Source organism: Erigeron canadensis, chromosome 3 (assembly GCF_010389155.1).
Source record: "Erigeron canadensis isolate Cc75 chromosome 3, C_canadensis_v1, whole genome shotgun sequence".
Classification (NCBI taxonomy): domain Eukaryota; kingdom Viridiplantae; phylum Streptophyta; class Magnoliopsida; order Asterales; family Asteraceae; genus Erigeron; species Erigeron canadensis.
The window spans coordinates 3,498,030-3,570,118 of record NC_057763.1 but is presented as its reverse complement, the minus strand read 5'-3'; the positions used below and the strand labels follow the sequence as shown (position 1 = coordinate 3,570,118).

At 32.1% G+C, this 72,089-nt stretch overlaps 5 protein-coding genes and 1 non-coding gene across 8 annotated transcripts; 3 read left to right on the top strand and 3 right to left on the bottom strand.

The window, feature by feature from the left end:
• Positions 1-27,043: 27,043 nt before the first annotated feature.
• Positions 27,044-31,031, bottom strand: LOC122592334 (telomere repeat-binding protein 5). Of its 3 annotated transcripts, none has more exons than XM_043764537.1 (10): positions 30,815-31,028; positions 29,588-29,731; positions 28,977-29,499; positions 28,724-28,897; positions 28,565-28,644; positions 28,246-28,487; positions 27,871-28,164; positions 27,731-27,794; positions 27,434-27,641; positions 27,044-27,353 (listed from the first exon to the last, which is right to left on the bottom strand). In XM_043764537.1, exons 2-9 carry the CDS (start codon positions 29,666-29,668, stop codon positions 27,465-27,467), a joined length of 1,635 nt encoding a protein of 544 aa, XP_043620472.1. In that variant the 5' UTR covers positions 29,669-29,731; positions 30,815-31,028; the 3' UTR covers positions 27,044-27,353; positions 27,434-27,464. The 3 variants fall into 3 exon arrangements, with proteins under 3 accessions (XP_043620472.1, XP_043620471.1, XP_043620470.1); XM_043764536.1 differs by having other exon boundaries at positions 27,044-27,350; positions 30,815-31,027; XM_043764535.1 differs by having other exon boundaries at positions 27,044-27,641; positions 30,815-31,031.
• A 5,845-nt stretch (positions 31,032-36,876) lies between these two features.
• LOC122591376 lies at positions 36,877-38,124 on the top strand. The gene is made up of 2 exons (XM_043763647.1): positions 36,877-37,551; positions 37,645-38,124. Exons 1-2 carry the CDS (start codon positions 36,877-36,879, stop codon positions 38,122-38,124), a joined length of 1,155 nt encoding a protein of 384 aa, XP_043619582.1.
• A 3,852-nt stretch (positions 38,125-41,976) lies between these two features.
• Positions 41,977-46,656, bottom strand: LOC122592616. Its single transcript, XM_043764891.1, has 7 exons — positions 46,276-46,656; positions 43,602-43,664; positions 43,436-43,522; positions 43,103-43,340; positions 42,832-42,905; positions 42,626-42,724; positions 41,977-42,253 (listed from the first exon to the last, which is right to left on the bottom strand). The coding sequence occupies exons 1-7, from the start codon at positions 46,543-46,545 to the stop codon at positions 42,161-42,163; spliced, it is 924 nt and encodes a 307-aa protein (XP_043620826.1). The 5' UTR covers positions 46,546-46,656; the 3' UTR covers positions 41,977-42,160.
• A 3,239-nt stretch (positions 46,657-49,895) lies between these two features.
• Positions 49,896-49,967, bottom strand: TRNAG-UCC. Its single transcript has one exon. It is a non-coding gene; the product is annotated as a tRNA-Gly (tRNA).
• Positions 49,968-51,465: 1,498 nt separating this feature from the next.
• LOC122590907 (RHOMBOID-like protein 1) lies at positions 51,466-53,505 on the top strand. The gene is made up of 6 exons (XM_043763083.1): positions 51,466-51,771; positions 52,014-52,177; positions 52,256-52,419; positions 52,523-52,782; positions 52,902-53,019; positions 53,380-53,505. The coding sequence occupies exons 1-6, from the start codon at positions 51,566-51,568 to the stop codon at positions 53,503-53,505; spliced, it is 1,038 nt and encodes a 345-aa protein (XP_043619018.1). The 5' UTR covers positions 51,466-51,565.
• A 1,790-nt stretch (positions 53,506-55,295) lies between these two features.
• LOC122593275 lies at positions 55,296-59,521 on the top strand. Its single transcript, XM_043765664.1, has 4 exons — positions 55,296-55,407; positions 56,117-57,163; positions 58,335-58,451; positions 58,576-59,521. The coding sequence occupies exons 2-4, from the start codon at positions 56,129-56,131 to the stop codon at positions 59,272-59,274; spliced, it is 1,851 nt and encodes a 616-aa protein (XP_043621599.1). The 5' UTR covers positions 55,296-55,407; positions 56,117-56,128; the 3' UTR covers positions 59,275-59,521.
• Positions 59,522-72,089: the final 12,568 nt, after the last annotated feature.

The following is a 72,089-nucleotide window of genomic DNA, read 5'->3' as shown; positions in this document are numbered from 1 at the left end:
ATAAGTAAGAGATAAAGTCACTTTATCCAACCTGTTTTATGCACTTTTGTACTTTAATCATTGACAAATGGTTTTATACGGATAATAGTACGTAAAGCAAAAAGGTCATCTTCGTAATCAGTTTAAAGCTTTGTAAGTACTTTACACTAATCTACTCCAGTCTTGATCTGGGTAATGTCAACTGGGCTTTGCTGGCATTGTCATTCTCTATTTTTCACTTGTTGTCTTCGACTTCAACTGGAATGATTGCAGTATCTAGTCGGATCTCAACTGGAGGAAGTCTTCAGTTGCATTAGTTGTACACTTGCAACTGGACTTCAAATATTTCTGGATAATTCTTCTGATCTCCAGATGCAACTGGACGCTCTAGTTTTCAGCAAAACTGGACCTAACAAATTCTTAGCACATGTGACCTTATAATCATGAGCATCATTTATCCATATAAAATACAATATCTTACTAACCGATGCACATGGATTAAGATTTATAAACTAAGACAAACATTTTTTTTATATATTCAGTTATGTAATCACCTTTGGACACTCCTTTAAAATTTCATTGATATTCAAATCTGTAAAATATCATATTTGAATCCATTCTCAAGAAATTTTCACACGTGTTTCAATTAATTTTAAATCACGAGACATGCTTCATGTATTTTATATCTTTCATGGAATCTCTACAACGAATGAGTTCTTTTCATATTCTTTAGACGCGAATCAAGACTTTCTCATTTTGCCAGACTTTTAATTTAGTGACTTCCACCATATAACTTCTTCAATTTCAAGTGCTTGGACTTCATGTCCCAAACCTAGCGTCTTTTCATCTTTGGCCAATCATCCATTTCATACCATATCAATTTTCTATGCATGCATGCTTTCAAGATCCTCACAATTTTACATACTTTTAGCACTATAATCAATCTAGACGTCGTTTTTATTTATTTTCGATTCCAAAAGTCTCTGGACATGTCCACAAATCATTGTGATCTCATTATTTCTAAGTACCCGGGGTTTCTCAAAAACCTTCATGTCTAGTTTCTCATCATCAATCTCTTTTGGGGTCTTTGTACATCGTCTTTGACCATCTAAATTTTGTGCTCCTTTTCATTCGAGGCTTTTTATTTGGAATTAAATTTTTTCTACCACTTTCAAATGTGCGTAGACTCATTATAAAATGGAGCATAAGCAGCTTTTTGGTCAGTTAACATTGCTGACAATTACTAAACATTCTGAATGAATTATCCCACAAACTTTAAGCTTATATTCATTGATGTGAGGATCTTTGATGATTCATTCATAATAATTTCAGTTGCTTTCCATCTTTCCATAATGTTGGGAACTTCTCCCCCTAATGTTGGGAATCATATCAATGAGAAATTTAAGGCATAAACAAATCTTCCAATGATGACCTTATTGAATATGTACACCCCTTTCATGTTTTGACACATGCCCAAAACAGTCATACTAATGTCTAGTTTAATCAGGCAGTTTCGAACTGAATCAAAGTATGAGCCTACACACTTCCAAGGCACGTCTATTTTCCCAACATTATTTTCAACATTCTTTATGGTCTCATTTTTGTGCATTCTGGTGGACCAACATATCATATATCGCACATTCAAAACTCTTATTAGACATATGTGGTTTTTGACCATAAACCAATTTCAATGGGGAGGAAACACAATACATTTTTGGCATGGTGTGAATTCAAATTATTGCATGTTAAATAACATGTCCCCAAAACTACAAGTCATTCGATTTGCTCTCAAGTGATCTTTGTAAAATCAATCATTATTGCCAATATAAAATACGGAACATGCTCTCAATCTTATAACTGGAGCAAATAATCACGCAAGCTTCATGCTGCGATTTTGATGACCCATTTAGACTATGCATCGATTTTAAAACACTAAATGGTCAATATGGACGATGTATAGGCCTACTACATCTCCTTTGCATAGGTTCCATTAAACTAAAAAAATATTAACTCCTTATCTTTCTTGGCATATACTTTCTTATGAAGCAAATGACCTCAATTTAAATAATCACTTTGAAAAATCCCTTAACTATTCAATACATTTCGCATCAATCATTGACCCGTAATGGTCCATCCGGTCATGCCAATCAATTATATAATCTTAATTCATAAACCACTAGTTTATGACCACACGTACCTTAATTGCACTTGACATCATACTGAAAAATTAGGCATATAATACGAGAGATATTAGTACAGTTTTAAATTTCTATTTGTTTAAGTAAATATATTTGAGCATTTTCAAAATTTTCGCATCATTTTATATAATCTCGTATTAAAATATAAAATTCCCAAAACAATATAATTTGTCGTATTAGTAGAGCACAACGAATTAATATATCTCATGATAAATAAGAATCGATGTCTTAAAAATATATGCAAATGCCTCAAAATTCAAGAATAATTCTACCAAAAACCTTATTAGTAATTAGTGATAGTAATAGTATTTACTTAGAAGATAGATTGTAGAAAATGATAATAATTCTACCCCAATTAATAATTTTACCAAAAACCTTATTAATTTAGTTGGGGGTTTCTTCCTCTATTAGGTTTTACTTTTGGAAGTCAAAGTGAATCAACTAATAATGAACCAAATTATACAGGTTATGAAAATGAACCAAAATTGACATCAAAACAATATTACCAATTTCTATTAACTGATAATGGTATATAACATTCAAAGTCAAAATAAAATTACCATTACATCTATTTTTACTCTTGAAAGTCAATAAAATTACCATTACATTACATTGCAACCTACATATACACATAAGATGAATATATGGCAACAACTAAAGAAAAAAAAAACACAAAACAATCTTCAAGCATTTGGATTCTTGCTTTTTAGCTGCTAGTGTTGTTTCCAATTTTTTTTCTTCCCCTTAACAAGCCGGGTATGATTTGTCGAGCCCTTTTCACACAAAGGTGGATCAACTCATCCAAAAAGCCCACAACTTGATGCCTGCATATATGGCATAATTAAAGATTTTATAATTATAAAGTTAGGGCTTTATATTTTACTTGTGAAGAAGAAGAACAACAACAATAAAAATGTATTCTAGGGTTATTTTCAATCCAAGAATAACGAATAGTAGCTGGATTTCCACAATAACAACAAACCACCATGTTTGGAGAAGAGGGATACATCTATGGTGGAGGGAAGAATATAAAGAGAAAAGTATGTGTGAAATTTGTGAAAAGGAAAATTGGGGGAGAAAACAAGCATTTAAGTAAACTAAAAGAAGGAAAAGGAACGTTAGAAGTGGAACGGACAAAAATACCCCCACGTGTTTCTCACGTGGGAGATCTTAACGGCATCCAACTGACGGAGTTTGGTCGCAGGACGAAAACTGGAAAAAAAGAAAGAAAAAAAAAGGCAAGTTTAAGGGTTTTTTTTGTTAATTTTTCACTTAAAGGACGAAAAGTGTAAAACTTAAAAAGTTAAAAAGACGAAAAATGTAATTTACTCTAGTAGATATTTGTTGAAGTTCGAGTTATAGAGTATCGTATCTTTCCACGATGATACAACAGCAGAATAAAGTTTGTGTAACCTATATTATTGGAGTTTCGAGACGCACGTTCTAGAAGGCAGAGAAGTAAATACAATTCGCTAGATTTCTTTGTAGGCAATCGTGATCACATAATATTTTAACAAAAAACCTTATGTAAGTGTTCACGTAGTAATTTGACTTTACATATGCCATGCCCACATACCATCAAAAGATAGATAAGCGAAAAAGAAATTGCCCCTTTGAAAATAATGCTTCTAGAAAGAAAAGTGAAACAGTTTTAGAGTGAGTGTATTTGATAATGGGAATGGAAGAAAATCGACATTAATTCGCTTTCTTGTGATATCTTTTTATCTTAAACTAGATTATTGATTCGCGTAATTACGTGAGTAGACATATATAATTAATAACATGTTATCTATGACAACATATTACTTGATATAAATAAATAAATTTAATAAATACTAAATTTTATAATTTAATAAATATTAAATTTTATATATAAATATTTGATTTTTACATAAAATGAGCTATCTGGTTTTAAATAAGAAAAATCATAAAAATATTTGTTTTTAACATATTCTTATTCCTCTATTTCATATAAATAGAAAACATTTAATTACTTTCAATAACATCTATTTTAAGTCAAATATTATCATTATGTTTAAATCTTAAATCAATATAAAATTAATAGATTTGATTAAAAGATTAGTTTATTTTAGTTCATTACCTTTTATTTTTTTTTAAAACGATAAACTGTCCTATTTATAATATTTTACGAATACTTGGAATAATATATATAGTTTTCAATAGTTCGTTACTTTTTACATTTTTTTTTTATCAATATTCTAACATATTGATATTTGTCTTATTTATTAATCTGATAATTATGATAATTGTTACCATATAGAATATAATACAAGTCAAGCCCATTATATGTTGTAAAATCAATATATCCTTAAAAATATTGATCTTCATGTAATCAAATTGAACGGTTAAATTTGAAATTTAAAATTAACATACAAAGTCAACATTTATAATTGCATGGTACATATTTTTAACATTTATCAAAAAATATTAGAGTTGTTTGATTTGGTGTAATTTAAAATTAACTTGCTTAAAATTAACTCAACCATAAATTGTATGTTATAAATATGTATATTATAGTTTTAATTGATATACACATAACATAAATGTCAATATTTAAAAATTTGATTTTATTTATAAACTTTACTCTTTTCAAACCTTAGGTATATATTTTATTATCATACATTAAAATTATCTAAATACATAAAGATATATTTTGTTTAAATTATAAAATAGAAACACTAATGTAGTGTTTAACTAATTTTGAAGTTAATGATGAATCATCGATCATTTTGATCAAACATTGTAACTAATGTAGTGTAACCATGTAAGACTCTCTTATATAATTTTTCACCTAAGTTTAGTTAACTCACCTAAGTTTAGTTAACTCGATTTAAAACCTTTCATATTAAAATTTATGTGAACTATTTTATTCAAACTCTCCTGAACTATCATTCAAAACTTATATGAAAAGTTAATATGATTTATTAAAAAATCAACTTTAAGTTTTCATTGTGATTCCCAGCCATAAATGCTTATTCTTTTTTATTTCTTACTAAGCTATAGGTTAGTTTGTTTTTTACAACTTTTTTTTGTATATTTGGTCTTTTTGTACTTATATTATTTTTTATATAAATTACAGCACATAGTTTATGTTAATTTATACACAAATAATTCTTTTTTAATGGTTACTGTTTTGAAGAACTTTACCATTTGAACAAATTGAAAAGTAATTATGCATAGTAATGATACTAATAGATTAAAAAATAAGCGTATGAATATACATTAAAATAACAATTATTATTATCTTATCCTTATCCTTTAAGTTTCAATTTATATTTTGTCTAAACTTTAAAGTTGAAAAACTAATAATGTGTTTAACCAATTATAAAGTTAATGATCATATCATCATTTTGATCTAAGCGTTACCTATATTTCTATACTACTATAAAAAGATTATACCTCTTGCTAAAAAAGAGATATGTGAAATGACTATTATACCCTAACTATTAGTCTTTTATTTTTTAAAAATATCCCCACTACCTTAACGTCAATTATATTTATATCAACTTATCTCACTCAACACCGCCACAATCACCAATAGTTGCACCATCACCACCTATCGCCGACACCACCAGAATGCCGTCACAATCACTACTACCGCATTGAACATATATTGTGCTTAAAAAATTGAAATTCATCTGATGGTCATTGTTTTTCTATTGTATAATTAAATTTATTAAAGACTCTCTTATATATAGATGATGACATCTTTCATTTAAGTTTGAGTTAAGTCGATTTTAAGCCCTTTATATTATAAATCCTATGAATTATTTTATTCAAACCCTTTTTTATTGAGTACAATTCAAAATTTATGATTTCTTATGTTTTTTTTAATATTGTTTTAATATAATTGCAGTACATGATTAATGTAAATTTATATAAAAATAAGTTATTTATCGGTTATTTTGAAAAACTTTACAAATATATATAAAAAGATAAATTAAAATAAATTAAATATAAATGATAGTAATAGATTTTTAAAAAAATAATGCATGAAAATGATAATTAGATTGTAGAACTCTATCATATAGATGGTAGATATTGTTGTTCAAATTAAAATAAAAGAAAACTCTCACTATAAATAATCTACCTAAATCATATAAAAACTATCCAACTTTTTTTTTTGGTATATTTGGTCTTTTTTATTTATATTTTGTATAAATTGCAGCACATAATTTATGTGAATTATACACAAATAAATTCTTTTTTAATAGTTATTGTTATAAAAAACTTTATCATTTGAACAATAAATGAATAAAGATAAATTAATATACAGATAATAGTAATAGACTGAAAAATAATTATGCATGATAATGATACTAATAGATTAAAAAATTAGCGTATGAATATACATTAAAAATAGCAATTATTATTATTACTAGCTTATTAATCCGGGTTCAACCCGGGCATATTGATAAAAGTTTTATAAAAATATATCTTCGTCATTGAAGTTGCAGCAGTCCAACGGTACTCATAACCTCGAAATAATATACCTTATAACTAACTTATTAACCCGCATAATATGCGAATAATTTAAAATTCTATTATGGCAAAATTATTGAAATGATTACCATGTATATATTATTAGAGTTTTTAAAAGAAAATAAAAAAAAAATTTAAAGAAAAACAACCTTAAATAACAAAAATAAAAATGTAATAAATTTTAGAAAGAAAGTTTTTATGACATCATAAATAAATAAAGTTAAAAAGAATAAAATTTTAAGAATAAATTTAGAGATTATTATCCTTAAAAGGTTGGCCGGTGAAAATAAACCTTTACAACCGCCGTAGCAGCAATTCCAGTGCGTTCCAACTATTCTTTTGGCAAACTCCATCTGTTACATCAATTGCAACAGTTATGCTTTGCTTAATACTGCACAAACAAAATATATTTTACATTAATTGTTCTTATAACAACTTAAGGTGAGCTGGTCGAGATACAAATACAGAAGAACTAAACAAATTAAAAAACAATAATAAATAAATAAAATTAGCATAACAATTGAATGGAAGGAAATGATATTGCTACAACATAATTTAAACATCTACAACAATTTCTGCATAGTTCAATTATACTATATGTATTAAAATTTATACTTTTGTTGTAAACGACTAAATTATGTTGTATGAATATCACTACCCTTTGAAATTAATGGAACGAAACAAAAATGACAGATGAGATGTTACAAAATAGTTATGACAATATATAGAAATATATATGACAAATGAGGTGTTACAAAATAATAATGAAAGTCCACACTAAAAAGTGTGAACTTTTAGTTCTACATTTTTTAGTGTGGAGAAATTTCTATATACTTTTATATATATATATATATATATATATTTTTATACATAAAAAACATAACAAAATTATTAATTTGTTTACGCTCACTATAAGTGTGAACAAATACGATACCATTTGTGGTGTGCTGACAACAACTTACCTATGCAAAATACCCTTTAAAAAGCATCCATCAAGTCCGAAAAGCTAAAATATTTGAATTTTTTTTCGATGCTTTCTAAATAATTTTGTATATTCTTCGTCCTTTCACTAATACTTTTAGTTTAAGAGGAGTGATATTCATACAACAAGTTTTATTCATTTACAACAATCATACAAAACTTATTATGCAGTGTACAACTCTACCATGCAGTATTTATTATAGATGGTTAAAAGTTGTTGTAGAAATATCATTAATACGCTGGTGGTTTTTTTTCTTTCTATAAACGTGCTAATGTCTATAGAAACTCAAAGTTTGTCAGGGTAAACAGGTTCCACTCGTCCATTAGATAACATACTAGGAAACCACATCATCACCGCCATTGTTTTTATTTCTTCACTGCAAGTTATGCATTATTTTTGTTTTAAACAGAATAACTTTTCTTATTCTTTATTTTATTTTTAAAGAATGATGATTTGGAACTGCCATTGTAGTAAGTTTTGAAAGAGAGGAAAATACGAGCAGCTCACTATTGCCATGCAGAACTAAATGTATCAATGGGTTGTATTATCTCACAACTCACATATGGAATAAGCTCTCCAATTTTATTTATAAAAGGAAAATAACTCAAAACCTTACAATGTATTTTCCATGTTAAGAAAAGGCTTTGTTGATCATATATATAGACTATCCTATTCTAGTTTTATTAGGATACCAAGTCTAAGGAATTATAATACAACTTTATTATAATTACATATCACAATACAAAAATACGGTTACAATCAATAGATTTCTACACATCTCATAGATTTCTGTTTGCAACTTACAACCTCAGAAAAGAATTTGTATTAATAAAACCACCAGCGAGATGAGATGTAAGTTGCAAAAGAAACGGTTACAATCAAGAAATCAAACTGAAATCTACACATCTTAAATTCCACTCGGTGCTTTAACCGTAGTTTTCCCAAACGTGACAAAGATGTAGAGTATAGGAACTATTTTCGGTATGGTACCTCTTCTGCTTTTTTTTCCCCTTTTACAAAAAATCTAAATACATACTCTCGTTTCAGTTCTTTCATTTGTTGGTACGTCTCTCTAAACTTTTTTTTAGATGAATTTCGCTGGAAACTTCGTGTTGTGATTCGACAGCGGGAGGTCTAGTATACGTTGTCTTAACCCGGTCCTCGCTAAAGAGCATCCTCATAGTAGAAAATGCCGATTTCAAATACCCGATTGGAGAAAACCCCCTACTAATCCCCGCCCGAAGGCACGACGATTAATAGGGGTAAATCTTACCTCTTCAAACTTAAACCTAGTAATTAGGCCTTAATACACGATTAATCGGCACAATAATCGGCACTATAGCATCACATTTGACAAGTTTTTGGCTAAAATTGGCTTTTTTTTACTTGGACACGTGACGGCTTGTGATTGGTTGATTTCTTGCCAAAACTTACCAATTAGCCACAAGTGTGGCCCTACACCTCTGCTCCTAAGGTCCCTCATGGTCTCATCACCACTATAATTTCAGCGCAATGATAAATCTAACTAAATTTTTTTGTTATTTACAACAATTGTATATGTTATATTATACAGAGTATAACTGTATAAAATATACATTATTGTAGATAGTTAAATCTTATTGGAGATCTATCATTTCCTATAATTTTAAGGAAATTTTGAAAGGAACCTAACTTTTTTCTATGCATAAAGTATTATTACTATTTATGATCTAAACTACCCTTTGATTACAATCCATTCAATTACTATATAAAAATGTGAAATAATAAGAAATGGGTTTTTCTAACATAGACACATATTCAAAAATATTATATAAACAATATATTTATTATCGTTTTAAGATAAAGATTTTCATCTTATAGGATTTATCGGCTTCATTTAATGTTACATGTTAGAATACCATTTCTGTATTAAATTGTAAGTATCTATCCAATAATTAAAAGAAAAGATTGAGAGTATACTTGACACATTTTAAAACAATTGAAATTATAGTTTATATTATCTCTCCTACTCTTTTCTTATATATATTTTTTTTATAGTTTTCATATTTATCTTTTTAAATATAAACGTTATTATTAACATATTATCTAAAATCCAACCTATTACATTTTATGATCATTAAAACTACATTTTTTATCGCTTAGTTCTTTTTTTTTATATTCCTGTAAAATCACTATCAATATTATTTTTGAATAATCTACTAAAACAAATTAATTCTTTTAGTATATGAAGTTTTTTTAAATTTTAGTAAGTATAAAAAAAGAAGGAACTGTTCAATGCCGCTTTCTGCGAGTTTTGAGCCCCAATACCTCGGTGGTGTACGGGGGGTTAAGATGCAAACAAACCTTACCTCTACCTAAGTAGAGAGACTACTTCCATTTTTTACCTAAATGGTAGAAAAGATCCTCCTATCTTTGCATGAGATCATGATCGAACCCATGATTTATGTCTTCAGAGGTCATGGTGTTTACCACTGATTCAACCATGCTGCTTTATCTAATATCTAGATATTCAATCTTTTTTTATTTACAAAAAACTATAAACTATTAAAGGAAAATTTGGCTAAAAACGATTGTGGTTTTAATTCGGGTAAAGTTTGTTGTTATATATATTTTGACTGTGTTTTAAGTTTTTGATATACATTTTGTTATCTTTGTTTAAAAGTAAAACTCTTTCATGTATAATCGTATAGGGTTTTTTTACAAGATGATTATTAATCGATCTGATTTTATGTAGCATAAACAAATCTGATATTTTAGTTATTTATGAGATTTAATTGTAGTTAACATTTTCCTTTAGCTAAAAGTTCAAATTATGCTTTATACTTGTTGTTTTTTTAGATACACAGTATGATTAAATGTAAATTTTTACAAACGTATAATTTATGTATTTTTTTTACCAAAGTTTTTCTTTATATTATTCATTGATTATATTTTATTTGATTTATTTTTTTATGTTTTTTTTAATAACATGTAATATTTTTTCAATCTTTGTATGGTGATAGTGAATATTTTTAAAGATGCTAATTTATCTATACTTCTTTATAAAGATTATCCCCACCCTTGAAAATAGAAAGTGTTACACAATAGTTACATACAAAAGTACGAAATTGCCCTTAATAAACACCCCCTATGGAAAGGGTTATTAGATATTTCCAAAATTGCCCTTAATGAATTAAATTACACTCTAAACCCTTATTTTTAATAATTAACACTTTAGGCTCTTATTTCTTTAAATACTCCAGTATCACCTTTACATCAACCTACACCACTTGACACCGCTATCAACACCAATAATACCGTCACCTACACCACTAGATCGTCGTCTCCGCCACTGCTGCCACATTACATAGGTACTAGGCTTGTAATTGTTTATTTGTTATCAATTTATTTAGTTATGCAAAATTCTATAGTTTATCATTAAATCCCAGAACATATTGAAATGAAACATACAAGCAGGGACGGAGCCATAATTTATTTTGTAAGGGGACAAATTTAAAAGTCTCTTGGTAAATTTATTAGAGTCATTTTTGAAGGAAAAATTTAAAAAAAAAAAATTGAACCTCTCATGAGAATTAGAAAATATGGACTCTTAAAATAATTTCGTGTGAGTGCAAGTTATGGGAACTTAAACATTGGTCTTTGCGATTTTGGCAAATATGTAGAAGGAGGGGTTGCATTATATTAAACAACATAAAATAAGTTCATCGAAATCATATGCAATTTAGCCTCTACATAAATTTTTACCTGGCTATTGTGATTACTATTATATAATTATTTGAAAAGAAAATATCATTTTTCACATACAGCTATATCAATGTATGATACATTAACTCAAACAAATAAAACACTTTTTTCAACTTATCTTTTTAAACTCTATTAAAAATCAAAATAACTCAAGATTTTTACTTTATCAATAGAGTATTTTATGTCAAAACTAATGCTTCCAACATAAGTAACATACTTCTAAACAAAGAAGAGGCGTATGACAACGATGGTGACATTTGTATGTATTTTCTATTTATTTATATTTTTTAAGAACAAAATTATAAATATACCTTTAAAAAATTATATTGTACCAAAATTGAAATAGGGGCAGTTGCCCACACTGCCCCATTATGGAGCCGTCCCTGCATACAAGACATATGTCCATCGGACGGATAGATTACACATCACAGTACCACATGACTTGCATAATAAGTAGGTTTCAAATATCTCAGCTGCTAAAAAGTAAGGCTTTTTCAAAACAAAAAAATTTAACAAAGTTGTAAACCTCCATTCTCAAGGCAAACAATTACACATCAAAGTACCACATAACTTGCATAATAAGTAGGTTTTAAATATCTCAGCTGTTAAAAAGTAAGGCTTTTTCAAAACAAAAAATTAACTAAAGACTAGTATATGAATATAGAAAAAGTTTTTAAGGTTTGCTAGTGGCTAGGTAACCTTAAATTGAAGATGATTTTTATTTTCTCAAATAAACATCAAAATATTTTATGGTCGGCAATAAGACTAATATATCAATATAGAAAAAGTTTTTAAGGTTAGCTAGTGGCTAGGTAAGCTTAAATTGAAGATGATTTTTATTTTCTCAAATAAACATCAAAATATTTTATGGTCGGCAATGCTGGAGTACAAAGTGGATTTAGTTAAAAGTTAGATGGAAGTTTGGTTAAGTTTGTTAGCATATAAACCTTTCTATATAATAATTGATATAAATATAGATGAACTACCATACTAGCTACTAGCTAGTGTTTGATAACGGAATATACTGGTTAGCCAGATAAATTTGAATAAAAAGAATAAAAAACATATATATATTCCTTTCGAAATTCGTTTTAAAAAATCCTCGAATATGACTTTCTTTTTTCTCTCTTTTTTTTTTTAAAATTAATTTGGTGAATTAGTTTATTCCATATGTTATTTACTAAGATTCTTGGAAGGAAGTTAATTCAAAAGAATATGTTATTATTCTAAAATGGGATTTGCTAAATACAACCCTTAACACTATGTTTAAGGTGCATAAATTGTTTGTACATTTACCATGAAAATCAGGGGGCGGACTTTTAATATGAAAGGTACAAGTTTTTTTATGCACGTTAAATACAGTCCTAGCGCGCATTTCCTTTCTAAAATATATCAATCATCCTCAAATTTGTTATATTGATTGAAGATCAAGAGTCTTGGTATAAATAAAGCAGGATATGAGGTAGACAAACAAAAAGAGAAAAACCAATTAAAAATAAATCTGGATCATTTTGGTAAATTGCATTTTCAATTCGGCTTAAACCAGATTGTGACGGATCCCATCATCGGTATTCCAGTCTCAATCTTGTTTGTTTTTTAATCGTTTAAGTATTGCCATAAAGTATTTGTTTAGGTAGATATTGTCTGTCTAAATTAAGTAGTGTTAGTTTTGTATGTGATGAATAAAACAAAACATATATAAAAAGTAACAATCTAACTAATAAAGCAATATCTTGTGAATTTTTCAGTTACGTCATTATTTAGAGATAAGTTACTACTAAACACACCATGATGATTTACTGTATTAAAACATTTACTTGCCACGTCAATTAAATTAATCTAATCTTTTATATAGAAAATGTCATTAAACAAAAACGGACTGACTCTCCCGTACGAAGGGAACGCAAAGTTGTCAATGCTTCTAAAGTTCTAAACTTCTATTGCGAATCTTGCTTTATAGAGGCTCAGAGCCTAGTGTACTCTCTGTTAAAAGAACATCATCTCATATCCTAAACTCTAAAAAAAAATGAAAATAACAGAAAAATAAATAAAACGTTTTCAGCAGAATAATAAGCGTGGGTTATTGTTTTAGTTTGGGCCTACCCAAAAGGTATCGTTAATTTTGGGCTTGGTGAAAGTTATTTCTTTTGCGGACAAAATGAATCTTTTCCACAAAATTTGGTGAAAGTTATTTGTTACACCTATTAAATGTTTACGTCCAAACTTTTATTAAAGAAATCAACATAACTTGAACAATACCAAGTGGTTGACCAGGTAAAATTAAACAGTTGTTCTTAAACTTCATAAAACACATTTTTACTCTTTATCTTGAAATATTAACCAAACAATAATATATTGAGATAGATTTAAGTAAAATACATTCAACATCTTTATCGATCTATGTTTATAGTATAATATAAAGTAGGATTGTGAATAATTGATCTAACTTGAAATGCAACCAATAATCGACTTGACAAAAAAACCGAGCTTTAGGGTATACTTGACCTGTCAATCCAGCAACATGATTTTTTCCAGGTCCTATTTTGATTGGCTTTTTAGGTGGTCAATTCGACCCCCGCTAACCTCGAGAACCTAATTAATACTGACTCACTAAACCTAAAACCAACACTTTTGACCCACCAACTCAACAACCCACTTGACCCAAAAAACAACTCATTTGACCCAATTGAAAGCATTAATATTAAACCTAACCAACTTATTTGACTTGACAACCCGCCACCCATATATTAACCATGTCGACCAGGGTCGGGCTCGGGTTGAAAATTTTGACATGAAACTATTTGTAGATTGAATCAGGGTCAGAGATTTCAACCAACCAACCCGGAATGGATCAACCGGATTGACAACCCTGCTATAAAGCATATAGGTTAATTGGTCTTACATAAAATTTTAAGCCTAGCAATTCTACCATATTACCCTTATGCCTTACCAACGATATGACTTTAGGTAATCTCAGACTCAAACCCAACTAAAAATCTCCGTCCCAAACCTTGAAGATAAGACTCCATTTACTAACTGACTATAAGGCAATTGAAAACGTGTTAAGTAGGTCCGTATGACAATTCCCACAAATTCAACATTTTTCTCACTTATCCATTGAATGTACCCAAAAAACCTCTAACAATTTCAACCGACACAAATTTACGGTCAAATTATAATCTAATTATGTATCTACATCTATATTATATTATACAGCATATCTCAATTTGTTAAATTTTAAGTTTCAATATTCCACAATTCATCAAACCCATATTACATTAATAACTTACACTACTTGTCGTCACCACCATCAACACCAATTGCCACCGCCAACACCGTCGCCACAACAACCGTTGACGCGACCGCCGCACGCCAACATTCGTTACTGCCACCATCGCCCCCATTACATCGCCATCACCACTGTCACCTCCACCACCGCCGCTACCACCGCACGCCACCACCACTCATCACTGTCATCACCACCGCATCGTGCGAGTACCCTTCTAGTTTATTCAAGTAACAAATGCAATAGCTTGGTTTTCATGGACGGACTTTGTCATTATGTATGGTTGTGAAGGTTTCAATGATCAAGCCGGCCTAAGTGTTTTAATAAATGCTTGTTAGGTGATAAGTGATTGGTTTGCGTAATTCATCGTGGAAGTTATTTGAAACTAAAATGTTGGATGTTGGTAACTTGTTTTGTGCATTCGAATAATCTAATGTCATTGATATTTTTTGTTTTCAATTTCTCGTTTACAAAAGGATTAATTTTTATCAATGTTAAATGTGTATAAACATCTATAGGTTACCTTGTAATTGAATGAGGCTAAGTTGGAGACAATTTATGTGCAAAGTAAATAAAACAAAAAATTATTAGAATATAACAAACTAAAATCCTAAAACATCAAAACTTCATCAATTGACAATAAAAAAAAATTTAAACCTTCAAGAATGTAAAATAAAAGAGTAAAAAGCTTTATTAAATGACATCGAAAGATAATGAATGAAACTTCATCTTTATTGGCAGTTTCACTTGATTCTTGTTATCAAGTGTGAATTATTAAATCAAGATGTTATCATCAACAATTGCATATAACAGAAGTACATGCATTAGTAGCATAGATTAAAAAAAAGAACTCAATATTACATGTACAAATGGAAAAAAAAATATAAATAACATTTCTACGTTATACAATAACATGATTAACATTCTCTTTAGATTTTAAGAAGAAATATGCATCTGAAACCATATTATCCTCTTCATCTTGACGGTTGAAAATCTTGATATTTTGAATTGAGAAGAAATTAGTTTGCTTTTATAATGACATAAAATAAATCCTTTACAAATTTGTAAAAATATATTATTCATTCTGCAAGTTTGACTTTGTTGAAAGTGATTGTCATATCTTTGTAAAACAATCCAGGATCTCTTGCTTGTTGTAAATAAATGCTAGTAAGATCAAATTCGAAATGTCGTGTTCTTTTTTTTAAAAAAGAAACTTTTATAGTAAGTGTTGGCAAACTGCAAATATATGCAATAAATGTTTATATGTAAAATCTTATTTAGAATGGTTGACTTTTAATTTCAATGTCCAAGATTGAAAGTTAATATTTATTTTTGATGGTTAAAATTAAAAGTTCATTTAATTTTTTTTATCTCAGCTCTACCATCAATAAATATATATATACTAGAGTGGTGCCCGCGCTTTGCAACGGCGACAATCTATAACGTTTTAGACACCGTAACGGTTTATAGCGTTTAGTTTACTTTCATGAGATGCGTCAATGCAAGAACTAACCGTATATATCATTCTAAAAATAAGTCGCGAATTAGGTGCAAAAAATAATGAAGTGCAAACACTAACCATGAAAAATAACCACTTACAATTGTAGGGGAGGAGACCAAGACAACTAAAAAAATAATTAGTCAAATATTAAAGTTTAATACGAGTATACAAAGGACATAATTGGTTCGTAATTTCGTGAGTTATAAATTTTTTCTTATCCGTAGCAATACCTTTAGCAATAATTTTAGAGTTAATGGAGATTTTATAGGGTTTTAGGTAATTGTGGTTGTGGGTTTTTTTTTATTAAGGTAATCTCGGAATTTCAGGGATAAGGTGTGTGGAGGTAGTTTAAATGTAAGGGATATATTAGGTAATTCAAAGGTAGAGAGTTGAATGAGGGATGTGGTAGTTTGTTTATATAGGTAGTATAGATATATATATATATAATATGGTGTTATCTTTCACACTATTTAAATTGCATTACGACAATTTCCGTGAAATCGATGACTATTTATCGTGGTTACCTTAACATCAAAGAAGAGTTTGACCCAATGTTTTATTCTAACGGAGTTTTAATCCCTCGTTTTTGCTCACTCAGTCATCTCTCCCAATTGAATAAGATAATTACTATACATGTTATATATAGTAACGAATAAATAAAGTAATTCTTTATCATATATTATAATATTAGAAACTCCATTTAGATGCTCGAAAGATCCAAATATAATAGAATGATAAATAAAAAGATCTTTTTGCTTCTAATTTGTTCAAGATCACTCAGTCATCTCGCCCGACTTAGTGACTTACACCACCTGTGAAAAAGCTTACTTACACTGTGTTTGGGGTGAGATTTTCAGATCTAAGATAATGGGGTATCAAGATCTTAATTACTATTCATGGCTAAACTTTGTATTTCAGGATCATAAATATGAAAAACGAGAAAGATACTAAAATACGCTTAAAATATGTTTAGGATCCTAAAACGTGCTTAAGATCTTAAGATATGTTCAAATAGTTAACACATGGTCAGGATATTGAGATATGGGCCAAGATCTAAAATATGTCCAGGATCTTGGGCTCTGAGATTACTAACAGTTATTTATTCTGTCTTAGCAATATAGGAACGTGTATAAGTGTTTTCTTACCCCCAAAGTCGGAGTTAGTTGCTAGAAAACGTGTGGAAATGGTCCTATAACGTTCAAGAGCCAAGTATTCAAGTCAAGAGAAGAATCTACCAATATCCTAGAATTTTAGGATAGTTAGTTGTACTTTTTCCCTATAAAAGTGGCAAGTGATCAATAGGTTTATTTATTCGACTCTCACACAAAAAAAATTACACACATCTTCTCTCTAAAACACCAATAAACCTCTGTAAACCTCTGTAAACACTCAGAGTTCGTTCACACCAACATTCAACCCCAAATTCATCACTTAGAACGATCACTTGTGCCCTCGCATTGTAATTATTTCAAAATTATATTAATAAAAAAAATAAAGAAAGGAGCAATTGCTTCCTCCCAAGGTTTTTATGCCGGCAATCTAGATGGATTAAAGGCTTTTCCTCGTAAAAATGCTTCGTGTTCATGCTCTTTATATTTTATTTGTTTTAGTTTGCATCTACGAAACGTTTTTAGTAGTTTATTTATGGATCATAGTCTAGACCTTGAGTCTTTTTGCTCTAATCTTCGTTGTTTTAATTATATCTTCTTTAAAACGTCTTTTTAAGGTCTTTGTTAGAGGTTTTCTAATCAAAACTCTTTTCGTACTATTTTCATTAGCAAAAACCTTTCTTTATTTAAAGATCTTAGCTTTAATTTTGAGTACTTTAGCTTTATCTTCAACAGTTTTCTTAATTACTCGAAGTAGTTTTGTCTCAAAGACTTTCTCAAACTTCTTTTTAGATAAAATTCTTAGTTTCAGTTATTATTATTAAGAAACCTTTCCTCTTAACTGAAGATCATTGAACACCAAACTTCACTTACAAATCTTCGGTTATTGAGTTGTCTAAAATCCTTTTTAAAATTATCTTAGATAATAAGCATATACATTATGCATTAACAAACATGTATTTGTTGTCGATTAATCAAAGATGTTGTAGATTTATCAATACACAAATGAAATTGTTTGTGACTTATCTATAATACATATAAAACATTTATCTATCCCGTTTTTCTCCAAATCAAAAAAAAAAAAAAACTTTACTTATTTTACCCCTCTCACCCATAGTTGTCGACTCGTAACTTTTAACTTGACTCAAAAACATGAGTATTGACTCGTGACTCAACTCGTAAGAGTCTGTATATTTTTATATACTATATAACATTGTATAATTATATATATGTGGCATTTTAATAAACAAAATATAATTTGGTTATCTTGATACATTACCAAAATATTACATATTCGATAACTTTGAGTTATAAATTTACGGTTTATTTCCAAATTCGTATCAAAATGAACAAATACATATATAACATACAAAATAATGTAACCATAGATATGATATATAATATTTATCAAACTAGAATAATCAAAAGATTGCGACTCGTATTGACTCATTTCAAATTCACATCGCGACTCGTAAGAGTCCGGAGAAAGAAGAGTCACCCAACGAGGAGCCTAGTTTTTGGTGCAAATCGACTCGACTCGTAAGAGTTGACTCGTGACTCGCAAGAGTCTAACAACTATGCTCATATCTATTACAGAGTACTATTGTATGAATTTGCATTACTCTTACAATAAAGTCACTTAATTTACCTTCAATACCCTGATCGCCTAAAATACTTACGATGTCCTCATCTCGTTAAATACTAACAATGTCCTCTGTCACACCCCGACTAAAGCGGAAATCTCAGGATGCGATGCATAGTACACGCGTCATAGATATTACATAGGAAAACTAAATGAATCCACAAATATAGAAAGTCTTAGCATGGATTAACACAAACATTCAACAAAAATCCAAACACAAATAAAACAAAATTCGACTCCCACGCAGGGGATCAAAGGTTAGGCATAATGTCATACTAACACAAAAGAGGAAAATAACATAGCAGCAACAAGGGATCATAAAGTCCAAAGTCTGCTATAAAGGCTCCATGCTACTCTCCTCAGCCACCTCTAACCTGTGCACCTGAAAGGATACTTAAAAACATCAACACAATGTTTGGTGAGTTCGTAGGATTTTGTTATCAGGTTAACGTGATGCATTCCATGTATACTTAAAGTGGCCATGTCACAATGTTTCCATAATCACAATGTTGCCATAATCACAGTGTTGCCATAGACTTATCAAGGTTGACATAATCACAATGTTGCCATGGCCTTATCAAGGTTGACAGAACTTATGGTACCATGCTAAGGTTAACTATGTAGGGCCTTACGGTTCAACAACCTGCTGATGCATCTAGTGTAGTCAGGACTTACGGTTCAACAACCAGCCGATGCATCAAATGAAGGGACTTACGGTTCAACAACCAGCCGTGCTAACAAGGAAGGGACTTACGGTTCAACAACAAGCCGTGCTCAAGAACATGTATCCAATGCATCCAAATGTATCCATAATGTAAATCAATAGGTATTTGTTTTGGTCAAAAATCACCTAAGATAATTTACGTTGACGACTTAGATAAATTAAGTAACCAAACTTTCGTTCGTGAGGTTGTGTGCTTGTAAAATACGTTGAGTTACAAAGATGCGTTGGTAAGAAAGACTTTTGATAATAGATTATGTCGACTAAACAATAAAGAAGGTCTCTATAATCGCAAACTAATGTAAACAATGCAGAATATGTTAAGATAAACAAGATATTAAGCAAGAATCAAACAAATAATGCGTAAAATAAAGAGTAAAGAGCAAGAACACCGATATTTAATGACGAGGAAAAGCCCTTAATCCTTAGAGGATCGCCGGCATAAAAACCCCGGGAGGAAACAATCGTTCCTGCCTTGTTCTTTATTGATGTGTATTGAAATGATTACAAAGGGTGGAAGTCGGTTGATCGATCTTTCTAAGTGTATGAGCAGAGAATAAGAGCAGTATGTAGTGTGTGTGAGTACAAGTGAGTAATAGCAGATGCAAGTTTGTTGTTTATAGGGTAGTAATGGTGTGGTAGTAAAGATGGGGAAGTAAGAGAATATGGGGTAGCAAAAGTGTGTGTGTGTTTTTGTTAGGAGGCTAATGTGGTGGAAAATGAGAATGTGTGGAGAATAAGAGTATTTATAGGCGGGGTAAATAAGAAGATTCCATACAAGGCCTTAATACTAGGCCGAAACAAATACGATGCGGACACTAAAATACGAGGCTAACTCCTATTACGATGCTAACTCCAAATACGATGCCAAACTTAATTTACGATGCAAAATTAAAATTTCAATGTCGACTTAAAGTACGAGGCTGAATCCAAAATACGAGGTCGTATTTACTGAAAGCTTTATTTTGACTCGAAAACTTAAATGGTCAACTCACGGGTGTTACATCCTCATCTCGTTAACATCATCACCAACAGTCGCTATTCACCTCCTGCCTATCGTCGCCGTCATCATCGTCTTGACACATTGTGTGAGTAAAATTATCAGTTAACATTTAATAATTTAACTAGATTATTGTCCCGCGTAATACGCGGGAACATATTAAAAAATATATTAAAATTAGTGATGGATCTTAAGACATGTAATTACACCTGACATGTAGTTACGACATTAGAATGATTATTAAGAGAATTTGTTAAGAAATTATGTCTTATATATGAACGAATTTGTTCACATATAACATTCACATATTTATGAATATCATAATCATATATATATATATAGTTCAAGAGTTTTCTTATTTTGAAAACTATTTTTTTTTTAAGAACCATGAAAACTCGTAAGTTATATATTTGTTCACATGTTTTTTTTGTTCATTGACATGTGAAATGATATAAAAATGTATGTTGTAAAAGAATTTTTTTTTCAAACCTTATATATAGCTTTTTGTGAACTTGTGAATGAATTTGTTCACGTTTATTGTTCACATGTGACAAACGGCTATATATAAGGCTTTGAAAAAAAATTTCTTCTACAACATATATATTTATAACGTTTCAAATGTGAATGAACAAAAAAAAAACATGTGATCCAATATGTATTTTAGGAGTTCTCATGTTTCTTACAAAAAATTGGGTTCTCAAAATAAGGGTCTCGTATCTTTCATAGCATATAATCACATTTGAATTCATCTCAAAACATTACATAGCATTTCATATAGCATATCATTACATCTCATATCATTGCATAACATCTCATAGCATATCATTATATATCATCTTTCATTGCATAACATAGTTCATCACATAATGTATTTCATAATAACTCAAAGCATTTCATATCATATCATGATGACACATATCTTTGGGGTAACATTTCAGGCTTCAATATGCATATACATAACCATAGTACCTCCCGTATAATTCCGAATACCCATAAGCAACCAAGATATCATTAGGGGAAGTTATTGTATGAAAACTATGCTTTTGTTGAACCCTCAGCGTGTCAAAGTTGTGTATCTTACCTCGAGAGAGAGAGCACAACAAGTGATAACATAAGTTACCAAGCTTTGCAAGTATTCCCGACTAATTATAACGAGTATAGAATCAATAATTTAACATAAATGAGGTCTAATTAACTTTTAGAACCTATAAAAGTCATATGGATACTTATATGACACTTAAACACTTGTTTTAAAACTTAAAAGTCTGAAAGACACTTTATGAGTCTCATGCAAAAGCTATGAGTCGCATATTTGCAAACAGTGAGGAGTGGAAATCGACACCTACCAGTTTATGAGTCTCATACCCCTATATGAGTCTCATATTTACAAAAGTAAAAACATAAATTATCTATGAACAGTATATGAGTCTCATACCCTTTTATGAGTCTCATATTGACGAACAGTAGCAAAAGAAAAATCGACACAATCAGTATATGAGTCTCATACCGCTGTATGAGTCTCATATCCTGTACGATCAGAAAACCTATTTTATTTATCACTTCGAAATCCTTCTAAACGACTTGCAAACGATCCCAAACCCCATGAACGAATTTTGTACCTCAAAGTTCATCATTTTAAGACCATAATGATGCAATGAAATCATTGATTAACCCCTACTTTATTTGCATAACAATAACAAACGTTTTAGGTTACCGAATCGACAAAACAGACGATTTTAAATCGATTAACATACCCTATGGTCCAGATCTGATATGACACTTATATTGACTCCAATATATCATAGTAATATCAGTAACAAAAATATTATACCTTCCGGAATCACCAACACACCAATAGATTGCAATAACGGTTACCGAGTAACCCGAAATCAACGATTATAGCAACAAACACATATAATGGATCAAGACCAAGTATGAACAAATTGAATAGATGTAAATGACCAATAATAAGTAGGTATTACGATCCATGCCTTGAATATGATTAGAAGATCAAATTATAAGCGCTAAATCTCTCTAAATCAAGTGGGAATCGATGAAAATGAACCAAGAATGATAATGGAGGCACACCCAAACTTACACACACTTAATTCTGTAGAAAATAAGGTATTAGGGTTCCCTAAACTCCTCTTAAAGCGTCCACCTTTTAGCCAAATGACCAAAGTGCCCTTAAATCTAACGGCCATTAAGGCTCAAATTAATGAACCGAAAACTTAGTCGACAAAATGAGCACCTGATATACCGACTGACAACTATAATAACATCTTATGATCATTAATAACTCATTCAAGTACCACATTAATCCTTGAAGCCACAATAGTTAATTACTTAGCTAATTAAGCAACTTACAGTGTCAAAGTCAATTGACGTTCAAGTTCAAAGTCAAAGATAGAAAAGATTAGGATGTTACACACACTTTCCTTAACATACACTTATTACTCTCAACTTTACATTCTTTCATTTAATGTCCTTCTACTTCACATATAAAGCTTGAATGACTTGACGGGAATACCTACCGACACATGAAACACATCATAAACATCGTAAGCATCTTAAACACATTAGCACATCAATCATTAAGGCACTAAAGCATCATACATATAGCACATTAAACACATATAATCATTAAATCTCCTATAAACTTGACGGACACGAAGTGTTGAATTAACGACTCAAGTCAACCGTTAAATAAAAGTTCGAGATGTTACAAAAAACCTATAAATATATTAATCAAAATCTTTTTTTATGAAAATTGAACTCATAACCATCTCATTACTTAGTTATTAGTGTTCATATTATTTAAATACCAAAATAAATATAACATTTATATTTTGGTAAATTACATATGGTCGAAGGAGACTATCAAATAAAAAAAATCATAAGTAGAAACTTGAAATGTAAAAACATAAATAAAATGCAAACACGTATATCCAGATTGTCATCAACAAATCATTGAAACTCAGAAAAAACATTTGGATCAACGCTATTAGCAAAATCTGTTGATATTTTAACTTTTGTTGACACATAAAAGTTACGCTTATATGGGTGATTAACGATCATATAATTTCAAAGTTTGAACCCACTACAAAATCACTTATTACTCTATCGACTCTTTCAAGATTTTCAAAAAAGACTTAATTTTAAAAGTCAAGAAAGGTAATGAGTCTAAATGCCTTCGTTGTTGCTGGGCTACCTTTCACTTAGAAGTAATAATAGGAAGTCCAAGCAGCAGCTACTGTAGCGTAAGACAGTCATTCTCACAAGTATAATACTGATATTCTAAATTTTTTCTTGTTTCAAAAATATACACCATTACTAATTATTATATTTGCATAGATTTTTTCTTTAAGGCTCCAAAATAAAAGAACAAAAAACCGTTATTGTTTAAAAACAAAAGTAATAAGAAAGATTATCAATTTATTATTAAAAATTCAGTTATTTGATTATTCTATTTACAAAGGTAATAAACAAACAGTAAAAGAAAATAAACCCCAAAAACAAACGAAAAACTATCAAGTTGCTTAAAAATATATAGAGAGAAAAAAACCTTTTTAGTAAATACATATACCATGAATTCTTCATAACAATAATTGGCTCAATCTAATGTTAATCTTAGTGTTCTTAGAAAAAGGTTTTAGTTGATTAAAAATTAAAATCCCCATTGATTAAAAATTAGGGATAAAGGCATGGGAGTGATCAACTATGACCAAAAGGTTATGTAATGTACCCATCTACTCGACTTGCTATCTAGTGTAACCAACTTTGTTTTTTGGGTTATGCAATGTAAGCAACCGGTTAACAAACAAGTTGCAGGTTACCATTTTCAATTTTATTCCTTTTTTATTAAAAATATTTCCACCTTTGTTTCCAGATTCCAACCGTCATCATCAACATGAACATGAAACAACAAACAAGTCATCATTGATCACCATTTTTTCCGGCGAATCACCATTTTTTCCGGCGAACTTTAGTTTCAACATCTTTTGGCTTGGGTTTGTGTGGGATCAATTTTTGAGTCGATTGGTGGTAGTTTCAAGTCTTAATTCGAAGAAACAACAAAGTTATTGCGATTTTAATATTTCCGGGGAATCGCCATTTTTTCCGGCGAACTTTGTTTTCAACATCTTTTGGCTTGGGTTTTTGCGGGATCAATTTTTGAGTTGATTGGTGGTAGTTTCAAGTCTTAATTCGAAGAAACAACAAAGTTATCACGATTTTAATTTTTCCGGCAAATCACCATTTTTTCCGGCGAACTTTATTTTCAACATCTTTTGACTAGGTTTTGTGCGGGATCAATTTTTGAGTTGATTGGTGGTAGTTTCAAGTCTTAAATCGAAGAAACAACAAAGTTATCGCGATTTTAATTAGACCGGGGAATCGCCATTTTTTCCGGCGAACTTTTTTTTCAACATCTTTTGGCTTGGGTTTTTGCGGGATCAATTTTTGAGTTGATTGGTGGTAGTTTCAAGTCTTAATTCGAAGAAATAACAAAGTTATCGCGATTTTAATTTTCCGGCAAATCACCATTTTTTCCGGCGAACTTTATTTTCAACATCTTTTGACTAGGTTTTGTGCGGGATCAATTTTTGAGTCGATTGGTGTTAGTTTCAAGTCTTAATTCGAAGAAACAACAAAGTTATCGCGATTTTAATTTTTCCGGCGATTTTAGTGAGAATGATGATGATGATGATGATGATACAGATAAATTACATATAACCTGATAGAAATCTTTTGTAGCCAGTTGCTTACATTACATAACCAAAAAAACAAAGTTGGTTACACATGATAGCAAGTCGAGTACATGGGTACATTACATAACCTTTTGGTCATAGTTGGTTACACTCCCATGCCTTTATCCCTTTTTTAAAACCCCCATATAATGAAAAATGTTGAAATCGTTTGTAATCTCTATCTCTATTATATTATAAAAAATTTGTTCCCTCCAAAATTTTTCAACTTTTCAACAATGTACATCTATTAATGCATAATGTACAATGCATCTATATACAACCCAACCACTCATTTTTCTCTCTCCTTCATAAATCATTTTATTCCTCTAATTCATTCAAAATCTTTTATCTCAAAAACCGTACATCGATAAATTGTAAAAGTTATATGAGTATTCTTAAAATTACATGTTCTTTCATTAGAAATGTCATTTGATATACTTTCAAGGAATTTTTAAATCCGAGGGTTGAACTCGTACAGCTAAGGCATTTGGTTATCGCACTCTATAACATATTACCTCCTATGATCTATAACACTCTATGACCTATCATCCCCATCATCTTACCACCGCAACGTGCGGGTATTTTGTCTCGTATAATTTAAATCATGTCATCTCATGTTAAATCGTTGTAGTTTGAATAGCTATAGCTAGTGTTAGGAGATAGGAAATTATTGTTTTTCATCATAAGGAATGTAATTTGTATATTAGTAAGGAACGTAAATTACATTTAGTAATTTAGTAAATCTAATTTACGATAATGAGGTCATGCAATTAATCCAAAGGTCATAATTTAAAATTGTCTTGCAATTAATCCAAAGGTCATAATTTAAAATTGTCTTGCAATTAATCCAAAGGTCATAATTTAAAATTGTCTTCCATTCAAGGGACGTAATTTTTTCAAAAATGAATTAAAAGAACTCTTTTATACGGAGTAATTGTTAGCGATGGTATTAGAATTCATTATATTAGTAATTAGATGACGTGCGGTCTACATGATATTCATATTCATGTCAATGATGTCACCCATCAACACACGATACTCAATTTGGGTTTCTGATTAATCCGTGGCACAGCCCTCCATTGTACTCGATATCATCTTTTTAGTCATTTTTTTTAGTTTTTTTTAGAAACAAGTGATAAAACACATGATAAACTAGACCATTACTTATCACGGGTTTATAAGCATTTCAATCTACCAAACTTCTTTATTTTGTCGTCATTCGAACATGTCGTAGCTGCATCAGTATATTTCAAAAAAGTAATATGCAAACAAAACAAGCCCGTCCAGGAGATCGTTAGGCATGGGTCATTATCCACGTCCAAAAACATACAACGGTTGCACAATATAAACTGACTCGTAAAGTAAAAGAAAAGATGTTCGGGATTAGTATTTGAGACGTCTACGATATAACCAACTTGTTTCATCATACACAAAACTTGTACGTTTATAACACGAAAACACATATCCTCATCCGAATCCACTACAAACATAAACCCAAACAACCTATCTAGAGTCAAAAATTTTAACATGTGAGGTGGAATTAGAAGACTGTGAATCTTGCGTCTATGTTAGTAGACTACAATCAGAAAAAAATATGCATTAACCCCCCTAAAAAAAAAAACAATACAGATTCTGAAATCTTAAATCATCTTTATTCCGTCGACAACCCATTTTTACAAGTGTCGCACCCATGTCTCTATGCTGGCAAGGTACCATCATGAGCCATTAAAAAAGAAGTAAATCTACACAACATTCTACACCAGGTTCTTTGTCCATCCTTTGTCACTTTATACATGGTAATAACAAAAAACAGAATTAGAACCCAACTACGGACACTTCCTACTAAATCAAGAAAAGGCTGAGACTCTGTCGCAAGCCAGTGTTTCTGCGGCTCAAATCCCATGTCCTTTTGGTTGTTAAATCAAGAAAAGAGCAATCTGCTACATATGTGCATCTAAAATGTTCAGTAATGACCCCATGACATTGTGGTGTTTTGCTAGTTACAATGGGAAGTACTTACTTTTATGAACTCTGTACATATGCTGTTTGTTTTAGAAAAGTCGACAAATTTCTGTTTGCAGTTGATGCTTGAACTGGTTCTTGGCTTGGTAATGTGACCAATAACCATGGGCGGTTAAGACCCTGTCTAGGAGTTCCTGAGGGACCGGCTCACCTCTTCTTTGTTGTGGTGATATTCGTGCCGTGTGCACAAGTGTTTTCCACTTGTCCTGTCCCACCACAACCAATCACAAGGAGCCACATCAGCAAGATTATAATTATGAACAAAAACAAGGTTTATATATAATTGTATATATACCTTCAAATCCACATAGGTTCGGTGTTTTGCATCATCAAAAGCACGTAACTTAACATCACGCCATCTGAATGTTCACAAAACCCCAACTATCAAAATAACATTTAACCTCAAAATGGTGATTCCGTAAGTTAGTTTCATACCTTCCAGTTCCAAGTCTCTCCACTGCTTCAACTAGAGCTTCCACTTCAGAGACAGAAAACGGGCGGCGAATCCTGCGTTGTCCCATCACAACTCGCTTTGATTTCTTCATTGGGAGCACCGTCAGGGCATTAGTGTTCATGGCTGGAACCGTAACTAATGCCCTTGAATCTACTGACATGTCATGATCACTTTCCATTATGTTCCTAGAAGTTGTAATCGGAAAATCAGGCAAGGAATCTGGAACCTTTTGTTGGATTGCCAATTGATTTGCTATAGTCTGAGGTGGAGGATACCTGAAACCAAAAGTTTAACACATTTTTTATATACATACGTATTGAACTTCACATTTATCTTGCTAGCCAATTTTCTTATACCTTGCTAACGGTTTAGGTGTAGCAGGTGGTGATACCACGGACCTATCTTGAGGGCATATAAAAGGTGGAAGTTGTTCTTCATTAGGCTCCAAGGTGAAACCCAGGGCATCCAGTTGGTTATCATGGCATATACCCGTTTGTAGCAGAGTTTTGTTATCATCTCTAATTCTCTTTCCCTGGAGCATTACGCCCACATGCACCTCGCCACTAAATATAGCAGTCACGGCCTCCATAACCGTCCTCTATAGATTTACTCCATGTCAGTCAACTGTTAACTATAAATAATAGATATAAATAACCAAACTGACCGAAAGGGTACCTTTAAAGAACTAACAGTTGCCGTTTCCGGTATTTCAATGAAAAACTCGGGTACCCTGAAAGACTTGATCTTCAGCTTCACTGATTAAACCCAAAAACATCATTCAATAATGATTTAGAATAGTGAATACAGATATCTCCTTTAAGCAGCTTTTATTACCATGTGAATCATGATTTGCTGTATCCAAAATGGAACCATCTTCAACAGAACCAGAATTACCATTGGAATTGAAAAGATTGTGATCATCTAACCGGTACATTCTTCGCTTTTTGAATGGATAATCCCTTAATGATCTTTGATAATTATAGAAACTTTTCTTGTTACGATACACATCTGGCACAACATAAAAACATTCCAATTCAAGAAACTAAGGATGCATATACTATGTAATATTTTAGTCATAGATACTCACCGGTATTTGGGATGGCTTTCCAGTGTTTGGATGCCGATAACCTCCTAATTCTTCGGTCACCAATACGAGGCGGTGGCCTAAAGGTCTTGTGAGTGTACCCACAAGAGTTTTCATCATCATCTCTAATAACTAAATTCAAATTACAATCTACTTTATCCACAAGTGGCGGTTTCCCATTGTTGGGTGTCCCGTTTGTTATTAGTTTATTATTTATATCCTGTACTTTACAATCAGAAACCGTTATACCAGAAGCAGGTCCAGAATAAGTGTCAGTAATCGGACCTTTTATGATCTCAGACACAAAAAAGCTCTTATTACAACTATCTTGATCATATACATGTGCTTTTAATGAGTCATCTTCAATCTTGACTGCAGACTCAGTAACGACTTTGGTTTCTTCCAGAATTATCTTATTAGCAGAATCATTACCCTCCAATAATAGCTTGCCAGCAACGGTAGCTAGCAGGTCAAATGCACACATTCGATTTTGCACCTCATTTTTCTTCACAGAAGAAACCCTCTTCTGAAATAGATTTAATACGAGAAAATAAATTACACATACATTAAATTTCAAAAAGGGAAAACTTCGGAAAATAAGAGATATTTCCTACCCTGGCTGATCTGGGAGCTCGAGGTACTGGAGGCACCTGATAACCATAAAATCCATATTCTAACCGCTTTTGCAATACCATATCTCGATATCAAGAAACTTAAACCAACGCTTCACACCATCTTGTCTTGATCTTCTTAAAAGTCTGACATTCGGTATAGTCAAAGATTACGTACGTAAAAGTCAATATTTAGTGATCAAAATTACAACGAACGAATATATAATACAGAACACGACAAATGGAACTCACATAACTGAAAACCAGAATTACTACATTGCATACTGAAAACCAACTGAAGATCAAGAGCAGTAGATCTCATATACTTCATTTACAAAATTTTATCGATACACAAAAATGGTTTTACCACACCCATAAATCATTTCTAATGTCTAAATAAAAATGTCTCAAATTCTGATCAATAAACAAAACCAGACAACATATGGGGATCATAATGCTAGATTGATAAACGTTTACAATAAAATAAATAGTAGAAACCAATTAATGATGAATAAACTGAAAAAGAAAGTATGAATTGAATCTGACACAAACTGATTCTTAAAAGTAGGTCACACACTCACACTTGCAAGATTTTATGGCACTTTTTTATAAATGAAAAACCCTTTTTTAAAAAAAAAATATATATGCATACATAAAGTTGAAAATGAAAAAGGTTTGAATTTTGAAGAAATTTTTTTTTAAAGTTTCAAACCCCTCTTCCCAAATAAAACCCCTGAAAACAAAAAGGATCTGTATCTATTATATCTATACATATACATATAGATATGTACATATGTACATATAGATTAATAGATATATATAATCTAAAACCCAAAAGTAGATCAATTTATAAACAAACCCCAATATGATCACCAAACAAACCTACCCACCAAAAAAGACTTTCTTTTTTTCTTTTCAATGATCTAACAGAATTCAAACAAACAAAGATCAGATCAAACACATCAAAACCAAAATTCTAAACAAAAAAAAAAAAAAAAGTTAATCCAAAAATATAAAAATATATATTTAGAATTTACTACATGATAATGCTTGTTTGGTTGTCATGAATTTGGAGGGAAATTCAATAAATTTATACTAAAATATCATAAATTAATGAACTTTATAACAAATAAACACAAACCCAAATCAAATTTGATCGAAATTCAACAAATTTGTAGAATTTCCAACAAATTTATATATTCTAGACAAAAATGAAAATCTTGAACTTACCTTGTTTGTAATTGCTAATAATAATAATAAACCCAAGAAAGAATTTGTAATTCTTCAAGATCCGAATTCTTGACCCGAAATTTGCTTCATTTCTAATCCAAGATTGTATCTTTATATCTATAATTCAAAACCCACATCACATAATTCTCATCCCAAAAGAAAAAAAGAATTTATCATTTATCTTTTATAAATATGATATAATTATAATATGAATAGAATATTATTATGTAAATATATATGTTTTTATATACAAAAATATTTGATGAAAAGATGATTGAATGAGAGTTGAGATGGATGAGGATGGAAAAACCCTTTGAAAACCACCAATATAAAACAAAAATTGAAATGTGGGTCTTAAACCCCCTTGACCTTTGTTACCGGATGTATCGGTTAAAAAGACACAAGTATTACCGGCTGTAGCGGGTAACGTACCTCCTTAAGACCGGTTCTACGCAATGCAGATGACCCACAGACTCTCTTTACATGCTTTTAGATTTTGACACGTGTAAAGATGTCTTGCATCAAGGGGTGTTTATGTGTTTAGCCAGATCGAGAAAAACGTTGGGTCACCAACACACCAAGGCTATTTGTGTAACTAACTGCGTAATATAATTTTTCTCTCTTTTATTTGAGAAAAAATTACACTTCTCCTCCCTAAATTTCGTAAGATTTGTATTTTTTGTTCTTAAGTGAAAACACAATAAAAGCTCTTGAAGGTAACACTTTATTCACTTTTGGTCCTTTGTGTCTAATTTCGTTAGTTTTTTTCTATTAAGATTGTCCATGTTTGTTAGTTATTTTTCACTTTTGGTCTTTTCTTATTTTTTTCACTTTTTTTCATTTTAATAATTTTAAAATTACCCATCGCTGTAGAAATCATAAAAGGGTAAGTACCAAACTCTAAAAAAAGATATCCAGTAAGTAAAGCAAGTATCAAATGACACAAAAAAAGCACAAAAATATGAATACATGAAGATTAATCCAACGAAACAATGACACAAAGATACGATTATCACAATGAATAAATAGAATTAAACATATAAATAGGTCATCTTTACCAATATACTAAAATAGGATTGCCGTTTTCTTTAAACAACGCATGACAGTATATTTTTAAATGACGCATGTGTCTTCTAGGCTATACTTAGTTGAATTTTATTTTTCTTTTAAGATTGTGTGTGTACGTTTTTTGTGCATATTTTGTGTTTGTATCTATATAATTCTATAAAGGATAGATTACGATCTAAGCAATTGAGAAGTCGTAATTGATGTGAAAAATAGGGCATAGAGAGACATTTGCGAGGTCATAAGCCTACAAAATTGAGAGCCCAACCCGTAAATGACATAGAACATTAGGGTTTATATAATTATAAATAGATGTTGACTAGTTGTTGACCCCGCGCGTTGCGGCGGGGTACGTTCTTGGCGAGCGTTTGAGTGAGTTGAGTGAGAAAGTGAGGGTCCTGAGGAAGCGGAGGATATAAAAAGTTTTGGCAAATTTATGTCAAATATTCGAACCCAAACTTTAAAAATTACAATTAAACATCTAGCAATAACATTAAAAATATTGTAAAGGAATAATAAGTCGTATAAGAACACAAATATTAACTATATTAATGTTTTAAATGTTTCATGAATATAAGACGTAAGCATGATGAAAATTATTATATCTTAAAGACGTTATATATATGTATAAAAACGGAAGAAAATAATCAAAAACTAAATCTTTACAAGTAAAATCATAACTGTGTACAAATTGAATGATGAAAACCTGAAAACCCAAAAGTTTAGTGTCAATAAAAATGAAAATGAAAATTTTGATGTGGGATACAAATTAAAAGATGAAAACTTTCATTTAAAAAACAACTAAACAAGTAGCAATACAATAAAAATAATGTAAAGAATATAAAGATGTATAAAAACATGAATAATAACTATATTAATGTTTTAAATGTAACATGAACGTAAGACGTAATGATAATAAAAGTTATTGTATAATGAAAACGCTATATGTATAAAAAGACAAATGAAAATAATCAAAGACCAAATGTTTAAAAGTAAAACCGTAACTGTATGAAAGTTTGATAAAAACATGAGAATCTAAAAGTTTAGTGTCACGAAAATGAAAACGAAAACTTTGATGTGGGTTAAAGGTTATAAAATAGAAATTTTAGGGGGTGAAAACGAAATCTGGTTTAAATTTAAGAGGTTAAAACAAAATTTGGTTAAAATTAATATGTGCTTTAAAAGCTTGTACATTCCACGCATAATGTATTTGTATATTTACATAGGTTTTTAGTATATATATATAATTTGTAGGGTTTCAATTGATGAACTTAGGCTAATACTTACTTACTTAGGCTTAACAAAATCAATGGTGTTGTACATAGTAATACAAGGTAGAAATCTCGTATCCCTTATGGCTATCCGGAGTTATTGCCGGGGATTTATATAATTGTTCTCGTCCGTGGTTCATCAGTCATCTTCTTTTTGTGTTGACGCCTTTTTCGTTGTCTTGAACCGCCCTCTTCGGCTTCTAACTCACTTTGGGTTGAGTTTCATAAACGAACTCGACATCGGGACAACGTGGTGGGGTTGGAGCAACTTGTTGAAAATCAAAGTTTTGTTGTGGTGTTTCTTGAACAGACCGAAAACCATACCCCTCTTATGGCATGTTCGAATTACCAAAACCTAGTTGTGGCATAAATTGACTAGGCGGATGAAAGGCGGTTTGTTGATTAATATTCATTTGTCGAATTAGGTGGATGAAAGTCGGGTTGTTTAGTATGTTTGGATCCTTAAAATCAATTATGGGACGTTATTGATTATTTGAGTTGCTGTAGGGATTCATTTTGGTTTTTGTTTGTGAAGTGAAAGTAGTTTTTTAGGTGTAAGAATTGGAATGAAAGTGATAAAATAAGGTAAAAATAGTGTGTTTTATATATATGTAAAAGTTAAAAGAGAAAAAAAAAACTAGCCGTTTCTAACGGGTGGAATTTTGAATTTTGGGCTGGTCAAACAAGTTTCAAGCGATCCGTATGAATCGCTAAACGAGTGTATCGCTTGGTTGGGCCAGTGTGCCCGGCGAAATCTGGTGGATCACCTAGCCAATCCGCCTCACTGTGGATAGCATAAGAAAATTTGATGTCCGTTGCCAAACATTATAATAGCTATCCCAAATTCCTCCATGAGAACTCGATTACGCTAATACGCTGGGTGTAAATGTGTTAGAATATTATTGTTAATTACTATTATATAATGTCCATATTCCTATACCCATAAATGATGCGTATCATCTTTTTAATTTTAATAAGCATGTTGCGTATTCAAATTTTTTTCATGAATGTGATTAGTCAACAATGAATGGTTCTACACTTCTATGTAAAGGTCCTCTAGATATTGTATTCATGTTTATCGAAAGTCGTATATATACATCGATCATAATATGTAAGGCTACTTCAACGGAGATAACTTACATAAAGGTTAAAGGTATCAAACTGCAAATTAACGTACTATATGAGTATTTGTTTAGGGGTATCCTAATTCCTAATATGTACTCATAAAATACATGTTTTTTTAGAACATTCATAAAATACATATTAAAACACACAACATAAACTCATAAAGTAATATGTTTTCAAAAATGTAAAAATCCTCATCCTAAAATATTAATTTTTGTTGGAAATTTTATGTTTTATTTAGTTTAATGTGTTAGAAATAAATATGTTAAACATAAAATAATCTAATGTGAATAGATATCTTTTATTGTAACATGATAGTGTTTTGTATTATTACTCGTATTTAATAATGTGGGTTTGTCCCACATTACTAGAGGTATAAATATTAAGTGTGTTTATAAGTAGAAGTGTTGGGGGAATAATTATTCCTTATAATGAGTCACACCCCAAGTTGGCAAGGATTCGCACCCGACACGCCTAGGACCGGGACGAGGACGGGGGTCGTGGCCTCGTGGGCGATGAGGCGTAATGTGGCGTTTTAGTGACGCAACTTGTGGACAAAATCCTTAAGAAATTCAGTCATGAGGACTCAAAAGTAGCTCAATCTCCAATAGATACCCCACAACATCTATCGAAGAATAGAGGTGAAGGTGTTGCTCAATTGGAATACTCAAGGGTAATTGGCAACCTAATGTATCTCATGACAAGTACTAAACCAGACTTAGCCTATGTTGTTAGTAGGCTAAGTAGATATAATTGTAATCCTAGTTTGGAGCATTGGGAGGCTATGACTAGGTTTATAAGATATACAAGGAATTATGGGTTGCATTTTGGCCGAAACTATTAGAAGGATACAGTGATGATAATTGGATATCCTATAAAAAAGATTTCAAATCCACAAGTGAATATGTGTTTACTCTTGGAAGAGCAGCTATAACTTGAAAATCATCCAAGCAAACACTTATTACTAGATCCATGATGTTTTTATTTAGTTTCATGTGTTGAAATAAATATGTTAAACATAAAATTATCTAATGTGAATAGATATCTTTTATTGTAACATGATAGTGTATTGTATTACTATTTAATAATGTGGGCTTGTCCCACATTGCTAAAGATATCAACATTAAGTGTGTTTATAAAGAGAAGTGTTGGAAGAATAATAATTCTTTATTATGAGCCACACCCCAAGTTGGCAAGGAGGTTGCGAAGCATCCGACGCGCCCGCGCCCGGGACTAAGACCGAGGTTGTGGGTGGTGAGGCGTAATGTGGCTCAGCTCAGCTCGACTTCATGGCTCAGTGGAGTGAATAGTTCCTAGTTTAACACCTGGTTCCACACTAGCTACAACTTAAGTGTGACACCTGTTAGCTAATCATGCAAGCTAACAAGTGTCTTCCACTTCTCTAACCTTTCACATAAGATGATCAAGATTACTTGATCAGTTACAACTTCACCAACACCTCTAACAGAAAAAGACACACTTACTTACAAATCTGGCTCAAACCAGAAAATGAGTTTCTCTCTTTCTACTAACTTACGTTCACTTGTTCAAGTATATTTCTGGGTGCTATGATAACTTCGACAGTACATACTGCTTAGGCTGTTATACCATGGGAACTGACGGGTTCACTTTGGTGACCCGAAATTAATTTTCAGAGACCTTGGTTTAACCATATCCCCAGCTAGAGTGCCTTGTTTCTTGTTGTTCATTTCTGTTAATGTATTTTAGTTTCTTGTAGTTTGTATTATGTTGTTGTAATTCGAATATATTTATCAATAAAATGTTATTTTAGTGAATCGTATTCTTACAATTTAGTTCATTAATTTCAACGATAAATGTATTTAATTATATTATAATACATTTTTCAATTTTCTTAGCAATATGTGTGTAAGTGTATATATAAAGGTAAAATAACTTTTTTCATACATATACTATTTTATATAAAAGAAAATAACATTTTATTTTTGAAAATGTTGGAAATATGTGATATTTTCATTTTGCACTCTTTAAAATATTTTCACATATACCATCCCCTTAACCTTATTGATTAAATCACACTATAATCCTTTATCTTTTAAAATATCTTTATTAATCTTTTACATTAAATTTGACGCCGCCTTCACCACTAACAGTCACCTCCACCACCACGTTGTCGCCGTCACGACGACCGTTGTATTGCGTAGGTACTATGCTAGTAATTATTAATTACAAATATACAATGTTGTTATGGATAACATATTTTCGTAATCCTTTAGGGAAAGGGTGTAGTTGGCTAATTTTATCGGCAAAAACCATCGGCTAAATCGGCAAATCGGCAATGCTATAGCACGTCACTCGGCAAGTATCGGCAAGTTTAATCGGCAAGAATTGGCATGCTACATCGGCTAGTTTTGGGCGATCAAAGTGAACGTAGGGAGCATCCTTGTTGACCTTTTTTTTTTTGTTTTTTGTGAGATTTGAACGTTGGGAGCTTTTTTTTTTCCTTTTCCATCTTCTATACATGCAAAAACATATTTATCAAACAATCAAACAACAAACTATCACATACACCACTACTATCACATACAACAAACACCAAACTATCAAATTTCATAAGGCAAAATGTATGACGATGAACTACCCGTGTATATAATTCCTGAATTCTCGTCGTCGTCTTCTTCTGGCGGCTTTGAGTTTTTGGCGTTTGTTGCTCTTGCAGCCTTAGAAGAAGACACTGGATCTTCTTCTACAAACCCACGAAGATATATTTGGAGAGATCGACACTCGACTCATGAAAGATTGATGAACATGTACTTTGTGGATGAGCCGATGTTTGAGGACGATGTCTTTCGCCAAAGATATCGTATGTCGAGGAGGTTGTTTTTGAAAATCGTGGAAGATATCACTACAGCATTTCCATGGTTTCGGTCTTCGGCGAATGCGGCATGTATTAGAGGGTTCTCGGCGATTCAAAAGTGCATGTTCGCGCTACGGCAACTCGCGTACGGCAACCTCGCTGACAACTATGATGAGGGGTTGTCGTTCTCTACTAGAACGACTCGTGAGTGTCTAGACAACTTTTGCATTGCCATAAAGTATCTTTATGGTGAAGAGTATTTGCGTTCTCCGACTAGCCACGATGTTGCGTGTTTATATGAAGCGCATGAATCCCGACATCATTTTCCTGGCATGATCGGTAGCATCGACTGTAACCACTGGAGTTGGAGAAATTGTCCACATAGTTTGCGTGGGCAATACCACTGGGGTGATCATGACCGCCCGACTATCATACTTGAGGTCGTTGCTTCCTATGATTTATGGTTTTGGCATGCGTATTTCGGTGTTGTGGGCTCAAAAAATGACATCAATATTCTGAAGCAATCGCCATAGTTTATTCCCGAGGTGAATGGGAAGTCTCCTGAGTACGGCTTTACCGTAAACGGGCACCGTTACGATAGAGGATACTATCTAGGGGATGGTATTTATCCACTATGGTCTTGTTTTCTCAAGGCGTATGCATACCCGGTCGCGAGAAAGGAGAAGGTTTTGAAGAAACTCCAAGAGTCCGCGAGAAAAGACGTTGAGCGAGCATTCAGGCTTCTGAATAACAAGTGGGCGATCATCGAACGACCGGCACGAATGAGGGACAAAGAAAAGATCATTAACGAGATGTATGTGTGTGTTATTTTATATAACATGATACTCAAGGACGACGGCAACGCGATATCACCGGTGTACATCAGGGATCCTCCTAACGATATTCGTGCTACCGACCCTAATTTTCTCTATCGCTTACGTAACGAAGAGACGCATTACATGTTACGTCGTGAAATTACGGAGCACATGGGAGATCTAGATATCGATGTTTAGTGATCTTGTTTTTTATTTTTTAAGTATTTGTGTGTTTTATGTTTTAAATAAATATAATGTTTTATTTAGTTGTATTGTGTTTTTAATAAAAGTGTAAGGTTTCTTTTGAAAATATTTTCAATTGGCAAATTAGCAAAAAATTGGGACTATAGCATGTAATTTGACAAAGTTTGACTAGTTTTTGGCAAAAAAATCTTTAAACACGTGGCGGCTTGTGATTGGCTTGTTTCTTGCCAATATTTGCCAATTAGCCACAAATGTGGCACTACACCCTTGCCTTTATGTCAAAACATTTTTGGGTTATTGTAGCCAGTTTTCTTCTTTTGTGATGTAAAAGTCGTAACAAGGATACTCAAAGTCTCTAAGTGAGGGCTCTTTCAATTACAGAAATACATTTTCCCAAGCAAAGCAAATAAGAGTGCCTGATTCAACCACACAGACAGTTTATACATACATAATTATATATGTCCAGAAATAGCCAAATAAGTGCCATGTAGGACAAAAGTGTAGAATCCTAAGTGGCAGAAACGACACACTATTGGATGCTTTATACTTTGGGATTATCCTTTTTCCAATTAAAATGGAGGGATTGAAAGTGAATATGACAGGCGATAAGGGTTTAGCGGACGAGAAATTGTTACGCGTGTCCATCGGATAAACCAAGATGCGATGTTAACCGCCGTTAAGTTTGTGAAAACATACCAGTGTGGTCTTGTGATCTAAAAGTGCATTTCAAAAAGATCATCCAAACATTCACGTTTAAATATTAACTTTAGAGAAAACTAACTAGTAACGTTTGTCATTGAAAAGAATTTATGAAAAGAAAACATATAATCAGGTAAATGTTAGTATGTTAATTAGTAATTGTATTGTACAGTATATATTTATATAATATAATTTAAATAATACAACTACATTTTATACCCGTAACATTCACATGTGACATTGCTCATAAAAATTCATTTTACTCGAACAAACATCCTAACTAGAGTTGGCGGTGGATGACATTAAAAGAAGTGGATGATGGGGTGGAAAATGGTGGCTTAAGATTTAGGATTGTAATAGAGTTGGTGATGATGATTCTTACCGGTTTAACGGTTATTCTGTCTCAACAGTTGCTGGTTGAATTGGCCGACTGAACGCATGATGGGTTCAAAACTTATGACTGTATCTATAGTACTCGTGCATTGCGGTGGAATTTTATAACCACATTTTTGGATGAATACAGTGGTTACAAAGTGTCAAAAATATAAATTATAAGACTTTGTTGATTGTTTTAAAACCATATGGTATTTTAGTGTTGTAGTGTGTAGAGGGATATTTGAGAACCACAAAGGACATTTATGGAAAAAAAATATGTTTACTTTTTTAATCCGATTCTCTCTACATAAAGATTGCTTCCTGGTTGTAAAATATAGAAAAACAAAGTAAGAAAGCGTTGTGGTGTGTGCTAGTGGGTCTTGGACATTGCTCTAGTAGTCAAGTCCAACAAAAAAAAAGGTACCCAGTGACAAGTGGATCGACCAAATTTAATCACAAATTAAATAAGTGAATGTGTGTGTGTGTTGAGCTAGGTCAACCCAGCCAACAAAATAATCCCAAAACTTAGAGTTGGAGACTTTGTGTGTATGCTATATTGCTATAGACTATGGATGGTGTGTTCTGACTTCTACCCACTCCAGAAAAAACATATTAGCCCACTAAGACTGGGCTAGTGATTTAAAGCCCACAAATAATACAACACTGGGATTGTATCTCAACCCACGGAGAGTTATTTTGTCGCCCAACCATGAATCCAAATATCCAGAGTCAGAACGTTTTTTTTGGCCTTAAAGGAAATTTATTTTGAAGGCTTTCTTTTTAAAATCTCTAACAAAATTCTCCTCTTTTATTCGGACATAAGATACAAATTCGAAGTTCAAAACCAAATAGTGAGACGGCGATGTAGTAAACACAATATACACATGAATAAATTACACGAGATAAATTATTACTACTAATCAAATCAATACATAGAAAGATAATGTTTCTAAGATAAACTAGAAGAAACTATACAACCATACAGGAAAGATAGAAGAATAATATTTCATTGAAGATTCATTTGAACTATGGTTGGAGACTAATCCATACGCATACACATATTTGTGGTGTCCTACTAGTTACTTCTTTATGTTAAAAATACCTAATAAAAAAACCTAGTAAATTAAAATCTAAATCTAGATTAAAATTTGAAGCCTTATAAATTTGGGGGCCCAAAGCACATGCCTAACCCATTTGTATATTAGAGCCGGCAGTGCAAATATGAAATATCCAACAGAAGCTAGTCGAATTTTTTGTATATCAGAGCCGGCAGTGCAAATATGAATTAGTGATATCAATATATCATAACTTTGGCAACCTCGCTTCACATGATCATCATATTGAACTGCGTTTTAACTCGGATTAAGCCCCAAAAGCTTTCATGTCACATGTTCGACCTAAAAAAAGCTTACAAAGCCATAAAAGACATAAAAACGTAATAAAAACCTACAAAATACAACCAAACAAAGAGTACTGACCAAAACACATTCTCTATGTAGAACATGTACGAATTGGCCAATGAGCGTGCATTAGAGAAAACACTTTTAATGAAAAAGAAATAAATCAAAGCAAAGTAGTATTGGGCATAGATAAAAGAAGTAAGAATGCCCCCGAGATCATAATCATATTGGGAGGCAATAGGCATAAAACATTTTACTAATGATATATCAACTTAAAGATTAACCTAATAATCAACCTAAAGCTTTTATCACATGACATGTGTAAACCACTCATTATCTCTCTCAATCTCTTTCTTTGATTATGCCAAATGTCATCATCATGTACTTAGGTTGATTATTAGGTTGTTTTGGTTAGATTGATCAATCATTTTCCAACATTAAAATAAAAAAACTCAAAATCAACGGTATTGTCGGCAACCCTTCCCATTTTGTTGTGTGCATTCGAGACAGAACTTTTAGTAAAAAAATACAACACGTCATAATAAAATTCAAAAAAGGTTAAAGAAACAAGAACTTTAAATAGAATCAGAAACCAAATTAATATTACAAAAATAATAAAAATAACAATCAAAGCCTTGTATCTAAATGAGTCTGTAAGTCATTAGGGCTCCAGTTCTAAAATCTTTGCATTGGAGCTCGGTGTTAAAGTTTGTGTCGTTTTTTGTTTTTTTTTTTCTTTATAATTAAAAGGTGGGGTGATAAAATTGAGTTATAAAAGTTTGAGGTTCGGTATCCTACACAGGCATGACTCATGCCACTTTAGCCAGTTTCGATTAAATCCCCGTATGACAATCTAAAATTGAGGACTGGATATAATACAAAACGAGGTTTGGGTTGAAGATTGTCTTATGGAAAACACTGATTTTTTGTTTGTATATTGTTCGTAAAGATGTAAGCATCTCTCCTAATTCAAAAGGGAGCTCCGATATCATCATCTCTTATACAAAAGTACAAACCGAATTTTTCTTCCTTTGGAATCCTATAATTTTATATATTTATTCGTTATTGATATTTTTACTTTGCTATTGATGGGTTTGGAAGAAGAAGAAAGTTGTGATTTCACACGAAATTAAGAATAAAAGTAGTTTTACTACACTTTCGTGAGTCTGAAATTCCACACAATCGATTAAGTAACGAGTTTGGCGACCATAAACTGATGCTTTTCTACGATCTCTGAGACCAACGTCAAGCTTCAAACAAAATGGATGTGGGTACAAGTGTGAATACACTGCAGTAGTGCACGTTGTCAACTAACATGTACAATACAAATAGATACAAGTGTGTTTTCATGACATTGTTATGAATCTGTAACTTTCGAAACTCAATTTTTTCCATAGAGTTTCAACTGAGTCCTGTAATTTATATTTACAGGATATCATAGCTACCATGCACATTTTACAAATATCTTGCTAGTTTTATAAGCACTTGCTTGAGACCATTAGCTTTGTCTAAAAATACAAATGACCAAAGAATCATGATATTCGAAAATTAGTTTATTAAGTCCATCTTTGCTCTCTGTTCATTCGTCTTCTTCGTATCAAATATATTCGACCATAAACCCATCTTTTCCCTGGTCTTGCTATGGGTCTCTGCACATAAAATATAAATATAAATAATACTGATATGATTAAGAGAAATGCTAGAAACCCAAGTAAATATAAACATAAGAGTCCGAAGTTTGGTGCGCAGTCGGCCTAGAGGCAAAGATGCAAAAAAAAAATATAATCGACTATGTAAGTTATCGTAAATATCAAGAGCAGTCACTCTACCCTAGGTATAGGTAAGACCGTCTAGATCTCACCTCCCCCATACCTCGCTCGTACCGGGATTGGGTACAATTGTTGTTGTAACAAGAACTAATCCCCTTGTTCAAACAAGTTTTAGAAACATGCAATAACTTTTTGCTTATTCTGATAACATTTTCCTAAAAATGATTCTTGAATAATGAATACAGTAATTACCTCAACTTTGGTGCGGAATTCTAATAAGCATTCACACACATGACATTCAGCTTTATGTGGGGAATAATTGAACTTATTCGATCTCACGAAAGCAAATACCTACAAATTAAAAAGATACTTCAAGCTGTAAATAAAGGTCTCATGAGCCACTAAAACAAAGATAAACCAAAACATTCAGATAAAATGGAGTTTTAGTTGAAACTAACCTCCTCCCCGCAATTTGGGCATGCACCTTTAATTGCAACCAAGTCATTTTTCCAAAGGCCTTGAAGTGCTCCAACTGCTCAGAATTAACAGAAGAATATGCAATATATAAAATAGAAAGTAATTGATTATAAAAAATGACGTTATGAAATATTAAGTGTAAAATCCTATCCTAACAGATGCTTTTTTTCTAGTAGATCTTCATAATATTCCTGTTTTAATTTGCAGATATTTATAATAACGTAACACATATAAAAGTAAATTAATTATTACCAGAAGCGGTGGCAACTGGATAGCCTATCAAGGAACCCAGCATCATTACAAGCATGCCATTCATCATGGCGAAAAATTCAATCACTGGAGCTTGACTACTCATGGCAAATCCAGAATCTAGTGCATCTTTGAAGGCTTGACCAATAGTGTAGACAACAGGCACTAGACAAGCTGAACTTCCAAATCCAAGAAACAATAACCACACACTTGCTAATGCAAAAACCTGAGCAGGATCTTCCTGCCCTACATCCACGTCATACAACGTTTTAATGAGTGAATAGTTAATTCGCAAATTAAAAAGAGAGAAAAACAAAAGATGGAAACGAAAATTACCTCAGCATCCGCATAAGTTGACTGTTGCCTTAAACTGCAACGTGGATACTTGACAACATACTTCGAACCATACCACCGCAACTTTAACTGTTACAATTTCCCGTTCTCTATAAGTATAGTAAATGAAGATTGATAACCACAATTGTAAAAAAGGGTTTGAGATTACCTCTACCCTATCAAACATGTCATCAACTATCAATGGTTTTCCACTATAATAAGCATCCCGTGCCTAATCCAAGATGTTTCATGAAAAATATGAGGAACATAGTCATTAATGAACAGTAAATATATGAAAAACAAACAAGACAACATGGTACCAATTAATTCATGAATCAGCTTTAAAAGAATATCTCGTACACAAACATGAAAGAGATCATGGTAACTTAAAACCTCTGTAACATGGGTAAAAGTGGTTTAGTCAGAAACACAGTTACCCAGTTTCACTGGAATTAAGTGTGCAATACTAGACATGCATTGGATTAGTTATTGCTTCCTATTGAATGGTACAACATCCATCCACCCATGAAAGAAATCACAGTTGTCTCTTATTGGTTGGGACATAGCACTTTTATGATGATAATGTATTGAAGTTGGTCAATGTTTTAGTCACTGTGAAGAATGGATCATTGCTGTTATAAATGTTAACTAACCAACATATGTTAGCCAGAAGCAAACTCATGTCTATATATTATAACATAAGGAAGGTGCCTTGAGCCACTTGGCATCGTCTTTTGTCCCAGGTGTTGGCTCTTGATGATATTTTATTCCGACCAAAATCTTGTGTTCCTCCTCGTGATTTCTCTCAACTTACGTTCCCCATAAGTGAAATCTCGTATCGGTGGACCACCTTGAACCAATATATCACCTTGAACCAATCTCGTATCGGTCAAAAGGGTCATTTTTTGAATCGATTCCAAGCAAGCCATTTTCAATTATGTCAACACGGTTCAGGTTGATTAAACACTTTTTTGGTCCCTTTTATTTTGTTTATAATTTATGAGTGCTTAAACTAACAGTTACACCAAACATCACTATTACAACACAATTCTAAATTGTTGAAAAACACCATTTAGTAATTAGAAGGTCGCAGACATTAAAATCTGACTTCAGGCAACTTTAAACTATTCAAGTGTTTGACCATTCCTCAATATTGCAACCATTTAGGTTTTCTCTAACTACTCTTATTGTATAAAAATAGACTTGCAAAATTAATATACAACTTTGTTATTATTTGTTCAATCACTTGCCATAAATGACCAGTTAATGATCTTAAATAGGTACACAAAAAAGCTGATACGAACCCATCCCATAATAGGCTTGCATCATGCCCTAAGCTAGGTGTAGAACTCACTCCCAAAAGCTAGCTCAAAGGATGAGGGGACACCTAGGCTTAAAAACCACCAACCAATCCTATATTTGGCCGATGTGGGATCATATCAAAAGCCTACCATATTAATCTTTCATAGAAGCTTAAAACCTTCCAATAGCACACTTCAAAAAGTCTTCCCTTTGACCACTGAAGAATATCATGTTGAATCAAGCCAACAGAAACTCATCAGCATTTGTTACAAAAGCATAGAAACTTAGAAACCTGTTGTCTTTCATCAAAAGATGGCCTTTTTATCTTTTCTTAATTGCCATGTTACATGGAAACAAATGTAACCTAGGTAAGTAGGTATTGTCTTCAATATGAACTCTTGTGTCAAAAAAACAGCGTAACATTGTCATTTACTTATTTTAACGACATGGAACTCATGGGAAAAAAACAAAAGCTACTGTATTAATCTACTACACATGGTGACTTAACAGATAAACCCCTCACATTTGTCCCTTTGGGTTTCTTTGTTCTAGACTTATATATAATCCTTAAAAAACGACTTAACTCAAACAATCACAAATACGATGACTTTATCCATGAAGTCGCTAACCTTTCACTACTTTTCCGTAAACTATTCATTCGGCAAACAAACACCTAATGTCCAAAATAATTAACAAGCCGCATATAGTCGTAATTTGGTCAATTAAAATTCTAATCTAACTACAACAATATATATATATATATATATATATTTGCATAAGGGAAAGATAAAATGAGTCCAGCTTATTTTGGTCCAAAAAAAGTCCATTGATTTTCTTCTATCTCCTCCAATTCCAACCACCTCCTACCACCACCACCATCATCTCCGACCACCACCATGATCATCCGGCGATGACGACCATCTCCGGCGAGACTTACACATGTGTAAGTACAACTTATGTACACAACAATGAAGGTTAAAGGCGGAGCCCGTCAATCCATGGCACTATGGCAGTGGCCAAGGGCGGAGCCATAGCGGCTAAGGTTGGAGCCCGTTAGGTAGATCACCCATCACCGGTCACCCCCTATGACCTATCACCCTCAATGACCTATCACCCCCACCAACTTTGGTTTATGAATATCCTTAAGGGCGAAGCCCGCTCCGAATCATAATTTTTGACAACCATCACCAGGCACCATCATAGTCGGACAGTTAACTTACACATGTGTAAGTTGTACTTACACATGTGTAAGTCTCGCCGGAGATGGTCGACGTCACCTGAGGAACATGGTGGTGGCCGGAGATGATGATGGTGGTGGTCGGAGTTAACTTATACATGTGTAAGTTACATGGACTTTTTTTGGACTCAAATTAGCTATTTATCCCACCCCTAATTGCATATATCTATACATAAACACATAACAGCTTCAATTAACATCTATGGAATCAATATCCTAACACGATAAAAATTCAATTACAAAATGTTCATTATACATACAGATATAGATATATAGATATAGAAATAGATATAGAGATACATACTTGACGATACAGGGCTTCAAGTGTTTCTTGACTGGCGCTTTCAATTGGACCAACAAATAAACAAGAAGGTCCTTCAACTCCTAATGATCTAGATGACGTCAGCCTTCGGTCCCCGCCTTTTATGGGAAGTCCGTTATTGGCGCTGTTTTTACAAGAAATACGAGCCAGCTGAGATGGAGCTAAGGTCCGGTTGTTTCTAGAAAGCTCCACTACTGTTGACCCGATTACGTGAGGGCACGGCACGTTTGTGCTAGTACTTCCGGCTGCCATTTTTATCAACGGAACGACTTTGTGATAGATATAGATATTATTTATATAACTGGTGGAGTATGCGTGTGGCGGTGTGGTGGTGGACTGATGGTCACGGTGAAATTGAGCAAGTTGTATATGTACGTTTTGTGTATACGCAAATTTTGGACTTCAATTTTTGTGTGGTCACCATTGGTTTTGGCCTTGATGTTGAAATTTTCGAAAACGCCCTTTCTAGATTTTTTTTTTTTTTTCCTTTTTGAATTTATATCGTTACAATATCCTCATGTTATATAAAATGTCTTTTAAAACTACGAGTACATGATCTCAACAAAATATAAGTTAAAAATTGTATCAAAAGATGATAACATCATAACGTCAAACTCGTACGAGTCATGAGTCGATTCGTACCGTTCAAGTCAAAACAATATGAAAATGAGGCAATTCGGTGAATGACGTGACTTTACTCCAGAATCGCAGCATGACTCGTGTCTTGTTGTGTGGGTTGGCTCTAGTCATGTTCCGAGTCACGAGTCGAATCACAAGTCACAAAATAAATTTTTTATTTTTTTCAAATATTACTTTTTTTTAAATGTTTTGTAATTTGATTTTGTTTTAATTGTATTTTTTATTTATCAAATATTACTATGAACCAAAGTTTCCATACATAATATTTTAAAATAAATGCTTAGACTGTTAGAGCTTAGAATTAAACTTTAAAAGTTCAAAGACTGGTGAATGTATATATTTTAAGTTGGGTCAGGTGGTTCAACGACAAGTAATGTTAATAGCAAATGATATGTGAAAATTATATCATAAACAACCCAAAACTAAAATATTGCGAAACCACAACGACTTGGGTGTGACCCCTATCAATTGATATGTCTTACGAAAATTACAATTGGTCTACATCAAGTTCTTGATTAGTTAATTTTATTAGATTTTAGACCCGTATTAAATACATGAGTTTACATTTATAAAGATTAGACTTATTATCAAAGTTTAACTATATACAAGCTAAAAAGTCTTATTAACTTAAAAAAGTGTAGATTAAAGTAATTATAAGTTAAGTATTTAGTGAGGGTAAGTGTAAATTATTAATGAAAAACAAAAAAATATGTAAGTATTAAGTGGGGTAAAAAATATAAATTATTTATGGAAAACAAAAATGTGTAAGTTAATTAGATTTTTTATACAAACAATATAATTATAATATATTAATATATTTAGATAATGATTATTAGAATTTTTAATTTATAATTAAATTAATAATGACATCATGAATTTTTAATTTGATAAAATCAAGATCTATAATTGGTTAATAAGTTATTAAGTCAGTTGTCTTTTAATATTTATAAAGATAAAAATTGGTTTCGATATCAATTTCCAATAAAATGGGAGCTAGAGTATAAGTGTTTGCCGTCACCATGATGTTTCACCGACTCCTGGTTAAAAAACATGGTAATACTTAAAGTATGGTATCTAAAAAATTGAGACCTAATCATCTATTCAAACTATTAAAATATTAGTTTGTGAGAGATTCTATACATAGCTTAGGTACATGACGACAATACCCTCATTTTTCCCATATAAATAATCTTTGTTTTTTTTTAAGGTGTGGATCATTCACTCGTAATAGGGGATGTAGCTTAAGTTAACTTAACCAGGTCCGCGCTAGGGAGTCCTCTCACCCTCAATACCTAGTAAGAGGAGAAACCTCCAACTAAACCGACCAAATGTATGACATTTAATTGGGGTAAAACTCTATCCCCTCTGCAGGACTTAAACTTGCTTCATTGGAGGACTTAATATATAAAAATCCTTTAAATGTCTTTCTCATGTCTTGAACTCAAAACCTCCAGCATGTAAAATTAGTGCTCAACCACTGAGCTATAATAAGAAGTACAATATTGGCGATAGGATGCTTTGCCCCCACTAATCAAAGCTTTTTAAACATTTTTAATGTTTAATTATTGTTGTTGATATAAAATTAGACTTTTTACATAAGATATTTTAAAAAGAATACAAAAACAATTAAAATTAATAATTTTTAATTTATACATTCAAAATAAATGTATGTTTATTACATTTTGTAAGTAAAAAATATTTTTTTTATCACATATCCATGTATCCCCAACAATATATTTGTAAGTCTCCTATCACCTCATCATCTTCATCGTCATAATTTCCCACATATCATTCTCTATTTTGTTATTTCTTGTAAATAATAATAATAATAATAATAACCAATCAACTCCCAATTCCCGATATTATACTCAATATTCCAAAAACCTCTAAAATATTTTGATTTGGTGATCAGAGTTTGAGATTTTTCATACATTTTTTTTTTCTAAAAAACAAATAATGTCTAACCTGCAACCGGAATGTCTCAACAGTGTCCACGACCTTTTCTTTTCCTTGTTAGGTTGATGTTGATCCCCGTCTCGTACCTTTTCAAGCTCTTTACGTTTCATATCGCGCGATGAGTTTGCACCGACATGAATTTTAGGTTGTTTTGGTACTGAAAAAAATAAATAAATATATAAATAAATTCATTATTTACATACTTATAGGTAAAAACTTTCCACATGATTTAAAGTTTTTCATACATTTTCTTGTATCTTTTATAACATACTACCGCTGATCTCAGTATGTGAAAAAGCATCGGAAAGAAGAGTATCACCTAAAATACATTCAAATATTAGTTTGTTTTTATGGATAAACATTTTTCACTAGAAAACTACAAATAATAAAATATTACCAGTGATTAGATCTTTGTAAAACAACATCTTTTATTTTTTTGGGTTAAGAAAAAAGGATAAGGATGAAGTCTTCACTACAACAAAGGAAAAAGAAAAAAATGAAGGTGGAGAGAAGGTAAAGAAATAATTATAGTGATCAGATATATATAGAGCAACATCTTGTATTTTTTTGGGTTAAGAAACGAGGATGTTGATGAAGTTTTCCCTAAATCAAAGGAAAAAGAAAAAGATGGAGGTGAAGAGTTGGTAAAGAAATAATTCAGTATGAACAAAAAAAAGTTTAAAGAAATACGAGTAATTCAGTATGGAGATGAAGTTTTCACATATATTATTTTTGCTTTTTTAAATAGTAGGAATTTATCTTTTAAACAAAGATTGCAAAACCTATATAAAACATCTTTTATATTTCAAAAAGCTTAAAATCTATCAATGAATTTGAAAACAACTATCGTACCATAAAGTTGATTCCATGCATTCATGGTCTATGAAACTGAATTACAAAGAAAAACATGACATTTTGACATTTGAGAAGTTTAATGAAGATCCAATAAAACAAGAGTTTCTATTCTTAAAAGCCATTAACAAACAAAAAAAAAATATTCAAGTAAATGCGTTTGCCGGGAGTCGAACCCGGGTCTATTGCTTGGAAGGCAATTATCCTAACCGTTGGACTACAAACGCTGTTATGTTTAAATTCTCAAACCTGTTTTAAATCCAAGTGTCAGCCAGGTTGAAGAACCTGGGATGAACACATATATAGTACTTAAACAGATCTATTTAGCATAAGCCAGATAAAAATATAACATCATAATTCATAAACTGCATTTATTTCACAATTTTATGCATGTTTACAAGTTCATATATGGAGCTTATCCAAAATCTATAAATTGATGAGCCACCACATATACACGAGTCAATGTTTAAGGGTGAAAGTCATTTTGCTTAGATATCTGTAGTTTGAAACAACTTTGTTAAGAAATGATGAAGCTATGTTGTAGTCTTCAAACTTATTCTTTTTATATTGAAATTAAGAAGTCAAGCTATAAAATATTGTAAAAAGTATTGTTAATCGTCTGTTCGTCTTGTAGATAATGCATGACAATCACATGAATCCACTATACTGTTTGAGGTCATATCATATATGGAGAATGTATATATTATTTGTACTCCCGCATTGTGTATTATAACGAATTGAAAGGGAGTATACCATCCTCTATAAATACACGTCTTATGTAAATCTAAATCTTTTAAGATCATCAATAACATAATAAGATTAATTAGCTCTTATTGTTATTGATTAGCTCGATCGCACTTGAATCACGTGAATTATGTGATTTTACTCTCGTAGAGTTATTGGCCTAATTTTTTTCAGATTGGTATGAAGAGAAAACTAACTTGGTTTTTTCTTTATTTAAATAGGAGTCAATCGAAAGTTTACAAACTAACTTGGTTTTTTCAGATTGTTGATCGTAAACGCCTTCATTATTGTAATCCAACATTTGGAAATGATATTTGTGTAGCAAATATATTTTGTATCGCTTTATTGATTATTGTGTGTGATGATCGATCTCAGCAATATAACCACAAGTGATTAGATTATATGTACAAGTAATTGATCATGAAATGACATTTTCTTTCAAAATTAATTAATGGATGAATGTTAACATGTAACCAAATTATTCATTCATTTTTCACTTATAAATAGATACAAGATGCGCATGTATGCATATACAGCTTTTGTATACGTACGTCATACAAATTGCACAATCCAAAAATGTCTTAAATGCATTCCTGTTGTTTGGTAATCAAATTGCTATAGTCACAACAGAGATATAACATTCGCCATTGTTATCAACTTAATAAAACATTAATCATTTCAGATATTGAAAAACATATTGTAGATGTATATTACTTAATTTGCCTCCTAATTCCATATCATACCCTTAACGGCAAAATCATCCTTTTCCGGTTTCCCCAACCTCTTTGGCCTAACCTTCCATAACTATTCGACCACCCATGATTCATGATCAAAACTTATCGCTAATCTTCCCTCAAACACCAATTAATTAACAATAATGATCAAAGAAGCCCCACAATTCCAGTCTTGATCCGGTTTTCTTCCCTGAGGATTGGTCGGCGCCATCAACATGGCTCGGTCATCCACAAGGGAGCCACAGATGCTCGAGATCAAGGTGCAGGCTCGTCGTGGCACCACCCCACCACCAGGTTCTTCGGCGGTGACCAACCAATCATCACGTCGTCCTAAACACTCTGATTCTATGTTGCATGAATTTAAACCCTTTAAAGATTGGGAATCTTGGTTAGTGCCTACAATTGTTTCCATCAATGTTGTTCTCTTCTTGGTTTCCCTGTTCATCAACAATTGTCCAGCCCATTCGGATAAATGCATTGCACCAGAGATTCTCATGCGATTCGCGTTTGAGAGTTTTAAGATAAACCCTCTTCTTGGTCCGTCTCCTTCCACGTATGATATATCATTCTAGCTAGTTTTGGTGTTCAAATAAAAATGATCTTTTGTTGTTTTGCATAAAACTTCATCTATTGGCCGGCCGGGCTTTCTGTATGTTTTAATCTTCCAAGGATATGGTGGCACATTTCGTTTCTTGATATTTGATTTTCCTACTAGTTAAAATAGTATAAGCTAATGATCGAGCTTGAACTAGTAAAAGTCTTGCACTCTAATTCAATTTTTACCTTTTTTTCTAGATTGGTGAAAATGGGAGCTTTAGAATACAAGAAGGTAATCGAAGAAAGAGAACAATGGCGGCTTGTGACTTGTATGTGGTTACATGGCGGTGTCTTCCATGTCTTTGCAAATATGCTGGGACTGGCATTTCTAGGGACTCGCCTCGAAAAAGAGTTTGGATTTTGTAAGTATCAATATATATATCTCTGATCTCATTCTTGAAAAATATTTCCATTTAGCCATGGTGCATTGCTGTCTGCAGTGAAGATTGGGGTGCTTTATGTATTATCTGGAATTGGGGGAAGTATCTTATCGTCGTTGTATGTTAGAACAACTATATCAGTTGGTGCTTCTGGAGCTCTATTCGGCCTACTAGGAGGAATGCTCTCTGAACTTCTTACAAATTGGACTATTTATGCCAACAAGGTTAATTAGCTTAACTTAACAAACTCTTTTGCATTCAAAGGTACTACTTATAAAACCAAGATATCTAGAACTTGACCATATTTTCATCTTTATATAACGTCAGATTGCTGCATTAGCGACCCTCATCCTCATCATTCTTATTAACGTCGTCGTTGGAATTATCCCACACATAGACAACTATGCACATATTGGAGGATTTTTCACCGGCTTCTTTCTAGGGTTCGTCATTTTGGTCCGTCCACAATTCAAATGGATTAACCAGAAACACGTTCCTCCTGGTTATACTGCTCCCCCCACGAGAACCAAATACAAAATTTATCAATACATACTTTTGATACTCTCCCTAATTGTTCTACTTGTTGGGTAAGAAAAGCTTCTTCTTTATCCAATCCAACTTTTTTTTTTTTTGTTGCTATTTTTAGGTTATTATCTTTGAAAATCAAGTTTAATTTGTGCATTTATACTATTTCACATAATTTCAGATTTATGATTGGTTTGATTTTGATATCACGCGGCGTTGATGGAAACGACTATTGCTCCTGGTGCCATTATTTGACTTGTATGCCTACCCCTTTATGGACTTGCAACGCACATTGCAGGGTAAGGGTTTCAAATCAAAATTAAATTTTATTTGATTTTCACAAATTTGACACCTTCAAGGTAACCAAATGTAACAATTCCGTAGAATCTTAATTAAGCAAAATCAACTGGGTTGGATCAGTTGTTGGAGCTCATGCCTCTGGAAACAGAGTTCATGGGTTCGATCTTCATGCCCAGCAAGGCTGGAGGTCCTTTTCTACCTATGGTAGAACCTGGAAGCAGCCTCTTTACCTTTGGTAGGGGTAAGGCTGTCTACATATCAACCTCCCCAATACACCGTCGAAGACAGTATTGGGACCCAAAACCCGTAGAAGACGGCATTAGGAGTTACTTACTTACTTTTTTTTTTGTTTTTTATAGTTGGTACAGTTAGACAAGCAAATAAACATGACATGCCAACATAACGGAAGGTTTGATTCTTATATACTCGAGGACGCTAACGACATCACCGAGATGCAGAGGTTATGTTTAGAACTTTGTAGCTAAAATTATCAACAATCGGTCACCAGCCATAGCAAAAAAACGTTTGTAATCGTTTAGACTTAGAGTAGCATTTCATGAATTTGTTTTTGTTTAATTATTATATATAGGATAAGGAATTCTAATAGAAGGGTTTTTTAATGTGACTTTTAGCCTAGTTGATACTTTTGATATGGCGACAGATAGGATTCGCTCATATGGTGACGATTTTTTTTTTTTTTTCAATATAGGCCAAACGAATATGATTTGCTCATATGGCGACGACTTTTTGTCGTGCCTAATTTCGTGGCCAAAACCTTTGGCCGTGACATGTTTGGCATTTGGCCATGACTTTTGTTACGGCTAAATCCAATTTTTCTTGTCGTACGATATATGTCGTGTTAAGATTTCCATATAAAAAACATGCCAAAATATTTATATTGAACTCGTTAGAAACGTTCCATGTTGAATGTACATATTGATTTTGTAATTTGTTTTTTTTTTTTTATTATTCTTTCACTTTTTTACATATATGGTCTCTTTTATCTGGTCGATCAAGATTTAGAGTTACATAAGTTGATGCACAATTACATAATAGTATCATTCGATTCAAAACTTTGGGCCTATGCTAGTATCATTCCATATATGAAAAAACCAAAGATAGATACGGACTAGAGTTCATGGCTCTAGTGTTAGGCTTAGCAAAGTTGGAGTGAATTTAAGATGAACCATTGAAGGTGCACTTTTGAGTTCGATTGACATTATTCAAATAATTATAAATACGAAGAGTTATAAATACGAAGAGCACGACTTCTAATTCAATAATTATACATTTAGTTGTAATGGTTATAATATATTCTCATCTACGAATAAGATGACTCGAGTTTCTAAACTATCATTTTCTTTACTTTATTATCACTCTCTATAATACGAGCAGTACAATAGAATAGTGACTGGACAAGGAATTAGTTGGTATGATGATAAAATGGCCTTGAAAGTTAATTAAGAAGCCATATTGCTTGATGATGGGTTGTTTGTTTGAGGAAGGGATAAATAATCTGCCAGTAATGATATTAGAGTATTCAATAAATTTTGGAACATCGTGTTTATAATATTATATCCTCCTAACTAATCTTCATAACTATAAAATAATGACATGTGACAAAATTTAGAGTTAAAATTAGAAAAGAGAGTTAATGTAATCCAAATATCATGTTTTGATGATTTGAAAAAGATTTAGGAGAATATTTATGAAGATTAGTCATTTTCCTCTTTTTTAAGCCTTAAAAAATATTGTTTAATATAAGGTTCATGTGATAACCGTTCACATATGAACAAATTCATATGTGAATGAATTTGTTCATATATACTATTTACATATAAAATATTAAGTACTAACCTTTTGGAGTTCTTCGGTGGATGAGATCATGAGCGACTAAGCGTTTTGAGATGCGTATGAAAATGAAAAATGATCCGAAATGTCTATTTGATATAATATATGTTTATGTTTATAAAATACATAGATAGTAATTAAAAAGATGAATAAAATTATTTGTTAAGATTCTCGGCTTCGGTTCTATTAAAAAACCGGTTTTTGAAAAAACAAAACTGAGCCAAATAGAAAAAATTCGGTTTTTTAGAAAAATCAAAACCGAAACCCACGGTTTTCATATGATGGTTCGGTTTTATCCGTTTTTTTCGGTTTTTTGATTTGACCCTTTGTTTTTTAGTCACCCCTGGTACGGTAAACATCAAAGTAGTAGTTATTTTAACATGAACCTTTTGGTATATACAAAGACCACACCTGTACCGGTTTTTAAAGCATTACGGACGAAGCCATTGAAAGTGGTCTAACAAGACATATAACAACATTCCCAAGATTTTACTTTCTTACATCTTCCCTGGTAACAGAAACAACAACAAGAAAAGGTAATATTATAAATCATCGTAATCCTTCTCTATTTTTCTTATTCTTCTTAATCTTAATTAATCTTATATATAGATTATATACACATTCATATGTCAATCTCGATATCAGCACCTGCCGATTATCAATCATTGACCTTTTATTTCTCCTTGCATCAATTTCTTATATATTATTGATTGATTATTTACTTAAGGTGTGCAATTGAATTATAATAAAATTGAGAAATCTGATCATTAGGTTTGTTTAATTTTTGGTAGCTAATTTATTATTTTTAATTGAATTAAGGAGAATTTCAAGAAAAAATTTAAGAATAATAAAAGTAGTAATATAATTACACCAATTTGCTATCAAACAAAAATTCTGTCTTGAAATTTGCCATTTGATTATATATATATAGCATATTTTGGTTTTTATGTCTCGGGCTTTGATTTCGAAGACATTAGGTGCTTAGAAGAGGAAATATTGTTATTATAGTTTATGAAAAAAACATAAGATTGTGTTTGTGGTCCAGTGTCATATGTTGTTTCTCTAGATATGATAAGATCGTGTTTTGATCGTATTTCATTCTTAGAGTTTAAATCTGTTTGTTGATATAAAAGAGACAGTGTATATTTTGTAATGCCTATATGTTGTTTAACATGACGTAACCTGTGTTTCGTTCAATCTTGTTCCGGTTAGTAGATTTGTGTTTTGATGACATTGATTGTGCAGGATTTTGGAATAATGGATGGCGTAAAAGAAAAGGATGAAGCTTTGAAATCTAACTCGTGTTCCAAAGAGGATATGTCTCAAATAGGTCTTACTCCAGAAACTGTGCTGACTGCATTAAAAGATGAAGGAAATACGAAAGTAGGAGATCAGATAAATGAAGGGCACGAAAAAGAAAAGAGTTTAACCGATGGAGAAGCACATAAGGTGCAGGCTGTCGTTGAAGTTGCAGTAGAAGGAAAAGATAAGGAGAAGGTTGAAGGACTGATAAATGGGGAGAGTTCGGGTGGGGGTTTAAAACGAAAGAGACTTAGACCTAGGAGGAGAAATGTAAAAAGGAAAGTTGCACAAAAGGCTTATGAGATGGTGGTTGGAAATGCGGTAGCAGCTGTAGTCAATAATGGATTATCTATAGATGAAGAGCTCGATAAAGAAAAAGTTTTAAGTGAAGATGCCGTGAAGGGGGTGGCAGTGAAAGGAAAAGGTGAGGGAAGAAGTGACGAGAGGAAAAGCATGGATAAATTAGGCGAGAGTATTAATGGGAAGGGAAGGAAAGTTAGGAGAATCAGGCGTAGAAAGAGTGCACAGAAAGCTTCTGAGGTAATTATCGTTACTGGGAATGGTGCCGTTAAAGAAGCGTTAGTCAAAGTTGAAACTGAGGAGAAGAAGAATATTGATAAACTAGGCGAGAGTTCTAATGGGAAAGGAAGGAAACCCAAGAGGAATAGGCAGAAAAAGATTGCACAAAAGGCTTCCGAGATGGCTGATGGAGATAAGTCGGAACCATCTAACAAAAAGAGTGCTTTAAAACGGGCCGAAAGCACGGGGATGGTGTTTATGTGTAATTCAAAAACAAAAGCTGACTGCTTTCGTTACAAGATTCTTGGGCTGCCTGCAGGCAAGAAAGATCAGGTAGAAAAGATTTATAAAGGGATGCGGCTGTTTTTGTTTGATGTTGATCTGAGATTGATGTATGGGATTTTCAAAGCTGTGGGAGAAGGAGGCTATAACATTGAACCAAAAGCCTTCGGTTCGGCATATCCATCTCAGGTTTGTGATATCCATAAACACCTTGTTACACACATATGTGTTATGCGTCTACATCCGATGCCTCTTTCTATTGTAATTGATTAATCTTTACATTCTTTTCTTAGTTTTAAGAAGTTTTCTGTTTCAATGAATCTAAATAAGGATAAGTTGTTTATATATAGATTAATCTCATGACATTGCATCATAGTAATGAACTGTTTTCTTGGTTGTTGTCTGCTTATGGTATAGTTCTGGTTATACTTGAATGGTAATCTCGTGCAGCGTAAAACTGAGGAAATGTTTTCTATGGATCTTATATGATTTAGTAATTCCCCACAAAGAAACATGGGAAACAAAAAATTAAATTTAGAAAAGCCGAGAACTTCAAAGTATTTACCTCGTTTTTTGGATCTTAAATAAAGTATCTTTCTTTGTTTCTTATTTAAGAGTTCATATCCTCCAGTTGTATTGTGATAGTCATTTAACTTGGTAGATTTAATTTTGAATGGGGCTCAAATAATGATATAGTTGCATATCTACCTTGACGCCTCTTTTCTTACTCATGTTTCTTGCACAACCATATTTCTAGATTAAAACCCCAATTTCCGAATTGTTATGTAATATTTGGATCTATAATTCTATATATATCTTCATTTTCTATCTTTAACATGACAAAGATCTTTTATGAAATAGGACCAGGTATAATTTAAGTTTCAATTGCTCACTCGTCAATCAGTTAGTGAGTGACTCATGTTTATGATCACATTAGTTCAGATTTTAGAATGTACTCTTAAAATTTTAATGGTATAGAAACATCATTTTAAGGTTAAAATTATGTCCTGGATTACGGTGATACTATCTTAACCATAACTATATTTAATAACATAGTCTGATATTGCATTCTGCTAGCTGCGTCAATTACATGAAATGCTTGGTAATTCTGATTTGTAGTACGACTATGATTGACGATGTTATGAAGCTCCAAACCACAGGTTAACTTTCTTTTTAGAGTTAAGCTGCGCGGGATGATACTAGAATTACTATATGATATATTACTTATTTAAATTGTTTTTTATGCCATCACATATCCGTGCATTAATCACTCTCTACTCTAGTCATTTCACGTGTCTTGTATGTTTGCATGTCAGAACCCATGCATTGATTAAAAAGAAATCCGATAATCTTGTGTTAGGTCCGATTTACCATGATGGAGGATTGCTTGCCATTGGCTGAGGAAAAATTTAAGAATGTTATCCAAGAAAACTACTATGCTCGAAATAAGTTTGAATGTCAGCTGAATGCGCAACAGGTTTGTATTCTTCTCTACTCAATTCTATATATAAATACATTGGCAAGTTGTATGTTTTAATAGCATAACCATCATTTGCAACCTTACTTTTAGCTACATTGTCAATAAATCATATATTCTCTAGGTGAAGAAGTTATGTAAGCTTTTTGTTCATGCCAAAAGTGGCACCACTCCGAAGAAGTCTGTAAAAAGTCACCAAAGTGGGAATGGTGAGCGTCACGGAGGCAGAGATGCATACAAAAGACAGCCCCGGGAGGAAGAGAGGCAACCTCACCCTCGATTGGGTAGGGAGCAAAGAAGGTACCATGACTATGACAATGGTAACGCCCCCGTTAGATATGAACGAGCGGCTCACCGTTCTCCAGTGCACCCTGTTGCAAGATATCTTCCACCACTTTCACATAACCAGGCTCCGGTGAGGTCATATGGCCGTGAGACGACATACTCTTATGGCCGAGACCCGTTTCTAGACCATTGGTCTTACCCTGCGCTAGATACGGGATCAAGGCATTATGATGAGATTGTTAGTCAAGACCAAGGCCGTTATCACTTATATGGTAGAGAACCTCCTATATACCGTAATAACGGGTATCCCTCTGTAGACCAAATAAGTGAATACCGTCACCTGCAAGCAGCAGCCTTGCCACCACAGTACCACCTTGTAAGCAGAGAGTATCCTCCTGTGGCAGAACCAGCAGAATATCATATTTCAGGAGGCTTGCAAGCGCGTGGCTGTTGTGATGTGGGCCTTGTGCCGGGGTATCTAATTTCTGCAGCTTCGGTACCAGAGTACGGTCCACTTCAAACCCGTTATGGATATTAAGTGAACAAAGTGATATTCAGCCTTTCCTTGCCGATTTTTCATGGTCATAATGTGTTCAGGCCTTCAGGGCACACCATTAGTTTCAAACATTTTTCATAGACATGGCTTGTGACCGTTGGATTTTCTTTCAAGTCTTCTTTCTCCAAAAAAATCGTTTTCAGATTGATGTGATTTTAGAATCACCATCTCTAACTGTGTACTCGCAGATTATTATGTTGACTTTTGATATTGGTTGTCCCTCAGCTCATCATGCTTTTAATTGATTTTCATTGAACTTTTATTTAATGCTCACTTTCTTTCTGAGTTCTGCTATGAAACTCAACTTTGTGACTTGCTGATGTAGTATCAGAAAGTCAGTAAGCTTGAAAGTTTGTGGTATATGTGTGAGTGCTTTCCTGATTGGGTTCTAAGTTACTAGAGGTTGAGAGATTGACCGGGATATTGAATGTAGAATAATAGCTATGAAGAAGTCTCCCGTGTGCTTAAAATAAGTTGAAGTTAAGTTATATATTCAAAGGCAGCAAAGCATTGGCTTATTGAGAGATCTCTATATAAAGAAGTAGCTCACATATCCTTTATAGCACTTAAATAGTTGAACCCATAACCCATGGTTCTTGTTAAGATATACTATATGCACAAGATGATTGCACTGTTGCGGTAGGAAAATAAATGTTGGATGTTGGAGATATACAGGAGAAGGTGGAGGGTTTAGTGACATAACTGACCTTGGATATGTAATCTGGTGGAAGTTTTGTTTCATGACATTGAACTTATGGGCTTAATTAGTCTTTAGTGTGCATACACCCTTAAGAGTTGATATCAAGACCACCCATCTTTGTAGAATGAATTACATTATAGCCGTGGTAAGTAGAGATGCGTAAACATCAAGTCCCTTGAGGTGCCAGGAGTATGGAACCTATTGATCAGTACATGTTATATTTTTAGTGTATTTCCTTCATCTTCTAATTAAGAGTGGAGCTGCTGCTTGTTAAATTGCAGTGCCATATTGTGAAGTGGCATTTCTAATTTGCATGACGTGTAGAGCTTTTATGAAAAACACAACACTAGTATACTAATAGGATATGGTTTTCGTAGTCAAGTTTTCTAACCTCACTGTGCAAATCGTTTGTAACACACAATAATAATATTTAATTTACGATGCAACCGCATATGATTCGTTTCATTGATTCAGTGGATAGCCAACTGAACCCTTTATTTAAACCAGATTTCTATATATTTATGTCTTAAATACGATTTGTATTTTCATGGAAAAAAATTGTATCCCAATTGATTTGTCCACCATCATTGTCTTAGTATCCAAGTTCGAGTGAGTTGTTGTAGGTATTAGAGGTAGGTCAATTTTGATAATTTATCTTGATCAGTTGTGAACACCATTCCATTTGAATAGGTTCAATTGTTTCATCCTCAAATGTGATCACAGGCATGTTTGAGAAAATGCTTACAAGAACTCAGTCAATCAAATTGAATATCCTCGCACTCCATCTTCACTTATCTAAAAATATCTCAGTTGGGTTCGTTTTGTTTAAGTAAATTCTTCTAAAAAGTGAAACTTCTCATAAAGCAAAGAGCTCATCTCTTTTAGGGTTTCTATTACTATCATTGCATATGAGTTTCATTTATGTAAAGTTGTTAATGCAACATTAACCGGTGAACACACTATTGGGAACTCGACTGGGTATTCGAAGTGTCCTACAGAAGTTGTTATTAGACGTCTACTCATACAGTATGCAAGGAAATTGAATCTCTTAGATTCCAAATTCCAAGTCTTGCAAATGATGGGTTTTGAGATTTGGTTCCAATTACCATCCATCATCTAAAGAATTTGGTTTATGATGATCAAATATATCTCATTATGAAATTGTTTGGTGGCCCATTAGTAAGGTCTAAAACCTTGGGGAAATCCACCAGGGTTCGAATCTCACTTCCTACATTTGTAGGAGTGGATATTAGGGGTTTTTTTTCGAGAATCCTGGGTTTTATCCTATGCATTCGTGGTTCGAACTTCGCATACTGCGCAATTGGATGTCATTGTGGTGTCTTGAATGCTAACTGCTAACTACTAATTACAAAGTGTGTTTAATTACCACCATATGGTGGGATCATAATCTCTGGTCTAGAGTAAGCAAATGGTGGTATAGTTGCAACCTGAAGAAAGCAATCTATAAAAGGAGTTGAATTTTTGAGGTGAAATGATCGAGTAAGTTGCTAGTTGAAGCAGAAAGAGTTGAGAGAAGAGGATGAAAAGGAGCTACTGGTAGTATAGTTCGGGTGAGCAAACAATGGTATTGTTCTTATGCTAATCGATATGATCATGGATTTTGAATAGGACAGGAGGTGGCGACGGTCTAGTAGTGAGTAGTGAGAAAAATGTGATTTAGTGATGCAGCAGAAAGGAAACCTTACTGACATTTTATTTATCGGCAGTAAAGTGTGTTGGTGGCTAAAGTTGCAAGTGAGTAGGTATCTATGTTATCAATTTCGGTGAAATTTCGGTTTTCGGTGGTGGGACATAATTTCGGTATTGAATTTCGGTTTATATATCGTTTCCGAAATTTTCGGTGGTTTTGACCGAAATACCACCGAAATTACCGAAATTTCTGAAATTTCAGTGAATTCTGTTTCAGCACTTCCAGGTTTTATCTTTTACTCTTATTTATGTATATATATATATATATATAAATACATATATAGTATTAGAATTACCGAAATACCACAAAAAAAAACGATATTTCGTATACCAGTCCGTGACAGAAACACCGAAATTTATGTCCTTGACTACTTAGGTAGGTATTTTATCGAGCTGCTCGACCTCCTACCAATCAACACTTTAGACATCAAAAACAAGCTCGAAAAATATCAAAAGTCAAGCTTGCGCTGTTTTTGAGGCTTATGTAATATTTTATGTTCGAGTTATTTTCCAGTTTATAGTTTATACAGAGCTTGGAGCAAAATTCTTGCTCATCTTCAAGCAGCTGAGATACCCACAGTTGTTTTCAGAAGTCTACCCTGGTTAATGCAGGACCCAGGAACATCAAAAGTTGTCAAACACGCCCTCACAACTCATCACACTGTAAAGGTATATAATGGCAAGAACAGTAATAAGCCAGTGTGTTTCCCAAACCCTGTGTATAGCTTGGATTACGTGCAAGTTTGGTTTTAGGTTACAGAGAAGATGTTTGACTACCCAGAAGGTGGGGTAAATTAATTTAGTTGCATAACATGGAGATATAGAGAATTTTTGCTTTTACTCATGTTAATATATTTTCTTGAATTTAAAAGAAAAATCCCTTGGATTATGACCAATGGTTTGTACTTTTTTATGTGTTGAGAGATATTTGCATACTAATCTTCCCTTTTCAGTACTCTATCTCAAAACATGTTTTCACTTGTCTGTAAAAGCCAAAAACATCAAGCTATAAAGTGGGTTATGGGAAATCCGGGTTTACCACTTTTACATAGGGGTTTATAAAAGTTATACAAACTCGTTTGAAAAACACATGGGTTCTCGAAAAATTTCGTGGTAAAACTGATTGGGCCGGTTGAAGAAATGTGAGACCAGAGCATACCAACACCCTGGAGGATTGACCGCTTGCTTTTCAGTTGATGCTAGATGTCCCAGGCAACGCCTCTCGCCTGTGATCAATTCATGTAATTGTTTTTGGTTTGTACTGATTAGAACTTGGACATTATGGTCCACTAGAATTCCGAACATATTTGTAGTGTTAAATGCTTGGTAAATGGTGAATGACCATATTGTAATGTTGCAAAAGTGATTGTGACAAATTAACAGAATATTGAAAATGCGAATGGAATGCATGTTGGAATATTTTTTGTAAATGTCATATTTGCCAAGCTTTGTATATTTATGTTCAAACTCAAGCTTTTTGCAACATGATCATCGCAACTAGAAGCTATGATAAAGTCAACTTGACGTACTTTCTTTATGTAGTCACAAAATCATTGAAAGTGGGTTTGATAAACTTAACATACTGGTTGGCTTTAGTATGTTATATCATTATGCATAGAAGGATCTGAAATAGTTGTTGAAGTTCCAGTTAAGCATTCATATTTTATCAGGTTAGGAAGTAGTGAATGCTGTGATTCTTGCTAAAGGGGAATGTTGTTCTGATTATCATACTGTTAGTATTAAATTGGCAAATCTTTTTAATGGTAGGATATGATGTGTTCAGTGGCAATTTGATGTGTGAAATATCGCACTTAGAAAAAGAAACTCGAGAATGCAACAAGCTGTGCTTACACCAAGGCCCTGCTATGGGTGTTGCCCTAAGGACCCTGCAACCTTTGATCCTTAATATTTAGGTCCAGGATGAGATGGATGCATTTTTCATCCATTCCCATGTCTAATCAATCACACCAAGTAACTATCCATATTACATTAGTCTCAAAGGGACACAAAAGCGACCTATATATACCATTCCTAGTAGGCTAGTAGCAGTCAGTGATGTCTCCTTGGGTTATACACTGTCTATGTGAACTTCTTGTTTCTGGGCCCTCATTCCTTGGTGCCCTTTTGCCTATTCTACGTTTTTTCCATCGGCTGGTACCCTCTCTTCTCGGAATTTTTAATTTCAGCTCCAGAGTATTGCTCACATCTTAATGAACGAGTGGGAACATCATCAAGTAAATAAATATGTACAAGTAGTGAATGAGTGAGAGCATAATCAGGTAAATAAATATGTACAAACAGAGAATGAATGAAGTTGCCCAAAAACCGGTTTTTGGCCAAACCAGTTTGGAACCTAAACCGAAACCGGTTAGGGTCAACGAGATCAAAAACCGGTTTTGACCACCCAAACCGGTTTACCAGTTTTCGTCAAAAGGTTGACTGAGTTATTCGGTTCTTTTCCCTTAAAACCCAAAACTGAACCAATATCAAACCGGTAAAAAATAGATTCTAGAAACCGAAAATCAAACTGGTTTTAAACCGACGGTTTTTCAAAATCCGAACCGGTTTGGGAGAAACCAGCTTTTTTTCGGTTTGGTTTTCGGTGTTTCGAAACCAGGTCTCCTAAAACCGGTTACTTTGGGCACGTCACTCTGAATGGTTGGGCTAAGACGTTAACCTTAGGGACCAAGGGTCCATGGTTGTTCATTTGATATTTTTTTTTTCATTTGATTAATTGTATATTTGTATATATATATTTGGGCTTTTAAAATTGGGTTACCTACTATGATCGTGGCCCATGGGGTCCAATCAAACTTTAGTCGACTTAGTTGGAGCTGTAAGCTATAGTTTTTAGTTAGAAGCTTTAAGTTGTAACTTTTATTTTGTAATAGTGTTTGGTATGGTAGCTGTAGCTGTAACTTCAAGATGGATTTGTGTAGTTTTAAAAGATTAAAAGCTTCATCGAAAAGCTAAAGTTTATAAAGCTAGTTACATCCAAACAAAGCTTTTAAAAATTTAGGAGCTTTTAGTTTAAAATGAAAAGCTAAAGCTCCCCAAAAGCTTTTGAAAAGCTTATGCCAAACATAACCGACAACATCTGAAAGAAAAAAATATATTTAATATTTATTTATAGGGTCCTTAATTTGTCCAGCAATTTCAGCTTCATAATGTAGATTCGCGTCGAGTACAATGATAGATGATCGTCAATGAAAGTCTGTTTCCTATTTACGGATTTCTGATTTTTATAATACTATTTGACAGGGTAAAATCATGTTTTTCTTTGCACAGTTTTACCCGGATATATTAGTATAACGTCGATCAAATTTAGCAGTTTAGCCAATAAGTTACTTGTTTTCAACCGAATAATATTCCTAGTTTTTTATTATGATAACCTTTCAAAAAAATCTTTAGTAATAACGAGATATGTCACCCGGGCGTTGCCCCGGGAGACATTACATTTGTTAACAATTTAATAAAAAATATTATTCAAGAGATAATGTGCCATAAACTTTTTGAAAAAAACACGTATTATTCAAATTATTAAAAACTGATATTTGTCAATTAAAAAATGAACTGTAAAAGTTTTGTGTGAAAGTGAAAGTCGTTCACATAAAAGTTTAGTGCTAAAAGTGTAATAGACTTAAATGTTGTGGTGAAAATAAAAGAAAATCAAAAAGTATAAAAATTTGGTGCTAAAAGTATAAGGGGTTAAAATGTTGTGGTGAAAATAAAATGAATAGAAAGTTTATTATTCTTTACAAGTTTTCCAGTACATTTCTTTTTAATATATGTGTTAAAAAGTTTGTTGTTAAAGTGTAAGAGGTTAAAATATTGTAGTTAAAATAAAAGATTATCAAAAAGTAAAAAAATTTAGTGTTAAAAGTGTAAGGGGTTAAGATATTATGGTGAAAATAAAAAGATTAAAAAGTTTACTAAGAATTATCAAAGTTTTGTTCTAAAAGTGTAAAGAGTGAAACTATTATGATGAAAATAAAAATTAAAATAAAAAGTATACTATTCTATACACGCTTTCCCGTACCTTAAAATAAAAGAAAATTAAAAACTATGAAAGTTTAATGCTAAAAGTATAAAGAGTTAAAATTTTGTAGTGAAAATAAAAAGAATACAAAGTTTACTAAAAAATATTATAGTTTATTGCTAAAAGTGTAAAGATTGAAAATTTTGTGTTGAAAATAAAAAGAATAAAAAGTTTACTAAAAAGTATTATAGTTTAGTGCTAAAAGTGTAGAGATTGAAACTTCTGTGGTGAAAGTAAAAAGAATAAAAAGTATACTATTATTAGAAAAATGTTATAATTTAGTGCTAAAAGTGTAAAGATTGAAAGTTTTGTGGTAAAAATAAATAGAACAAAAATTTTACAAAAAATTATTATAGTTTAGTGTTAAAAATGTAAAGATTGAAACTTATGTGGTGAAAATAAGAAAAATAAAAAAGTTATTATTCTTTACACGTTAAAAAGTATTATAGTTTAGTGCTAAAAGTGTAAAGATTAAAACTTCTGTGGTGAAAGTAAAAAGAATAAAAACTATACTATTACTAAAAAATATTATAGTTTAGTGCTAAAAGTGTAAAGATTGAAAGTTTTGTGGTTAAAATAAATAGAACAAAAATTTTACTAAAAAGATTATAGTTTAGTTTTAAAAATGTAAAGATTGAAACTTATGTGGTGAATATAAAAAAATAAAAATATATTATTCTTTACACGCTAAAAAATTTAATAAATGTATTATAGTTTAGTACTAAAAGTGTAAAAATTGAAACTTCTGTGGTGAAAGTAAAAAGAATAAAAAGTATACTATTACTAAAAAATATTATAGTTTAGTGCTAAAAGTGTAAAAATTGAAAGTTTTGTGGTGAAAATAAATAGAAAAAAAAAAGTTACTAAAAAGTATTATAGTTTAGTGTTAAAAATATAAAGATTGAAACTTATGTAGTGATAATAAAATAAATAAAAAAGTTACGATTCTTTACACGGATTACGAAACTTTGTTTTAATATATATTATAATAACTCACTCTGTGACAAATGACGATATAGTTTTGAAAAGTAATACTTAACACATTGCATATACTTGTTCATTTTTATATACATCTTAGATTTTATCATACGTCTATGTAACTCATTTGGGAATATTCGTCGTTTAATTCCGATTTGATTTCATATACGAGGAAGAAAAAATCATTTTATTCTCGAGTAAGTGGACACGTGAACTAAATGAGACAAATGATCCAATAAAATGAGGGATGACTTGCTAGATTTTATAAATTCTCTTTTTCCTTCTATATTTTCAATAGATGTGTTTTTCATAATGGTTGGATGACAAACTGATTTTGGAATATGATTTTTATCGTATAACTCAGTTAAATATTATCACTAATGGGAGATATTCTATAATTGATGTTTATGATGACTTTGAATTTAATTATCATCAAAAAGTTATTGTACATATCATTTTTTTTATTTAAATGAAAAAGTCAGGATTTTGTTTCAAATCTAGTCAAATAATTATTGTAGGCTCTCCTCTTCTTCCACCGATTGTGTTAGTCGAAGTGCATACGGTAGATCAACTTCCTCTACCTAGGTATCTCTACCTACGGTAGATCAACTTCCTCTAGTCAAATAATTATTGTAGGATCTGATGCTCCTCCCGCTCGGGCGGGACTCTCAAACGGCTATGACCGGCTCCGACTCACGAAGCTGGAGGAAATAGGTATCTCATGCACGAGCCTTTGAAAGAGCTTGGTACCGTTAAACTTTTGAACCCTAAAAATGATGGACAAGGCTTGCGGACGCACCAGACGTTTCGTTTTTCAACAAACATACTATCGAAATTTATTTTGGGTCTATCCTCTTGAAACCATACAAAATGCGTTACACATAAATATTTTTAAGAAATGATAATAAAGAAAAAGAAATAAAAGTTCGATACACAAGTACAAAAGGTATATACATGTGAGTTGTTAGTAATAATATTGAAATATCTGTTATATATAATTATGGAATGGATGTCCATATCTTTCGGAGATCTTTTTGTTATGTTAAGAGATTTATTACTTGGAGATGAATCCACTATTGTATTATAAATGAATAATAAAATTTCTTCATTCTCTCATCTATCTCTTGTCTTCTTTATTGTTTGTTATTTTACAGTTTTATAACACGTTATCAGCATGAATGGCTCAAACCCTAAATTAATTCTTTCTTTACGTTTAGTTGGCCGTCGAAATTTTTTTTCTTAAAACCTCACGTATAATTCACATGCTTTACCACATTCCATGTTTTCTCTATATCAATTTTTATATACTACTAAACAAAGGTTTTTTTTTAGATATGAACCTAATCTTTCAAAAATCTAATGTTGAATGCTTTATATTAATGTTGTGAATTTTTTTCGGCTAAACAATGTATTTAAGTTTCAAAATCCAAATCAAAGCAGACATAAGACATTTGGATAAATAAATTTATTATGTTCTTCATTTTTCTTTGAAATTCTAATATAACTTCGTTATAAGGAACTGAAGCAACTACAATGCTATGAGGTGATTTTTCGAGGAGCCGATTTAAATCGTACGCACACATTCAGGTATCTAAAGGTAAACAAATTAGTATCTATTGCGATATTTTTATAAGATCATGGTTATTGTTCTTTTATATATCAAATATCAATTGTTTATTTTCAATATTATGGTTATAGGCAAATACATATTTGAGTATGTTAAATTATGTGAAATCTGTGAAGGGGCTACTCTAAATTAATCACGAAAAACAAATGTTTTGAGATGCATTATTACTAGATGCATTATGTTGAATGAACTTTTGCTAGAATTATAAGTGGTAATTGATTAGGATTGTTTTTTTAGGTGATTTGATTCTTATTAAAAGATGTGGATGTATTGATGATCAAAGGCATGTTGTAAATATATAAAAACAAAATATTATTGTGATCATTGAATATGTTAAACTTGGTCGGAAATAACTCAATAAGCTTATTTATTAGCATGGCATGTTGTCAAGTTTTTTAGAATTTTAATTAATAATCTTTGTAATTTTGCGAAACAAATTTAAAAGAATGGAAGAAAACGATTGTAATTATCAATTATCTTTCCATGGCTAAATTTTATTAAATTAGTTATGTTTATGAGATAAAGCTTACGAATTTATTTGATTCTACAACTTCATACTCTCCAATCTCCATGAAATACGCAATTGATTTTATATTGGACTAAACTTTGATTTATTTTGTTAAGTTCTCTAAAAAGTTTTACATATTCTATATATTATAAAAGGAAACCAAAGTTTGGTAAGCATGTTGTCTGTATCTTTCATAGGTCTTCATTTTAACAATTGATTTTAAACCATAAATCGAGTTTGATATAATATACAAACTAATAATATGTTTTCCAATAGATTTTGGAATTTAGTCATTAAAAGGTTGTGGAAGTGAACTTATAAAAGTAGGATGATAGCACAAATAAGTTTACTTATATGATTCATCGTTACCTGCAAAATTTAAACATCTGACTTAGTGACTTGGTCAAAGATTGTGTAAAGATCATAAGAAGAAAACTATTTCCATCTCATTTACATATGCTTATAAATCTTAGAAGCCATTTTATGCCTACTCTACTAGTTGATATTGATATTATAATTACTTGAGATTATTATTATTATTGAAGGTTATTGGGTAGTTTTTGTGATTGTTATGGCTACTGAAATATCCAATATAATTTTCTCATCTAAAAATATTCTATGCATGCATGTGATTGAACAAGATGTTTTTTTTGTATAATGAGAAATAAAAGGAAGTATGATGATATTTTTTTACGTGTTATGTGGCTTGTACGAAGCATACGTGAGTCTAAACAAAAATTTATAAACCTTGATTATTTGATTAGTTGGCATGACCGGTTGGACTATCCCGGGTCAATGATGATGCGAAATATGTAAAAGAACAATAAGGTTCTTCAATTGATTATTTGGATTGTACTTTATTGCTCTATAAGAAAGTATATGCCAAGTACGATAAGGATTGTATCCTTTTGAATTGTTGGAACATATGCAAAGAAGATGTAAGTAGACCTATACATCGTCCATGTTGACCATTTAGTGTTTTAAAATCAATGCATCGTCTGAATGGGTCATCAAAGTCGCAACATGATGTTTGCGTAATTAATTGCTTATCTTGTAAAATTGAGAGCATGTTCCATATTGTATTGGCAATAATGATTAAATTGATAATGATTATTTAGAGCAAAATGAATATGATATGGGGCCATGTTGTATAACATGCAATAATATGAACTCACATCATGCCAATAGTGTTCCTCCCCATTGAAATTGGTTTATGGTCAGAAACCACATGTCTCATGGGAGTTTTAATGTGCAATATATGATTAAGTTGCTCCACCACAATGCACAAAGATGAGACTTCAAAGAATGTTGGAAATAATGTTGGAAAAATAGGTGTACCTTGGAAGTGTGTAGGCTCATGCTTTGATTCAGTTCGAAACGGTCTGATTACACTAGACATTAGTATGGCTGTTTTAGATATGAGTTGGAACATGAAAGAGGTGTACGTATTCAATAAAGCCATCATTGGAATATTTGTTTATGGCTTAACTTTTTCATTGACATGATTTAGTTTTCCCAACATTCGGGGGAGATGTTCCCAACATTAGGGAAAGTGAAAAGCAGCTAAAGAAGTAAGAATGAATTATCAAAGATCCTCACACCAATGAATATAAGCTTAAAATTTTTGGGATAATTCATTCAGAATATTTAGTAATTGCCAGCAATGTTAACTGACCAAAAGCTGCTTATGCTCCGATTGATAATGAGTAATAGAAAAGTCGATTCCAAAATAAAAGGAGCAGGGAATTTAGATGGTCAAAGTCGAGGTATAAAAGACCCCAAAAGAGATTGATGTGAGAAACTAGACATGAAGGTTTTGAGAAATCCCAGGTACTTGGAAATAATGAGATCTCAATGAATTATGACATGTCTAGATACTTGTGGAATCGAATATAGATAAAGCGACGTCGAGATTGAACGAATATGATAGCGCTAAGAGTATATATGGTGAGGATCTTGAAAGCATGTATGCACATAATTTGATATGATATAGATTATTGGCCAAGATGAAAAGACGCTAGTAGTTTAGGACATGAAGTCCAAGCACTTGAAAGTGCAGAAATTATATGGTGGAAGCAACTAAATTAAAAGTCTGGAAAAATGAGAAAGTATTGATTCGCGTCTAGTATATAAAAATAGAGCTCATTTGAAATTGAGATTCCATGAAGGATATAAAATGCATGAAGCATGTCTCGTGATTAAAAATGATTGAAACACGTGTGAAAATTCTCGAGAATATTGTTTGTCATTGAAATTATTATGGTTGAAATTTATTCGGATTTGAATATGTTATAAATTTCATGCAATTTTGATGATTTGAATATCGATGGAACTCTGAGGGAGTGTCCAATAGTGATTGAATTAATAAATGAGAGATGAAAGACAAGGTTTGTCTTGATTTATGAATTTAATATCTTAAGAATGAATCAATGTGCATCATGACAAATAAGAGAGAAAGATAATAAATATACTTGATATTGATAATAAATGGCGCTCATGATTATGAGGTCACATGACGCTTAAAATGCCCCTCCTATGACTTTTTAGATAATGATCACATTATTGGTTTAGAAGTGTCATTGAAACACTAATTATTCTCACAGTTCAAACATGGATTATACATCATTTACCTTGAGTTTATTGGCAATGTGTAACTTGTGAAATACAAGGATGTACTTAGATGAGATGCATGATGTATTACTAATCCTCAAACATGGAATATGAATATATGTGAATAAAATAATATTTGAGGATTTCATTTATATGAGATTTAATGAAATTCATATTGTTAAGACACTTCATATGTTAGGCATTGAAAACATTTGGTAATAATGAGAATTTTTAAGTGATGTGATCATGATGGAGAGAAGATACGCGTTGCACTCTTTTTCCCTTGAGCAAGGCTTTGTCCCACTGGGTTTTCCTATCAAGGTTTTTAACGAGGCAACATCCCCAAGCGTATCGAAAGAATTATGTTCTCTTTTCCCTTCACTAGATTTTTGTCCCATTGGGTTTTATCTAGTAAGGTTTTAACGAGGCATAATGTCTTTTAATAATGGACATCCAAGGGGAAGTGTTATATATAATTATGGAATGGATGTCCATATCTTTCGGAGATCTTTTTGTTATGTTAGGAGATTTATTACCTGGAGATGAATCCACTATTGTATTATAAATATAAGCCTCTTTATGAGATGAATAATAGAATTTCTTCATTCTCTCCTTTATCTCTTGT

Bases quoted from the DNA above. Each gene is read 5' to 3' on its own strand.
- LOC122592334 (XM_043764535.1), bottom strand. From the start codon at position 29,668: ATGGTATTGCAAAAGCGGTTAGAATATGGATTTTATGGTTATCAGGTG. The intron at 28,645-28,723 runs GTAATAAAAGCT...GGGTTTAATCAG, and splicing joins AGCAAATCATGATTCACATG to TGAAGCTGAAGATCAAGTCT. The intron at 28,165-28,245 runs GTATAAGAAAAT...TTTTGGTTTCAG, and splicing joins ACACCTAAACCGTTAGCAAG to GTATCCTCCACCTCAGACTA.
- LOC122593275 (XM_043765664.1), top strand. From the start codon at position 56,129: ATGGATGGCGTAAAAGAAAAGGATGAAGCTTTGAAATCTAACTCGTGT. The intron at 57,164-58,334 runs GTTTGTGATATC...ATCTTGTGTTAG, and splicing joins GTTCGGCATATCCATCTCAG to GTCCGATTTACCATGATGGA. The intron at 58,452-58,575 runs GTTTGTATTCTT...TATATTCTCTAG, and splicing joins GTCAGCTGAATGCGCAACAG to GTGAAGAAGTTATGTAAGCT.
- LOC122591376 (XM_043763647.1), top strand. From the start codon at position 36,877: ATGTATGACGATGAACTACCCGTGTATATAATTCCTGAATTCTCGTCG. The intron at 37,552-37,644 runs GTCGTTGCTTCC...CAATCGCCATAG, and splicing joins GCCCGACTATCATACTTGAG to TTTATTCCCGAGGTGAATGG.
- LOC122590907 (XM_043763083.1), top strand. From the start codon at position 51,566: ATGTTGCATGAATTTAAACCCTTTAAAGATTGGGAATCTTGGTTAGTG. The intron at 52,178-52,255 runs GTAAGTATCAAT...TGCTGTCTGCAG, and splicing joins CGAAAAAGAGTTTGGATTTT to TGAAGATTGGGGTGCTTTAT. The intron at 52,420-52,522 runs GTTAATTAGCTT...ATATAACGTCAG, and splicing joins GGACTATTTATGCCAACAAG to ATTGCTGCATTAGCGACCCT.
- LOC122592616 (XM_043764891.1), bottom strand. From the start codon at position 46,545: ATGGCAGCCGGAAGTACTAGCACAAACGTGCCGTGCCCTCACGTAATC. The intron at 42,906-43,102 runs GTAATAATTAAT...AATTCTGAGCAG, and splicing joins TCCAGTTGCCACCGCTTCTG to TTGGAGCACTTCAAGGCCTT. The intron at 42,725-42,831 runs GTTAGTTTCAAC...TTTAATTTGTAG, and splicing joins GCCCAAATTGCGGGGAGGAG to GTATTTGCTTTCGTGAGATC.